The following is a 72,089-nucleotide window of genomic DNA, read 5'->3' as shown; positions in this document are numbered from 1 at the left end:
TTTCTTTTAAATATTATTAAGTCACCCGAGTCAAGTTGTCAAAAAAGTCACCCGAGTTGGATTGCTCGGGTGACTTTTTTAAAAACTTTTGTACAAAGACTCCAATTCTTTCAAAAAGTTGTACATTTATATGAAAAGCATTATCCAAATCGTTCAGTATTGCTTCGTTGACTTTCAGGAAATTCTGTATGAAAATTCTCTGATATTTCCAAAAAAGTGTAGCGAACAAATAAACAAACAATCGTTCATTCATTGGATGTATTGGATGTTTTATATAAAATCGAATTTTATTTGAAAGAAAACATTTTTTTTTTGAAATTATTATTATCGTATGAAGACTGATTCGGGAGATGTTATATAATTCGTTATTGCTCATTTGTATTAAATGGATGATTCCGTTGGAATTTTTTAAAAGTATGCCAGATTTTTCTTCTGTATAGTATTCGAATCGTTCAGTATTTCTTGGGTGACGTTTTCAGGAAATTTCATGTGAAGATTCTCCGATCCTTTCAAAAAGTTGTAGATTTGTATATCGGACAAATAAACAAACAAACGTATTATGTTTTGTTACAGTCCAAGTGTTCACTTTAGTTTCTTCTATTTGCGATACAAACTCCATTTGCTTTAGTTTAAGTACTAACATTCAATAGCTGTCGTCGAATAGAACTCACCCCGGTGTTGCGTGCAACTTTTAGCTGTCAAAACCTTTCAGATGCTAAAACGCCAAGTATTTAAAGTGGGAAATCTTGTCAACGCATTGCGATGTTACTATAATTCTGTTTCTGTTAATAATAAAAATAGTTTGTCAATTTGTTATTTTGTGTACAGTATAATTGATCAGATTGGTTCGAGTATGAACAAACTAGTATGTTCATGAACGATCGAAATGTACTCTTGGACTAAATTTTATGTAGAATTTGGCAAATATGTATTAGATATGTTATTTTCATAAGTTCTTCACGGTGTATTATTATTATTGTATTCCGAAGTTGGATATTTTTACATACCTCTTATGCATTTCACATGGTTTTTTATGATTCGGTATTGCTCATTTGTATAAAGTAAATGACTCGGATGGCTTTGTCTCAATGTTGTTTTGATAGTATGCGCTATTCCGATGTTGGATTTTTAAATCGAATTGAAATTTAGATTCTGATATTGTTTGCTGTTTTTTAAATTTGTTATTGTGGAGCTGCATGGATGCTGCAATTAATTTTTTAGACTGAGTTCAGCGTTACTCGGATATCTTTTTCAAGAAATTTTGTGTGAGGACTGTGACTAGATTTGGTGTTTTAAATTGAAAGCTGTAGATTTTAAACTTACATTTGGCTTTTAATTTATAGGTTGTTGGACATATAAATTAAATATCAATAAATTGCAAATCTTGTATGGAATCTGGCAAATACAAATGTATGTTCTTTACAATGAGCAAATGTTTTTGTTAACTTATTATTTTATGAAATTTCAATCTTTTTTGTATTCACAATTATAATGTGATTCCGTTGAATATTTTCTATTAATACAGTATCCACCGTTATTCTTTTTTTTGTCGCCATTCCAAAGGTTGTTGATATATTTTTAATGTTTTACTTTCAGCCTTTTTGTATATTATGATTTGTTTAATCCAATGTACAAATATATTATTATAGCTATGTACTATTGTTGACTACATACTAAATTTTCTAAAGATTCACCAAATTTTAGTGGTCAAAATATCACTTATTCGTATAGTTCAATCTTTTATCCAAAACTATACAATTACACTTCCACGGTTCGTAGTAAAGATTTATTCCTGAAACGTTCAACGGTTACCAAGTTTCATGTATGGAATCAATGATCTGTTCTTCAACAGATTAGTCTAAATGCAAATGACGCTTTGTTGTTGTTGTTATATCAGCACAGACAGTTCCCCAATTCTTTGACATAAAATTTATTATTTAAAAAATTACTATTTCAATTCGAAGGTCAATATCTACTCATTTTTGTATGAAATATGTTGTATTCTGGGAATATTTTGAAAATTAGTTCTTTCCAATGCTTATTTCACTTATTTTTAGGCAGCTGTTTTATTATTGTATGAACAGACTGCTGTTAAGTCGATATTACAGTATGTTCCGTGAACTGAATATTTATGGAAAGTATGTAGCTTATGATTGCATCATACAAAAGCACCCCCGTTTCAATGACCCGGCAATTTTAATTTTCTGCAATCCCGGTATAATTTTTGAAATAACCGTATTATAAGGATAGTATGTTTGTAAAGGAGACATGTACTTAGAAATCTATGATTTTGATCTCCGATGTTGAAATATAAAATATATTGTAAAGGTCGATTTTCCAACAGTTTCAGTTATGACAAATAATGTCTACCAATTTTTGTATAAGGTATACACAATGCTTCATATAATCTCGGATCATTTAATTATTTCTGATTCTGTGAATACAACTAAGGTTGAGTCACTACATAAGATTATGTTTCTAATAAATTAAGCACAGTTCTACACGAAGGCCACTTTAAAAGTGTTTGTATGCGTTTACTTATCCGTATAATATTTCTTAATTAATAGTCATATTATGACATTAGACCTAAGATTTGTGTCTCGGCTTTTTGGATTTCTTATCATTTTTTATTGAATATATATCATTTTACTGTGTGCCTCAAATGTTACGTTGGATAAAATAAAATTAATATAAATGCAGCTCCTTTTTACTGTTGACTGGTTTTTTTTAATATTAGTCCGAAAGTGATATTGGTGTAGTGGTGTGGATTTGATCAGATTGTCATATTTTATATTTATTTATCGGCTTTATATCCGCTATCATTCTCTTACAGAAAAAAAAGTGTAATTTAAAACGATGGTTGAATACATAAACCAATAACTGATTCATTGATGATATAAAATGTGTGCAATTTACTGTGCCGTCAGTTATGTTACTGGAGCTTCGTCATTTATTATCTATCATGTTAGTGTTATCATTCATTTTGTGCTGTTCACAATATGAAAATGACCTTATTTTTCAAAGTGGTAATATTAGTAATGAGAAAGAGCATTGGATATTCGTAGCCCAACCAATTTCTTGAGTTGGTACATTTTCAATGTGATTGTATTTATTGTGCGTATGTAGATTTTGATTAGATCTTTATAATAATTATTATTTTTGTTTTTATCTTTAGGTCGATGAAGACGATGGCATGCCGTCTCAAATATGCAAGAAATGCTTGAGCAATGTTAATAACTGGTATGCATTTAAGAAGGTTTGCGAGGACTCTCAGCTCAAGTTACAAGATTGGCTAAACGGTGACGGTTCTGCTGATCAGGTTTGTGAATGAAAATCTTTTTGATTAAAATAAATATAATTTGTTTAAGAGTGTTTAATGTTGTTTTAAATCAATAAATAATTCATTGAAGTTTTTTTTGACTTTCAGGAAATAAAAATTAAAAAAGAACCCTCTTCTGAGGATGATGATATCGTCATCGATGCAACATATACAGGAATGGATTTGGTAAATATATTAATATTGAAATGTTTGTATTGTTATTTTTTCATTTGTGAATTTTTATATTTATTTTGTTGTTTTTTGATTGCAGGAAGATGGCAATCGTCTTAGACTGCAACCGGAAGGACCACCGATATTGGCTTCTCTTGGCTTGGCACCACGGAATGAAAAGGTAATTACAAACATATTATTTAGTTAAGTTGATTAGTTTTTTTTATTATATTTTAGTAATATTATGGGGGTAAATACTTGGAGGAGACATTTTATGATAATTGTGTCTATTGATGAGCCTGTGTATAAATATAAAATGTTTTTCATTACCACACTTCAAAAAAAAAAAAAAAGTGCCAGATATATGTTCAATAGTCATCAATTACACAGGTACAAAAAATAGTGTTTGTGGAGTTTGTTTTTACATAATTATAGTATGAATTTTTTGTCATCATTAAGGCATTATCATTTTAAATACACATATATCTAAGTGTGTTCATTTACATATGGAATCGTAAGTTTCATTGCATATTATTATTATTTTTTTTTTTTTTTTGTCACCAAATTTAAATGCAATACCATAAATAATTTTGCAATAAATTTAAGATTCCATTTACCTATCTGTTGTAGCCATTCTCAATAATATAAAATTGCATTTGATCACCTGATTAATAAATTCACGTTGAGATTGTAATAAAAATAAAATAAAATAATTTCAAATGTTTGAATTGATTTGAATGGTAGTAGAGTCATTAGTGTTAGGTATCTATGGTGGTTGCATTGTTACACCAGCAGACTGCGTTATTTTCTTTGGCCCACAGAGCAACATAGATCCACGTGCTGATTGGGATCGAGTTGTTGCCATTCAGAGCCTTATTGAGAAAGACGAAGCCGTTGAAGGGACCGAGTTTGCCGATGAAAACGATGTCTTGGACGTATCTGAAGCGGATAGTGATTCCGATCAAGAACTGGTATCGGCAAACGAAGACGACGAAGATAAAATAGAATATCGTTCTAGAGATGGATACGTCAGATATTCCAAAAAGCCATTCAATCGCAACACTACCGATTCGCTGAAGAGAAAATTTATCTCGGGTTGTATCGGAGATGCTAGCAATGCTCAGACGCCTGTACAAGCATGGTCGTGTATCATAACCGATATAATGATAGAGAATATTGTCTATCATACTAATGAGTATATAGAGAAGTACCATCCTGCTGCTTGTATTACTGGTGATTTACAAGAAAATATGACGACTCTAGCCGAGATAAAATCTTTGTTTGGAATACTTTACTTATCGGGCATTATGAGACCTGCTTTTTACAATTCATCGGAAATGTGGTGGGCCGATGGATGTGGGCTGGGTATCGTTCAGTTAGCTATGACTCTAGATAGATTCCGGTTTCTTTTAAAATGCTTGAGATTTGAAAATTCGAAATCTGAAGAAGACGACGATGAAAGTGACGATAAACTCATTTCGATGAGGAAGTTTCTAGATAGTTTCACTACAAATTGTAAGACGTCCTATAATTTTGGGTCATGTGCTGTGGTCGATGAAACCATTTTACCGTTTGACGGTACTTGCTCATTTCGTCGATCGATAAAGACCAATAACAATGAAAAAATCGGTATTAAACTTTATACGCTTGTCGAATCCGATACGTTCTACACAGCTAACATAGAAATTTGCACCGCTGAAAAGGGAAACGGTGAAATTGCACACACCCGTGCTGTTAACGATACTATTAAAAAACTAGTTGATCACCTGTCTCACAGTGGGATGACAATTTTAATGTCCCCAAGAATTACCTCTTTTAATTTAGTTAACCATCTGTATAATGAATCTGGACTTAATTGTGTCGGAGGCTTGCTTTCCAAACGCAAAGAAATACCGTCTGTTTTTTATGGCAAAGAAAGAAAGAACTGCAGTTCCCTTTTCGGCTTTACTGAAAACGGCATTACATTATTATCTTATATCAATTCTAAGAAGAAAGCTTGTATGATGATTTCGACTAAGAATGATCACTATCATGTTCGAAAGACAACTCGTAGTGGAGTGCCGGAAGCACTCGTTTGGTACAAACAGCGAAGAGGTGCAGCCAATGTGGCTACATCTTTGGCTAGAATTTATACTACTGCTCGTCGATGTGGACGGTGGCCGCTCACAGTATTCTTTACTCTTCTCGATATCGCCGCTATCAATGCTCAAGTACTGTGGCTCTCCAATCGCACTCAGTCCGATGTCATATTTCGGAGAAATTTCATCAGGAGTTTGGCTTTGGAATTGATGAACGATCACATCAAAGCGACCAATGCTTCTGAGGAGAAGAACACCGGCTATGAGCTAGATCCGTTGCTCGCCATACGGGGTGGTCCAATTAAAAATGTTGCTTCTACTGACGCACTGCTTCGTAGACATCGCAGGTGTAAATTGTGTGCTCGGAATGCTGATCGTAAAACTAAGGCGTACTGTGTGTCTTGCAGTACGCCCGTCTGCAAAGAACATTATAAACCGTTGTGTATTTGTTGTGCTTTAAAGTTTTAGATTATGTTAAATATAAATTTTCTATATATTTGAAATAAATTTTTAGTTTTTGTTGCTTGATTCGATGAGTATTATATTTTGACAATCAAGCTTCTTGTTATATCTTTTGTCAAGATTTTTTACATTTTATGATCTATTTTGATAAAGTTACTTTATTTAAAGTTTTATTTTATAAGAAAAATAACTTAAATTATTTTATAGAAACTTCTTGAATTATGTATAATTAATAGTTTATCATTATAATGTTTATTTCGAAATTTTATACACAAATTTTTTCTATATCAGCTTGTAATTTGTTACATTTTAATAAAACTGAGTTGAATCACAATAATGAAAGTTTTTATTTTGTATTTTATTCAATCGTATTATTTTTAAATATATTTATATGATTCATAATGAAAAACAGGCACATTTTAAAAAACATTAGATTGAATTAAAAATTTCAAATATTAGAGGCTGTTTTGATAAATTATTGAGATTGAGAATGACTACACATTAGATAAATGTCACTTTGCATTAGTTACGTTTTTTTTTTTATATGTGTGTTATATATATTTATTATAATAGCTGTATTAATAAGTCTGAGATGTGTAATTTTATTGTTTTAACATTTGTTTCATTAGGAAAATGACGAGGAGCACAATATGTCAAATGGATTGGTCGGTGCTGGTCATTTGTCAACCGAGATGGAGCATCGTCCTGTACCTGTCGAGCATTTAGCGTCTAAAGACTGTTTGGTGTGCGGTCGTGCTTATCGCTATTCTCACAATGCTCGCCGCCACGAACTCACATCTCACGGATACGACCGCTACACCAACAAGATTGAACAAAACCTTCCCATTTCGAACATGAGATCAAATTCTCACAATCCCAAATCGAGGTTTGTGCAACATACCATGGGAAATAGAGTGGAAATGTTACAGACACAATCCTCGCTGGATGGTCAACCTGAAATACTGAAATCTTTACTGACAGCAAGATCGGACGGTGCAATTTCAGAGTCTGAACATGTTCGATCGCGCTCTGAAACCCCAGAATCGATGGCTTCCGATGCTGAATTGCAGCCGTACCAAGTTGAAACGATAATATCCGAACCTGATACGTATATGCACAACTCTGACATGTCTGATGATGAAAATAATATGCAAATTGAACATTCTCCGAGGTCAAACGCTGAAGATATTGATTACGACATTGATTTGGATTTGAGTTCGCAGTTAGATATAAATAAAATTATTGGCGTAGATGGTGACGGTTATGGTGATGATTACGATGACGGTGAAAACGATGAAGGTGAAAACGATGAAGGTGAAAACGATGATGGTGAAAACGATGAAGATGTGAATGATGAATACGACGATGAAGGTCAAAACGTGTCTGATATTGTGGAGAGTGAAGTTGTATGCTCGGTTGATGCAGAATTACATAATATTCACCCTGACGAAAATGATGTCAAAGAAGAGCAAGACGATGACGTTCCCGAGTCTTTAGTACCTATTGTTGAATTAAACGAAACTGCCGATGGTACAAATATGGAGAGCGATGACAGTGAGTCAGATGATGAGTCCCCCGAATCCAACCAATCGGCTATTTTGGAAAGCGTTTGTGATAACAATTTAACGATAACGTCCGGTCAAAAGAATTTCATCTTGAATTACCGAGACGTCATCGAACAAATCAACACGATGAAATGTAAGTGTTGCGATAAAGATTTTCCTAGAAGAAAGGCAGTCATTCAACATTTGCAAAAGAATGGATCTAAGATACCGAAACACACGTGCTACAGTTGTGTCTTGCAATTCAACAATATCGGTGCATTCTTGAGTCACATGCGCTATAATTGCTGCAACGACACTTGGAGATTGATATATAGAGAAGGCGATATTCCGGATAGCATGGTTGTCGACGACATGTCTCTGATGGATTCCCAAGATAGTTCTGAAGGGCTTTTCAAGTCGCAGTACAAAGAGATTTTGAATTTCCGATCGTACGCTTGTAAATTATGTCCAGCTAAATACCAATTGAAACAATTAATCATCAAACACGTGTTAGACGTTCACGAGAGCATAACAAAAGTGCCGTCTCTCACGTGTTTCAATTGCAGATATAAGTTCTCAGACAGTCGTCTTTGGAAGAAACATATTCGAAACGGCGAATGCACTGTAAACGTATCGTGTGACCTTTGTTCAGAAAGGTTCCAATCGACGCAGGATTTCAACGAACACGTCCTGATAGTGCACATGGAGGCATTCGTAAACCAATCCGTCGATAATAATTTACATTCGACCAATGGAAGATCTACCATTTGCCCCCTGTGTAAAAATAGCTTCTCGAACTATCACAATCTTATCAAACATTTGAGAATGGTGCACAATGAAGACAAACCCCATATCTGTCAGCATTGTAATACTAAATTCAGCGAGGTCGGCGAATTGAACCAACATGTCTATTTGGAACATTCGGAACAATTCATGAATGGACACGAAGAAGATTCTGATGTGAAGGAGGAAATTGCTTATAATTACTCGTGTACTGAGTGCGATGCTGTTTTTGAGACCGTCGATGGATGGACTGAACATCAGATTAGTGTGCATCATCACGTCGCTTTCGAGTGCGATCAATGTAATAAAAAGTTTTGGGAAGAAAGTGAACTAGAAGAGCACAGAAATACCCATATGAGAGCGCAGATTTACAAATGCACCATGTGCTCGAATTCTTATGCTACTACACAAAAACTCACAGAGCATATATTTCAATGTCATCAAGAGGCTCACCAGGAAAAACATTTTGAGACCCAGTTTTATTGCGAAATATGTAAGCGATTCTTCAAAAGTAGACAGGCTTTCTCTAACCATATGCGTATTCATGCTAAAGTTCCAACGACCAATCGTCGTGCCGGTGAGGTAAAACGTGTCGATACTCAATTCAAGGGGCACCAGACACAACCTCCAAGCACTCAATCATCTTCAAAGCCGTTGAAAATCGTCAGTCCCGCACCTTACTCTTGCGATATTTGCGGAAAAGGCTTTTTGCATAAGAAAAATATATGGAAGCATAAGAAAATCTTGCATTCTAATATTGTTAACAAGCCGAAGGAAACTTCTGAAACTAGTAGTAATCAAATAAGGGGCGTCTCGACCGAGGAAGATGAATATACAAACGATGGTCATTCACACCTTGCGACGCCTCAATTTGATAGTTTTGTATCTACCATGTATGATCAGCCGGATAATAGTGGCTCCGAAGGAAATTTAATGTATCAATGCGATCTCTGTGATAAAAGATTCGCTGTTAAAAGTAGTATTTGGAAGCACAAACGAGTTAAACACGGTGTGATAAATCCATCTACACCCGAAACTACCAGGATGGATTGTTTGAAACCCGATAGCGGCCAAACAGACATGATTAAATCTGAAACTGCTATCATAAGTTGTACAATATGTAAAATAAACTTCACCGATAAGAAAGCTTACTATCGGCATAGAAAAATTGCGCACAAAGTCAGCTTGCAAATGTGTAAACTCTGCGGCATGACTTTGAACACGTCCATGGAATTGTTCGAACACTTGCGAGTTGCGCACGAAAAGGAATTGTTGGGTTATAATGCTAGTCAAGTAAAGCCTCAAAAGAAAGGTCTAATATCTAGAACAAATATTTCCAGTGACGAAGATGAAGGCAGTCAGTCGTTAAGTCATTCCAACAATCGCAAAGGCTCTAAATACGTTTGCATAGCTTGTAGTAAAACTTTCCCCGACGTGTCATTGTTACAGAATCACAACTGTATTCCGCAAGCGTCTATGTCGGAGACTTACGATTGCGAAATTTGCAATAAGAGTTACACATCGATTTCAGCGCTCAAAAGCCACCGGGGCTGGCATTTGCGTTCTCCGGACGGCAGAGCTGCTTTCAGCAACTCGGGCCTTTGGATGCCCCAGAATAAAGTTACCAGTAAAGTAAGCAAGCACGAAGTACTAGAACCTCCTCGCCCAAAGAATCAGGTCATCCAGAAAGAAATATCACCTCTACAAATCAAACGAAAATTGCCACCCGATGTGCAGGTTACTTTGCTGAAGAAAAAGAAATTCTCCGAGAGCTCTATGGAGGCTCTGCCCATGACACCTACCATCCCGCAGAATCCCGTCACCCAACAGCTAGCAGTCAACGAAGACCGCTATTGTGAACCCTGCGGGAAGGTATTCACCAAAAAAGCAGCCTATCAGCGTCACGTCGAGGAAGTCCACAAACTCAATGCCGTATTTTGCCCCGTGTGTAACAAGAGTTTCTCGAGAAAGTCCACGCTATGGGTGCATATGCGGAAGCACGATCCCGACGATGTCTCCGAACCGGCCGAAGCCGAAGACAGCGACGACGAGCAGGAAAGCAGCTTCCAAGTCATCAGACCCCCGCCGGTGTACAGGTGCGAAGTTTGCAACCTGCAGTACAGTTCTTCGAAAGCGCTGCGACGGCACAGGCTGAAGCACCATCGAGACGTCAACGAGGTGGGCAATCACGTCAACGACCGAATAGCGCCGAGATTGTCCGAGGCCGTCGAGGAGAACCGCTTCATCGAGGAGGGTGTCGAAAAAGAGTACAAATGTGGTGTGTGTGAGGACGAGTGGGACACCGAGGAGGGGGTGTGGCACCACGAACATTTCCGATGTTCGTTATGTGGAATGAATTTTTCACAGAATCAGTACCTGGTAGAGCACATGCGAGCGCACAATCCTGGGAAAGAGCAGATGTACTTTCCGTGCGGTCAGTGTGAGCGATTCTACATGAATAAAAAGAGTCTTCAACGGCATATTGAAACTTTTCATCAATAGTGAATGTAGTCAATAGTATTTATATAAATGAATGTATTTGTACAGACTGACTTGGGGTACCGTGTTCCACCACGTGAAATGAAAGCACACGAAATGCCAAAACATCAAAAGACTTAAACATAGTAAGTAATCTGCGCGCGCAGTGGTGGTCGCTATTGTGTTCTCGGTTTAAATTTAAGGTGATTTTTAAATGTATTGCATCGAATTGCGAATTCTCGCCGAGTGCGATTTTAAATCAAATTACGTAATAATGGTGTTATTTGGCTTTAGTATTTTATATATATATATATATAAATGTATGTATATGCAGTGATTTTGCATACCATTCCAACACTTTTCTTTTTTAACATACCCATCCGTATGTGATTTAAAGGCTTAAAAACTTTTTTTTTTTTTTTAATATATATCAGTTGTTACCAAATTGAATACCGATATATAAATAATGATGTGAACATTTTTGTTAGTAGTGTGTAAATGAATTTTGTTACTTATTTCCGAGCACTTTTTTAAATTTATATAGTGTTAATTGTTTGAACGAATCCGTGAATTTTATCAATGCTTATCAAATTGTATATCATAAGTATTTTCTATTTCTTTGTATTTTTTTTTTATTGAACACAATTATTCCATCTGTTTATTAAATCGATTGTTTGTTTCATGGATTGATTTTATTCTTAACATTATACCAACTGTGTTTACAACTGTAGTATACTACGTTATATTATATTATATACAAGCACAGGTGTTCGAACATCTTTATGTAAATGCGTGTGAACAATGTTTTGATGGTTCTCGCAATTAAATATTTTTGTATTCAATAAATGTTTCCCACTGGTTAGATATTTTTTGCCTTTCAATATTTTTCTTGTTGCCTTAATTTAATTTTTATTTTTAATTTGTGGTTAGGTATCATTTAAGATTTTTTTAATAATGTTTTATTATGATCCTAATATAGCCTTTTTTTGTCGATAAGTCTTTCTATGATTAATTTACAATGATTTTGACCCTTTTGTGAGCAATGTGTTCTTTGTTATATGTAAGTACAAGTAATTGAGTACTTTTATTATAAATTGTAATACTTAGTAGACCCAAACCAAGGCATATATTTACTATTGGGAATAAAAATGAATTCTAGCTAGTCTTACAATTGAGGTAGTTGTATAAAATGTTATTAGATAGGAATTTAATTAATCATGAAAGGGTTGAATTTGAGTAATGTTTCATTTTCATCTACTGGCATTATTGTAGTGATATATATATATATTTTTATTATGTACATTTTCATAAATTTAAAAATGTAATATTACCAAATCGTAGTAATTTTTATCTTGTGTTTTAACTTAAAATACGATATTTTAAAAGCTAGATTATTTGCGCTTTATGAATGGACTATTATAAGTACAGATTCCAAAAGAGAAGAGAATGATTTTAGTTTTTACAGATTTTTTGCTTATCATTTTTTCACACCCATGCAAAATATATAAAATGAAGTTCTTTTGTTTCATATATAATTTTTAATACATTTCAATTGTTTTTGGTTCCAATTATTCGTTGTATTTATACACTTATGTATGTATATTGTTTCGTGAATTGGATTCGAGCATATATATATTTTTTATGCTTATTTTGGATTTGTTATTAGAAATATAAATTTTCACTATCGAATGTTCCTTTTAAAATCTAATTTTCATGACAATGACGCCAGTTTTCGTTTGACATTTGTTTATGACTACTTTTCTGACTTTTACGAGCAAACAACACCTATGCATACCTACCGCTTAATTCCTAGTCCAAATTTAATTAGCACTTCACACATTTGAACATAGATGTCTTCTTAATGTTTAATATCCTTTGATGCGAGTAAAATCAGAATTGTGGTTTACTCAAAATGTTGACATTGCTTTATATAATATTTGTAACTATTGTTTATTTATTGTTTTATTGCCTTGTACATTTTTCACGACACCAGGGTTTGTAAAGAAAATAAAAGATATTCTACAGTTTTACTTACTTTTATTATCCTGGATTTTTTATCGTATGAAAGTATGGAGGAGTGAGTATTTTTATATTAAAAAAAATACAGGTTTGAGGATTCATATGTATATGCGAGGTTCAACGTCACAAGTAAAAAGACAATTTGAATGCACAAAACATTTTAATATAAACTTAAAAATTCGTACAACAATATGAAAAATTATAGACTATTTTTATAATAATAAACGGGAGGATGGGAAGTCCGTTCTCACTATATAAATTCATTTTGTAACCACCCAAAAGTTTTAATTACCTACATATTGATATACTTTATAATAATAATAATAATAATTAATGAATTAATAATATCTATATAATGTTATTCTTTTTAATCTCAATAGAACATGAAATTTTTAAGTTCAAATTAAATACACGTCTCTATGATAGCGAAGATCGGTCGGAACTGGTCTTAATTATTGGTGTCAAAGTGTGACTTCAAACGTTGAACGATTGGTTTAGAATAATTTTAACTGGTGTCCCATTTCTCACCGATCTTCGGGTAAACCTATTATATTTAGCACGCAAACATTTATTAGAATTAGTATGCGGTGCGTGCCGACTTGAACTAATCAGGAGTTGAAGAAGGGGGAGGATCAGGGGAAACACCTATTTAGGGAAATTAATGTTCTTATTATTTTTTTTTTTTAATATCTCATCGGTGATATTTAGTTACATCATAGTGAGAATCGAATATTTCTTAAAAATTCAGAGGTAACATCTAGAAAGATAGCGCATATCAATATTTATTTGCGCAAATTACAAACGCTACGATCAAAATACTTTTTTTTTTTTTAACTTTATCTGAATATAAATATAGATGTATTTATAGTAATATAGTATTTTAATCTTACCATCCTTTAGGAGAGTATAAATTTCATTATTTCTATGTAAATAAATGATACATGAATATTACTAATTTTAAACCCTAGCTACACATACATCAAGAAATTTTACTTTTTTAATGTAAAAATATCAGTTTTGTTTTTATTAGAAATTTTTTTATTATTAAAATTACAAAGAAGCTGATTAAAGCGAAATCATAGAAATGCCACTACCGAGGTACATTTTCACACAAAATTATACACATGTATTGCGATTGCTGTATATGTTTCTAACCGGATTCAAGGTTTTGCCGAGTGCGTTGTCACATGCATTTTTGCGGTGTTTCGTACACCGCTCGTAAATGCAGTGGCGGCCATTTTGAAATTATACTATTTTGTACATTATCAAGGAAGAAACATTGCACTGAGTGATAACATTTTAACGGACACAAATGAAATGCTGCATGATGATGGAATTGTATACAGGGCCCGTTGTCGACGGCTCGGCAGCATTTGAGTTGTATCCGTTTATCGATAGTATAATAATCAATATAATGTGAAACAATAGTAAACAATGCACAGCGAAACAAATGCCACAACATAATAAAAAAAAGTAAGTATACATACATAAATACACAATACAAAAATGTAAGAAAAAACGATTAAATGTATTGCATCTCACTTTGCGCGATATAAAAAATTGCATATCAGCAGTCATCACAGAGTTGTCAAAACGTTTTTAAGGGTTTCGAGTGTCACAAATTTATTCTTAATATAAATATACTCTTTTAAAGCTTAATCGAAAGTAAAGAAGATATTTTATTTTCATACACGAAATATATGATTTTTTTTTAGTAGTAAATTTACTTATAACCATTGATCAAAGTTTTTGTTTTTGGTTTGTTTTTTTGTATTTTTTTATCATTCACCTACATTTAATGATTAATTATTTTGTTTTAAAACTAAGTTTTTTTTTCGTACTCATAAGCGTAATTCAAATACAAGTATTACAATTGTAAATATACATATTTATATATGTAGACTTTACAGCAAAAACCATTCAGTTCATATAAGAAAACAATTGAAGTTTTAAATAAAATTTTAAATATTTTTCAAACATGGCTTTGGTTTTATGTTCTTTATATGTAATATATATCATTGAAAAATTGTTTGGGATAATATTAAATGTTATCAGGTTGAATAATACTGATGTTTGATTGATTGATATTGTGGGGTATGGGATTTCTGATAGGTTTAGAAACTCTATATCAGGTTTTTTCACAATAAAAGAGAGCTTTCATATTTTTCTTTTATTTTTTAACAAAATTACCCAAAGAGTGCCAGATATTAACACTCAAATTATGTATGTAGATGGTTTTTACTGCAAGATACATATGTAATTACAATATAGTAAACATAACACTTAGAGAAATTCAGCGACCCTTTTAATTATGTTGTTTATAAAGAACACGTTTGAAAGTGTTTAAAAAACATGTATTTCAAATGAATTATTTTTTGGGAAGTGAAATTGAATTAGTCACCGTTTTCCAAATATTCAAAATCCAGAAAGGGAAACAGTATTATTTTTTTTAATTGTCATAAATAGAAATGTAAAAAAATATTCACTTTGAATCGCTTAGATGTCGACTGGAAATCTACGAGACTCTTATACGGTATCGAAAGAAAGATAAATTTTACAGACAGACACTACAATTTTTAAATACAATTTGTAAAACAACCTTCTTCTAATTTTATGGACTGTTTACTTTTTTTACAATAAGTAGCTATGTTTTATTTACTTTTTTAAATATTATTTATTAAGCGGGTTAGTCCGAGATATAGATATTGCGAATCTTCCTTCCACAATCTATTTCTATGCATATTGTTTATACACTGAATCCCTTTTTGTGCCACATATTTATTATTGTAATGCGTTTTAAACATACATAGCTCGGACCAGACACGAGGTGGTCTCGTTCAAGATGCAAATCGCAGAACGGATGGTTGAAATGAAACAAATTTAAAATGATTCAGACACGTGTCTGGTTCGAATCGTATTAACAGTGTCACGGTCACCTTTTTTTGTTGAATTTCACACGTTTATTCAATGCCTACGCGAATCGATTATTACCACATTAATCCGAATAGTTAACTACTTTCCGCGCTCAGAGCAGCAATACTCCCGTCCAATAAGTATTTTAACATTACTTCTATTTATTTATTTGTTTAAAAAAATATTCTAAGTATGTATATATTTAATAATAATAATAATAATATATTCGAAAGGAAAAATCTACTTGAGTATTGTATGTACTAACGATTAGACATGCGAGCTTTACGAATGGAATGTACGTGACGTAGAAACGGCAAATCAATCAGAGCTCTTCAAAACGTTTTTCGTTCACATTTTGATGAATTAGCACAACCGTCGTCTCCTCGCTAACAAATAATACATATGTAAGTGAATTGACCCGATATACACAGTGATGGAAAGCTACTTTTTCCATGTCTATATTCACCATTTCAAAAGTTCGCTTCTATATTACATATATATATATATATATCTCCGCTCAAATTAAACACTACACAAGTCATATTTATATATGTATAACTATTATTACCCTTAAATCGACATATAAGAAAGGGAATATAAGGGTTTGGGGTTTTGGGGGTAATTATAAATCGTTAAATACATATTAAGTTAGATAACATCGAGTACTATAGAAGGTACATTTATTGCGTACATATTTATTCTGGATAAGTAATGGAAATTTGCACGTGATCCAGACATTACAAAGATCGACACTTAGTGCCTAAAATTACGTTAAAAATATGAAAAAATATATTTGCTTTAGCCACTAGGTATACAAGAGAATCAAATAATCATACGTAATGATAATAATAATAATGATAATAAACGTATTTTTCATTATTTTTATTAATGCAAAAGAGGTTTTCCTTTTTTGACTATCGTTAACCCTAAGGAATGAGCCCGCTGTATAAATTTCAAACTTTTCTTTGTTTCAAATGACAAAATGAACAAAGTTTTTTTTTTACCCGTCGATGAAAATAAGCTTTTTTGACAGTGGATTGATTGTTTATTGTGTATAAAAATATGTATATGATCAGTTTGAAATTATGATAATGGCAAGGCCTGATTTTTTTTACAATCCCTTTAATTTTTTTGATATACATATATATGTATATATTCACTAATATAATATTTAATATTTCACATTATATGATACATGCATGAATGTTTGTTCTTTGAAAAAATGTTTTTGCTAAATTGATTTTAGATCACTCGCAAGTGTAAGCGACCACTCAATATGTTTGTATTAAATATATATAACGATATCAAGGTAACGAAGTAGACTTTTTAACAGAGTTTGCCGCCTTAGAGTGGTGCAGATGTTCTAAGAGAGAGCTCTACATAATACCAGGGAGAAGCCTCCGCCCTTTTCGTTTATTGATTCTCATTGTTATTAATTGGTTTTATGCTAAACATTTAATAACAGCACGATATTATATATCGTGTAGGAAAATTGACCTAGTGAAATATGTATAGGTGTCCGTCCGTCAATGTGAATTTTCAATGACACGATTCTATTACGTTATTTTTATCAAATATTATTGCGAAAAATTTTACTAATAATTAAATATGATAATATACACGCTCTTATACTTTTCATTAATTATATACTTTGAATTTTGTTTGAATTATTCAAGTTAAAAAATATGGCAAGATTTTTTTTTAATTTTACATCATTTGTGTATGTATACAATGTACGCATATGTTTGAAACGAAACAACAATTAGCTAATTAAAACACTGATACATTTTCTTTTTATACATTTTGTACACATTCAATATATAAATGTATGTATATATATAATATTATAATATATATATATGAAATTTAACTAAATTTGTTCTATTAGATGTGAAAATATATAATATTTTGAAGATTATTTCATATTATTTGTATACATATACATATATATAATATTAATTCAATATAAAAAAACTGAAAATATTGAATAATTTCCATTTTGATACATTGTTTCTCAATTTTTAAGCGTTTTTTTTTTACAAACAAACATTTTACATGAGTTTTGTTTCATTTAAGTTTGTGTAGCAATTTGAATCTTTGTCGTTATGTGATGTTAATGCATTTTTTAGACATTGTTAGCATTCATCATATACGGACATTTAAAGTATATACTATACATATATATAATTTTTAATTACATGCTTGTGTATGTGATAGGCTGTGATGTTATGTACATACATGTCAATGCTTCACACACAGAAACGTTTCTCAATTTTTCATTAAGATCATTGAAACAATGAGCTGCATGCACCACTTGAGAAACGCATCGATCGAGGAAATGGAGGAGGATTTGTTGGATCAAAATAAAATTAATCACACGTTTACACCTGGTTCAACGCCTCTCACTACTTATGTATTTTATATAGTATAGTATTGTAATTGGATTCAAATTCTTCTAGGAAGTCTGATACATGTGTTCATCATAGGGGGCGTTCAACGTCGGTGGTTCCGTGTAATGTTTAGAATGAATAAAACATAAAATAAAAGTCGAAAGTAACAAAATTAAAAATTTATATTTACGTAATAAAAAATACATCATAATCGCGTACAAATATAATAAGTATTAAAAATAAAAAATTCTGTGAAAAAATAAAATATAGTAAAATAATGAAATCGTACAATCTAGGTATAATCTATGATACAAAAAGAAACAAAAAATGAAAAGAAACAAACGCAGTAAATTCAGAGAGGGATCGTTTGGGCATCCCTCCCAGTGTACCCTAAAAGCTACGGACATTTGACCCAGGGCGGCCACAGAGCTGTGATATGCGCGGATGGGGCGACCCCGACTAGAGTCACTCTGCTGCCCTGTGTACGTCTGTCTGTCTGGCTGTGTATCAATTGTGTCCTTCGTATTTACACCAAAACGACTCTCATACATCCTACTAAATATATATGTATGTAAACTAGCGTATGTGTGTGTGTGTGTGTGTTGTGTTAAATGTCTCGTCGTCTGTCGTGATGTGTGTGTGTGTGGTGTGGTTCGTCCCGCTACGATGCACTAGTTGTAGAAGCCGGTGAAAAAATAAACGACACGTTTAGTTGCATAATGTTGGGGTTGCGTTTGTCGTGGGCGGTTAGTTGGCCAGCAGGAGAGGCTGGTAGCGAGGCGCCAGCTCTGCGGGGGGCGCCCACGCGCGCTCCGATGGGGGCGCAGGCGCCGAAGAAGACGGGGGGAAGCGGCCGGGGGCGCCGCCACCGCTGCCGTTGGACGCGTACGACGCCCCTGGGTAGTAGAGGGGCCCCTCTGCGGGGGAGAGGGCTCGCCCGCCCCCGGAAGAGCCCCCGGCGCCTCCGCCCCCGCTGCCTTGCTGCTGCAGCGCGCGTTGCTTTATGTAGTTGGAGAACTCCGTTGGCGACATTCTGAAACATTGTGAAATATTGCCTTAGTACTACTGTGTGACACTAAAACAGTACGAGGTCGATGGAAAAACACATTGGAAAACGAGGAAAAGTATAAGGCTTTTCCTTTTCGAACACACTCAAAAGTGCGGCATGGGGTGCGTACGTGGTTTCCAACTGTGATAGGTGTATTTTCATGTCATTGTTATTGTTCACCCGGTGTAGGATGACACGTTACCCTTTGAGTGCTGACGTCTTTTATATTGAAAGCCCGCCACGCTGAAAATTTCGCCAACTATGAATGATTTAGAAACCAATAATAAAAAATTGTAGCTTATCCAAACAAACCCTAGATAACTACCGACTAGGATTTCGAGTTATGTAAAGGTGTGTGCTTATACCAGAGAGATGTAATAAGAATAGAGGGGCCCTTACGAATAAATAATTGTTGTCAATTTTACGCGGTACGTCTCTATAAATACGCTACATCGCGCGGAATACAATCGGATCAATTTACTTATAAAAATGTATCCCATGTTGTTTATTGTGTGTTTTTGAATGTATTGTGCAATTTTTACCGATGCTTGCCCATCTTGCTAGTAATATAAACAAACAGAAAAGTTTTTATCGGACATATGTATGTACGTCGAGCACCAAGCGTCAAATACGACTGATGCTAAAATTATTTAGATCTGTCCGTGGACAGAATGTCACTTGACAACAAAAGAACACCTGAAGCCACTTCTATTAATATTACATTTCTCTGGCTTAGACTCTCTAATATATCTTGCAAAAATATAAAATAAACAAAATAAGAATGTTTTTTTCCAAAACTGGTTCCATCTTCTTCATTGTTGTTAAAATGTAATGCTCACAATCTTTATGAATGCTAAGCCACAATCAAAAATACTCAGCAGTTAGGGATTTCCATCGAGAAATTCTGCTATGGTTATAAATTCAGAAACACCGGTGTAAACCAGTCTTTATAAACATTGACACGGATTACACGACCCATGTTCAATGCACTATTTTTCAATGCTACTTGGAAAGGCTTAGCGGGTAGCAACTTTCTTGCTTATTTTTATATATGTACATACTCAAAAAGCAACGCCTATCGGCGTATTTCAGGCTCATGTACCTGTTGGCAAAACGTTAATCGGCGTTAGTCAGCATTCAAAGGATTAAATAAAACGCATATGCTGTATTTTTCACCCCAGGAATTTCGACCAATAGCATTTCACGCGTACAATGTCTTTCGAAATGCAATTGCCTGAGAGGCGTTGAAAGAGATAGTATGTACATATGTTTTTCCTAAGAGCGAAAACACACTGAGTGGTACGTTTTTTTTAAACATGCGAGAAAAACGCAGCACTCCTAGCCCATATACATGGTACACAGTCCCGAAAATCACACTCTGGAGCGTTTTCGGTGATATTTTATCCTTTATCCATTTATCCTTGCCTAACAGTGATCAATAATGGTTTATCCCGTCTTTGAAGAAATGTGGAGAAAGTTGTCTTCCTACAGTGGATGCATCATAACCAGAGATAGGCGGAGGAGGGGGCTGAAACGGGTTCATATTGTCAATTTCAAAGGTTAACAATAGAAATTGACAAAAGGAACCCTTTTTTTTCGAGCTGGCGCATCACAGCGCCGGAGACTAATCATAACAGTCAATAGCTGTCTTTGAATAGACTCACACAACTTTTACGACAAGTTCCTCCTACATTTCTTCAAATATGGGAATCACTGCTATTGATCACTGTCAAACCTACATATGTTAATACAATGATAAAACCGATTCCTATCAATCATCTGATATGTTCTGACCAAAAGCAATCGCGTGTTATTGCATATATGTATAACTAAAACTAAGCTTTTCGACCAATAGAAATCTAGATTCAGAGTTTGTCTTGCAAATACTACTCAAATGAAATATAATATAAGTGTTACAAGGTTAGAAGTACAGGAAAACAGAGTAAATATTATGTAAAATACATATGTAAATATTGTGCTGTCTAAAGGGATTAGGTGTGTAGCAGAGGAATCTGTTTAACGATTGATTTTTCTCGTACAATTCAGATCATGTACCTAAACTCTTTTGTAAATACTTTTGTAAATTTGACTTTATGGAATCCTTTAACCACCCTATTAAACTGAAATTAATTGAAAACATCTAATAAACTATTTGAATATTGAACTATAGAATATTATTTATCCATTACATATTGCACTAAAGTCTGTTAACAAACGTTTACATAGGTAATAAAAGTTCGATCGTTAGTTCGATCGAATTAGTTTAAATGTCACAAAACGTTAAATTAATCTAGCAATTAAAACTTTAACCAACCACGTTCTTAATCTACATTTAACTCCATCAACTGAGTTGCTATAATAGGGTGCTTTAACTTCCCTAGTCATTATTCAAGAATGTTCTATCCTTAGGGGCATCGCTGGGCTCGAAAGAAGCAAACTTTTAATAGAATCATTCTTTCAACAGCTTAAAAATTTAGATGTAGTATGGAAATTAAGACTTTCGAATATTTACCTATTGGCGCGTTTGCTGGTGGTCTTCAATTTGGTGCTCCCGAACTTGGTCTGGGCAAAAGTGGCTGTTGTGAAGGTGAGGGGCGCAGTGGCGCGCGGCAGGAAGGGCGGAGGCGCCGGACCAGGGGATCCCCGGAAGGCGAGGGGTAGAGGAGGTGCAGGCGTGGGCGCAGGCGCCGGTGAGCCCCCGACCGAAGCCGGAGCCCTAGGCGACAAACTGAGAGCACCCAGCCCCCCACTGACAGCCTCAATGGGCCTGAAGCACTGAGCTTCTGGGTTGAAGGTGCGCGTGACTTCGCGGTCTGCGCACCGGTCCTCCTGTTGCTCCTCGCTGAACAGGACCTTCACCACTCCCTTCTCTCCTATACGGTAGCTGACTTCTCCGGGATCCACCCACACGGCCAGCTCTGGAGGCAGGTTCTCGAGGACATCTCTCACGGGCACTCCGGATTCGCGAGATGCTCTTTGCAACACTGGGTCGAGGGGCTCTCCCGTCTTCAGGCAGCGGAACGCTGATCCTTTGAAGGGCTTCTCTGGGTACCAGTGCCCTCGGAATTTGTCTTTTAACGCTTTCTCCAACTCCTCGCCGAAGATGTTGACTCGCCGTCTTGGCAGCTTGTTGTACAGGTACGATATGACGAAGTTGAGCGCCACTTGGACCTCAATATGCATGGTGGCTGCGTGCGCTCTCCAACCTGAGAACAATACCAAAATACCACTGTGAGAAACTGTTGTCTACTGAACTGTACCAGAGTGTCTTGTGGCGTTTTAAGTGCGCGTGCAATATGATAATTAGAGACGCTAACCCCCTCGCCACTGCCTTGTCAGCAAACAGTGTGATTTTGCAAAATAGCATATGTACCTATGTATACACTTGCATGTATATTGTTTTCGTTTGTGTTCACTTGCTACAATGTTGGGAACGTTTCGTAATATAATTAGGATTGTTTCAAGCTCTTCAATGTATATTATAATGATTGTGTGGATTGCTTTGATTCGTGTGATAAAAGCCTTGTACATTCAAATATTGAAACAACAAGGTTTGAGCAGGAGCTTGAGTTAGAATTTTTATTATTAACTCTCATCTTATATATTATATAATTATTGTATGTAAATGCCATGACAGGAATCAAATCAAGGTGACACATATGGTTAGATTATTATTGTAAATAAGTACTGACAATTTTTCAAACATAACAGGAAATAGAATACAATAGAGACAACCACAGACAATCAACAAATTTTTTGACACAGCAAATTTGTGAGAGATACATGATGAAGGTAGGATTTTATAAGATTCAACAAATTCGAGACGCTAATAACTCGAATTTGTGAGAATCTGGGGGGGGGGAGGATACCGATTTATTTGATCCATCACAATAATTAAATTAGAAAAATCGAAAAATTCTAGCAGAAGACGGTTGATCTGTGTTTTTTTTTAAAACAGAATCTCAACATAGATTTCAACATTAACCAGGAACATGCTTTCGATTGTGTGGTCACGGGTTCTATTCTTGGCATGTTGCTGGCCAGACCTTGGATATGTAACTCCAAGATCGATAGTTTCCTATCAGAGTTTTCCAACTTATCTGATTTCAATGGAAACGGTTCCAACAAATTGGCAATCCTGTTCTATTTCTCGCAAAATTTGAATAATTTTTCATAATTTTTTGATATTTAAAAATGCAGCAAAATTTTGTCCATAGATGTCTGTATGATTGTTAATCGATTTTTATAATTGGTCTTTTATAATACTTATGTACAATGTTTGACCATAGATAAAAAAAAACAAATAAATCATTATTTTATAAAAGTTGACGTATACATACATATTTATATGAAATATACAATTATCTTTAACGAAACATTTCACCATTAAGTTTTGTGCATTTAATGTAAAAAATATATGACATAGATGTCTTTATGGTGATTGTAATGTTGGATGATCGATGTTTGTAATTGGCTTTGAATAATAATTATGTATAATGTTGGCAATATATGTCGTGTTAGTAAAAATGAGAGTAAATTGTATAAATGAATAAATAAACCTCGCTACGTGAACGATATTTTAACAGACTTGATAATAACAATCTTATATGCATAACTATGATAATGCTGTGGGCAGTTTTGAATGAGTTATGAATTCGTGCGAATGATCAAAGCTTGATTTGCTTGGATGGTTTAAGTAATTGCCAGTCAATTTCGGACGAAGAAGATGTTAGTTCTTATGTTACGATTAAATTGAGCTTATCTCGCTTATTCTGATAATAAATCATAAAATTATTATACATACATATAATGCTAACAACTGAGAGGTCCCGGATTCAACCCCTGGTTTGACCTCGATTGAAAATAAATGTGACTCTAAGTCGATCCTTTCCTATCAGAGTCTACCATGTTATATGATTTCATTGTTGAAACAGTTCCTCACCAAATACCACCTACCGGTTTTTTTATTTATTTATTTTTTATACTTGGAAATGGCGGCATAGCTGATGGACTCAATTATATTTATCCGTGATGCCATTTTTCAATGCCTGAGCGACATCTATGGTATTAAACTTGTACATATAGATCTTTAATTTTGAAATCATACTTAAATAGTGGGTAGGATTGTTTTGGCCAATTTGACGAAGAACTGTTTCAACAACGAAATTGGATAAATTGGCAAACTTTGATAGGAATCGATCGACTTAGAGTCACAAATATCCAAGTTTGACCAGCAGAATCAAAGATTAGCATGAGATCGAACCCGGCAACCTCTCGGTGCTTAACATAAGCGCAAATGGTATGCACCCGAAAAATGTGTGGAACGCTGTATGCTAGTTATGGTTCCCGGAAAGATGCACTAAATTGTACTGAATAATAGCGCAATTTTGGGAAGTCCTAATTTTCAAAGGCGCTCAAAAAGAACTTACGCAATAGAATTTCACACAAAAAGGTTAGCACCCTCGGATAACATCCAACTACCCCTTGAGCATATTTGAAAGTTTGGATGTCTCGAGAGTGCAACTATCTCGAGTGCATTTTTCCGGTCACCGCTAGTTATAACGAGGAGAGAGAAGTCTGATCAGCAGCACTACAGATAATACTCTTTTTTTTTCAATAGAGGTCAACCCATGGGATTGAACCCGGCAACCTCTCAGTGGTTAGCATTAATGCAACTACCAAGCTATGCTGCTGGCTATTTATTACCACTATTTAAAAGTATAAAATTTATCAAAAAATAAAATGGACATAAAATATATTACTTATCGTGCATGTGTTTTTAGATGAGTTCTACTTTTTACGGAATCATATATATTTTTGACGGAAATGAATGGCTAATTTTCTGAAGGAAATTAATAGCTAATTATATTTTCGAATGAATAGTAGAGAACGGGTTAAAGTTTTTCAGCGACCTCCATTCGAATTGGTCATCTTCGTTCACACAACACAGCTTCTTCACGCGTTTTACATAATATATTGTCTTTCTCTGTCAAAAAAGCATAGAAAATAAATATTTTTGCGCCTTGACCATGAATTTGAAAACGAGGAAACTTACGGTCGCATACGAGGCATCATATTGCGTTAAAAGCGGCATTAAAAATATAATATAATATAAAATACGGCCGACGATAAGGCTCTTTCGCATCAATCAATGACAAGCCGCCATCGGATGTACGGTGAGTAATGTTTTCCCTCAACATTTACCGAAAAGATTTATAGAGGAGGGTTAATGGCCCAAAATTAAACCTCGCTTTTTCACCAAATGACGCAATTCTTCCTACGGATTGTCATCGTGAGGGATTCGCGATGCAGCAGGGAGTGTAAATCGTCGAGGAAAACGGTTATTAGACGACCTTGCAGTGGCTCGACCGATGATGATGATGATGATGGCACATGTGTGCAGCATCCGTGTTCAATGGCAGTGGCCATCGCGGACTAGCAATGATTTAAATAACAATATGTCACAGTTACCGAAGAAGACGTACGCAATTACGTATATATTACACACACACACACACACACACACACACACATGTTGCATTACCTGTGTATGTCTGTATGTGCAGCTCGGAAACATAAAAATGCACTCTAGGGCAGAGATAAAATTCGAAGTGCAAAGTTTGCGAAAAATTTCCAACGCTGGAAGTTGTGTTATGAATTCAAAGTTGTGGAGCGAGTTTTCCCATTTTGGCGAGAGTGTTGTTTTTAGATTTTAGCTTGAACCGAACTGACACGCACGTACGAGTATGAAAATTTAAGAGTAGAGTTCGAAAATGGTGTAAGTTACATAAGTGAATTTTACGTTGTTGGGAATTCGCAATAATCGAATTATCGGAATTGTAAAACTTTGTGTATCTACATATGTACATATGTATTTATAAAGGTAACGTACATAATACACATTTATGAGAAAGATACATCGTATACGTTACAGTCCAAGTGTACACTCCGTTTCGTTCATGAACATACTAGTTTTTTCATACACGAGCTATTGGGTTTAAGTTTTAACAGTCAAAAGCTATCTTTAAATAGATTCACCGAGTGTTTCATGAAACTTTTGACAGTCACAATCATTGAGATGTCAAAGCGTCAAGTATTTAAAAGCGAAATCCTATGGAAACTGCATTGCTATAATTTCCGTTTCTGCTAATTTTTAAAATATTGCATCAGGGTAAGTATACATATGTACGTATGTACATAGCGGACGAGCCAACACACATACATACATACAAATTTATAAATGAAATTTGTGCGTCTATTCGTATAGTTCGTATAAGGAATAGATGATCCATTTGGAATGATATAACAGAAAACGATGATTTGTAGAAAAACAAAATTGAATAGAAAAATAAAAAGGTTATTTTTCGCACAACGTATGTACATATCTATCGCGTAAATTGAAGGATGGGTGTATTTACGATTTAAAACAAATATAATTTATATTAAACAAACTCTTCTTTAATTAATAATAATTGCACTGAGCAACAAAAAAAAAAACGTTTTTTTCTTACTGGAGCGGAGACTAATTAATCTTTTCTAAGATTCACCCAAATAAATTCGAATATGACAATGATTTTTGATATGAACGTTTATAAAAATGCGCATTTTTTACAGATTTATGACATTTATCTTGCAGGCTTTAACTCAAAATCTAGTATTGTTGTGCCCAAAGTGAGTATTGGAATCAATATACAGATGTTTTTTTCAATTTTTTATTGCTTTAAAATACTTATTAAGTAATTAAGTATTTTTAAGCAATAAAAAATCCCAATCAATAGATAAAGACATCTCAATAAGACTGCAAAAGCCGAAAATCTGTAAAAGTTGCACATTTTTAAAACGCTCTTATCATAAAGGAGAGAAAGCCATCAAAAATCAATGTCATGTTCGTATTCAGAGGGCTAAACTTAGTAAAGATTGATTAGTCTCTGCTCCGGTAAGTAAAAGACGTGATTTTTTTTGCTCAGTGTTATTAATTGAGGGCTATCAACCAAACAGGCTGGGAAATTTTTTATAGATAAGTGAAGAAGTTTCGGAAATTGAGAAAGAGGAATAGAGAAATAGAGGACCAACTGTCGAATCTTTATGAGAAAAGTCTGAAGATCTTACATTTCAGAAATAGTACAGCATATATAAAGGAACTGAAACTCTAAATTAAGGAGCGTACTTTACTTTATGATGACAGTCCACACTTACTATGTGAGCCGTTATATTTAAAAGTGGCAAAAGTCCACTTTCTTAATTTCGAGAAATATCTCGCAAAACAATAAATAATATATAATGTTTTGCATTTGACAATATTTAAAAATACCGGTTGCTTGTAATACATACGTTTATTCTGCTTTTCCGATTCTGGATATATTGAATTAAAACAAGTGATAGCAATTTGTGAATGAAGTCGAACATGAATAATATTTTTGGAACTGAAACTTGGACTTCCGCCACTTTAAAATATAACGGCTCATATGTAGGTATTTACAACATTCTAACTGTAACCAATGCAATAGTTCTTCAATAGAAGCATTAAGAATCCAGTAAGTTGTGTCCTATCTATTCGGTTTACAATTTTGGACCACATAATCGTAATAATAATCACATCACAACCTTCAATTTAGAAAACAGCTGTTTTGAAAACAGCACACATTCACCATTCACTGAAAAAGAGCTTACGATATCTGCAACGAAGCATCCGACGCTCACCGCCACATTTCGTCAAGACCAATTAAAACCACAAAATTTGTACAAAACGCACAATGTGCGAGATGCAAAACATACACACGACCAATTTGCGTAATATTATGTTCACAATATCTTCTCATCCGGCAAAATTCCTACGTAATATTTTCAAGGCGTGTGCGTTCGCCGAGAACAGCAACAATCGCGCTGGCCGTTCAAAGGTCGCCCCAACCTCTGAAACGTCCCTCCGGTTTCAGACAACGCCATGAATTTCAATCGATATCTCCCCTAACCCCTTCCCGTTGCTTCGGGGTGGTTTCGCAACCCCCGAACAGCTGAGAGGGCCAGCGACGAGCGCAAAAAGTTTCCGCGTAAATTCGGCTCCAGCTGAGCTCACCGAAACCTCAACCCCCGGCTTCGTACGCCAGCACCGACATCGATCCGTTCACCCCCCGGCCTACCCACTGGTCTGTACTTGCTGTAGAATGATGGGGGTGGGGTGGGTGGTACCGGAAGCGGAACACTTAAGCGCAAAGTGAATGAATACGTCACGTGACGTACAGCGCTATGCGGGTGACCTAGTCGTTTTGTGTTATTGAATATCTTGATGTTTATTGTGGTGACGTTTTTCGATTAGTTTTATGTGACGTGTGAAAGGGTTGGGGTTGTGAAATATTGCTAATATGTATTACAGAAGAAAGGGACGTTGACTCTTTATGTAGTCTGCGATTTGTTTACAAAATACTTCCGTATGTAATTAGACGTACACAAGAAAACACCTTTCTAAGAATAACTTGCTTTCACTTTGAATGTTTGATTCTTATTTACATATTAGTATTTAAATAAACTTTTTTATTAAAATTTAATTATTAGTTCAATTACACAGAGCAACAAAAAAATCCGTATAAATGTGGTTAATAGCGAAATAAGTTCATAATATTAGGGAAAAAATATGAATTAAAAATACAAATGATAAAAGGTTCGTAAAATATCGCAGTTCGGAAAAGACGCTCTCAGTTCAAAATCAATCCAAAAATTCAAAATCAGAGACTTGCAAACAAAGATAGAAGGCATCGAAAAGAGAGACGTCAAACAAGTGTCCTTGGCCAAAGAACGAATACGAAACGCATCGGTCATTTAAATTTCATAAAAACACATTTTTATCACTCATTATATAACCTATTCGTGAAGTAAAAATATAAGGAGAGATAACGACAGCCTATAATGTAAAATTTTAGTGATACATTGATAAATAGACGTTTAAACAATTAAAATTTTGTAAAAAAGGATTAGGGGACTGTCACCTTCTCCAAAATTTTTGAATTCTTGAACGTGTTAACTACGATTATATTTCACCATCTACTTAGCGAACCCAATTGAAATCTCTATCGGCGGCCAAACCTCACAAAATTGCGAAGTTTCAAAGCGAAATTTGTCAGACCAATTGGCGAAGTGAAACTAAAAAAAAACCGTGTAAAAAAGTATATATACGTATTTTTCACTTATAATATTCGCTGGATAATTAATCATATTTTATTTCACGTATTTTAGAGCAATAAAATCAATAGAAAAAGTGTGATTATACACAATCAATAGAAAAAAATGTGATTATTGATTCCAATACTCACTTTTGGCTCAGTAATACCATATTTTGAGTTAAAGACTGCCAAAGCAAAAAATCTCTAAAAATTGCGCTTTTTTTAACGCTTTTTGTTTCATAAACGAAAATAAGCCAGTAAAAATCATTGTCATATTCGAATTTAGTGGGTTAAACTTAGTAAAAATTGATTAGTATTTTTTGTTGTTGCTCAGTGTAATTTTAACGGAATGCCAAAAAAATTCATATTCTTCTGTTGAAACAGTTTCTATTATCGCTACCCTTCAACCTCTCAACTCTGCTGTTTGCACTATTGACCTTACGTTCTCGTTTATTATTTAAATTTGAGACTATGCATTATGATGGCATATTTTTTCTAGTAACTTCCTTTCTCAAACACACTTTTAATTTGATTCGAAGATCTTCATTAGACCAGGTACAGTAGTTTTGTTTACTAATCCATACTATCAATAGTTGAAAATATACCATTCACAGTACTTAATAGTTGCGTACGATTTTCACGGTATTTGCTCTACAGCTTATATAAATTTTCTACAATCTATTTATAAGGACATTGTACGAACAGGCAGAAGCCAAACAAACGAGTGTTTGCATAGAGGACGTTGTAGGGTGGGTCTTAGCGGTATTGGTCGAGGAGGGGTTAGAAGTCTTCTAGAACTCCTTCAAACTGGATTAGCAGACAAAAACACACGCGAAACTTTGGCCTACACTCACACACACAAATATTTCCAAGGAAAATCGATTTTCACGATATATGTAGTTATGTAGTTACCTTATTCATATATGTATATACATATATGAAGGTATAATACACAGTATTCGCACACACAACAAAAAGACAAATCCCTTAGCTGGATTTACACGGGGTTTATTTCGAGCGGGACGTTTATTCGTACTAAATACATTGTAGAGTTACCACGCATTGTGGTTGTGTATTGAAAATTGTCGGTTTATATATTATTACACATATGCATACTTATGTATGTCAAAGTAGGGGCTTGTCAGATTAATTTGAGTCATCAATTTGTAGTCCATGTTCTTTGCTTGTACTCCCACTTTGCGGCGAGGGCACTCGTCGTATCCCGTATTATTGACTGTATGAGTATGAAATATTATATTTACATAAGTTTTAACTAACACTAATTAAGGCGCTGACACACGGAATCGTACTGCACGGCACGCTAGGTAGACTCTAGCTGTGTGTTTTATGTTATTGTTAATTTGTACAATATTATTATTTAGAAAAGTTTCTCTTACATGTATGGGAATCACCGTTATCGATCACTGTCAAGCCTACGTATATACATATGTCAATATAAGGAAAACATATTACCGAAAAACCTAGGCCATTTTCGATTTACAGGTTAACTAAAATGGTGGATTTTAAGCAGTGCTATGACTTGGAAGTATGTAAATACATCCTAGCTCATGATTTTTTTTTTAAATAATAGTATCAGAGAAGATTCATTACTTAATTTATAGCTGTCACCATTATTCTGTACATTTTATTTGTGAACATCATTGTAGTAATTAACAATACTTTCGTGTATTAGGGCTTTGTATGGGACTTCAAAATTACTGTAAATCATCCGGTCGAATAATTACTCTGAACACCAAAAAACAAAAATGCTGGAGCGGAGACTAGTCAATCTATACTAAGTTTGACTCACTTAATTCGAATATGACAATGATTTTTGATATGAACGTTTAAATTTTTTCATTGCTTTAAAATATTTATAATTAATTATTTAGTGAATTTTTAAAGTAAAAATATACTTTTTTTACTAAGTACTAATACTATGCAAGACATAAACTTGAACGAGGTTGTTCGTATATTTTTATTTATTATTGAAATTTATATTTTCCCCATGATGCCATTATATGTATGTAAGTTATGTACATATGTACATATATAAATTTATAGCTTGTAAATTTTTGAAATCATATTCAAATAGTGGGTAGGATGGTTTTGCCAATTTGATGAGATCAGATAAATTGGTAGGAAACGATCGACTTGGAGTCACAAATATCTATGTCAGTTTGACCAGCAGTACTACAGAAATACTTCCGAATAAATTATTTTCAATCGAGGTCAACCTAGGGCTTGAATCCAGGAACCTCTCAGTGGTTATCATTAACCCAACCGTCGAATAATACTGCTGGATATATGTACATATATAATATATATGTACACAATTGATTCGTGCGAAAAGGCATTAAAAAGTGCAAGAGAATAAACGGAAGCCGCAGATATCGGTCGCTGGGTCATTAGGACTTCGCGAATTACCGTCGAATAAGCAGTGTTCTGGCTTATCTAAAAATTGAATCGGAATCCTATTAACTCGGACAAAGGACGTTTCGAAAATAAATGGCCGCCAATGGAAAGAGTGCGCAGTAAAATCGCACAGGGTGGGCGGGTAGGCGGTTGTGGCAACGGTGGAACTGAAACAGTATTGAACGGTGGACCTGACACGACCACAGCTGAAAAACCCTAACACTGGAACGAACCCACCACCCCCCACGTGCTCCGTATGTGAGCTCGGGGATGAGGTTTCCACAGTACCGTGGAAGTTTACGCTTTCGGCTATTTTTTTTTTGTTGTTTTCATTTTGTACGATGTGTAAATTTGAATTGTTCGCGTGCCGTTGTCGGGACAAGGTCTGTCAGGAGCAATGCCAATGCTTCTTCAATTGTCGTAATTGTTGTACGTGCGAGGATCAGACCAAGACCTTGTCCGGTTTGATCTTCTGTATGTGGAGGCGCGAGCTCAATATTTGAGGATGTTGTGTAAGAGACGACCGCGACCCATTTCATTGTGTCGATTGGTATGTCATACCAAGATACGAGTGATTAAAAGAGAATTGGGTAAATATGCAACTCGATAACAATGATTTATTGCTAACATAAAACGTAAATAATATCATGTAAAAATAAGTCCGACCATGCAAACGAGGCGTACGAGGCTTTGTACGCCTACTGTCAATTAGAACTTAAAAAGTATATATGAAAGATAATGAGAGCCTATAATGCAAATTTTATAAGATACTAGCTGAATATCTTAATTGCATGCCAGAATAAGGCATGAAATTCCCGTTCCCGTTCCCGTTCTCGTTTCAAGTGATTGTTTGGAGCTCTACTAACGTCTCTTCAAAGCCGTGTCGTCATAAACCAACTGGTAACGTGGTTACCAACGAAAACATTTCCTTGTTCACATAAACACACAAATCAAATTGAGATATTGGTGACATACCAATTTGATGGAGGAACCTTTTCAACAATGAAATCAAATAAATTGGCAAACTCTGATAGAAACGATCAACTCACAAATATCCATGTCTGACCATAAGCATAAAAGATTAGCACGGGATCGAACCGGGTAACCTCTCGATGCTTAGCATAAACGCAACCACCGAACCATACCGCTGGCAATGGACAAAAAAGAATATTTTTGAATTATAATATTCTGTCTTGAAGTGATGAGTATAATTTTTAATTTTTTTGCTAACAGAAATATCCAAAGTAGCCTACCTATCTTAATAACATATTGCTTGTCTTCAAACAATAATCTACTGAATGATTTTTCGAACAATCGACCGAGAATGCAACATTTCAAGGTCTCTTTATTTATTTCCGCGCACTCCCTACTGATTTATTCTGGGGAGCCATTTCGTGAGCCGAGTCCCTTGCCATATTTGTACTCACGAAGTTTTGTGTAAATATATGTTATTTTAACAAAAAAATAAATAGAATGGTGCTCGATAGACACAAATCAGAATATATTTAGTGAAAATTCCATAAATGCATGAAGAGATGAGTAAATTAAAACGTGTTTTGTCTTTAATGGAACGCCTACACATAAAAATTCGCCAGTGCTGTGAAGGGAATAGAATTGAGACGGCGAGTTCGTGTATGCAAACGATGCGATGGACCACACTATAACAATCCACTACCATTATATCAGGTAGGGGCAAGTTCGTGTAAGCGAACGACGCGGCGGACCACACCATAACAATCCACTACCGCTACGTTAAGTGGGGCGATTCCAGTTTCTGAAATTTGCTAATCTAAGCGAGCAATATCGATATTTTTAAATTTTAATTAAAAGATTTTAGAGGACTAACCTAGTCCCTCTATTTCGATGACGGCACGCCACTATTATAAACCCTTGGTGTGACAAGTCACACCAAGGCTTTCAAAACACGATTTAATTTAAATTGAAACTTTTTTTTATATGTTTATATATAACTGGTTTCAGTATAACTGGAATAGTATTTCGTTTTGTTTGCCTTGCAGGCATTTTACTGTGTTTCCCAATTCTCTTTAGATCTGTAGTCACTGTCCAATATAAACCACATAACAATAACTTTCATTTACACACAATCCCGTTGGAAGTTTTGGTCGCCCAAACACAAAGACTACTGTAATTTATAGCTATCTATGTAGTCAAATTAACCGGCTTTGTTACATTTCTAAAATCGGCAGCTAACCACTTACATTACTTTGCTTTGCAATATACATGTCTAGTCCGCATTCACTTAAGTGTCATTACAGCGTGTAATCTAAATAAATTGTAACATGCACAGCACACTCGTCTGTAATAAACACAAGAAAGTATCGACAAGATTAAAAACCTTATCGGATTGTAATCAATAAAGTTTTATATGAATAATCGTTTAATACTACAATAGGCATAAAAACGACACATCGGAATGTAAACATGGCACATTATAAAAGTGGAATATTTTACCAACAAATTTCTCGTAGGGTTTTTGATAGAACAAATTTGATAGAGAATTTTCAGTATAACAATTTTTTATCAAATGCGAATTAGAAATTTTATTTAAGAAACAAAAAAACTCAACTTCATTATATCGCTTCCTCAACTCATAGTGCACTCAAAGATGTATGGAACGGTGTATGCTTGGCATAACGAGTTAGAAAGCGGAATACGTGGATTTGAAGTCTGACAAATGTAGTTGATGTAATGGTTATATAATAAATAAATTAAAATAGTAATGGGAGGGTCACGTAGCTAAAAGAATGTACGATAGATGGGCGAAATAAGTGCTCGAATGGTATCCGAAATAATGTAAAATGGTGCAAGGAAGGCTACAGGGCGATGGATGGATGAAATTAGAAAAAAGTGTGGGATGATATAGATGACAGTTGCTTAAATCAGAGAGAATGGAAGCTTGTTCGGGAGGCTTTAATCCAGCAGTGGATGCTGAATGGCTGTGAATTATGATGATAGCGCTAAGGTTTTAACCAGAGGTATATATTGGTTGGGTGCTTTTAAAATAATATTCCGAACGCCGATCTTTGTGATAACTTCACAATTTAGATGAGCTGAGATATTGATGTATGAATTTATGTAGTTTTATTTCTGTTTTTATATCTGTCAGAACACAAAGGCATTTTTTCAAAAATAACCTAACGTTTTTATTCCATTACCATGCATGAAAGTTTTAATTTTTGCTTGAAATCACGTATCAATTCCTTTCTAAAACCATCTCCTTTTTATTATATTCTTAAAAGCTTTTTGTTGTTCATATAAATAATAATAATTCACAATATATTTTAATAGTTACTGATCCAGTGATCATTATCCATTTTACACATTACTTTTCTTGTAAGAATTTATAATGTAATATTATTTTAACGTTTATGTTGAAACCATAGTAGAAAAAACTCAAAAACCTTACATTAAAAAAAAATTACAATTCATATGAATCATCATAATTTTTAAATCAGTGGACAAACATCTAAACATCTATGAATGAATTTGCAACATTTATACAAATCGGCGAAATTCGAGATGCTAAAAAACTCAAAATGTTGCGAGAAAATGGGTAAAGGTTGCCAATTTGTTGGAACTAATGAAAATCAGATCAATTTGCGGCAAACTCTGATAGGAAACGATCGACCTGCAGTCACAAACCAAGGTCACAAACCAAACCACTTTCTTTGTATATATATATGTATAACTAAAAGCTATGTCTATGTATGTATATATAACTAAAAACATCTGGTTGTAATCACCGAGACTCTTCACAAGTTAAACCACCTATTGAGATGTCATATTCATGTTGAGATTTTATAAACAATACGCCTGAAGTATTGTTATCTTTGAAACACCGCCATTATGAGTAATATAAATAGATAATTGTCCTAATTAATAATATTTCACATCCCCGACCGATTGTGTCATAAGCAAAATACGGACAAGCAAGATGCTGGTCTCTGAATAATGAGAACCTATTGAGCAAATTTTATAAAATATGTATATGGTGAAAAAAATAAATAGTTATAGGCGTTTAAGTAATTAAAGTTAGATGACGGCGAAAACGGATATTCACCAAGAAAACGCCGAGGCGAGCGCAGTAGGCGAACAATGCCACGGAACATTTTGGGCGATTAACGTCAGGCACTTTTTCGTGGGAGAATTTTCAAACGCGTCTAACACGATATTTTTGCACCATCGTAAAAACTTATATTGATGTCCAAAATGAGCAATATGGAAAAGTATGAAAACGATCGGATAAGACGTAAATTTTTTTCAGAATTGTAATCGTAAGTTTAACTAAAAAGAGGTTTGTAAAAACTACTACGGCAGACAAATCTGCCGACACTCACAAGTCAAGCGCCCCATGTGTGTCGTGAAACGTGTGTGCAACAGTCTGCGAAAAAGTGAAGGGTTCAGTTTCAGATCTGAATATCCTTTGGGGCCCTCAGTTGGGGACCCCTGCCGACCCAGTTGCCGGCTGGGGGTCCCTCTGCGAGTGTTATTGATCGTCGGTGTACGAGCGGACGTTTAGGGCACATCGGCACGGTGCCCGACTCACCTAACCGTGTATAATATTGTATGTACCAACACAGCTGTGTTTGACTGCTGCTGAATACCTCTGCATGTATGCATGTATCTGTCTCTGTGTGTACAGAGGCTTTGTGAATCGATGCTCTGAAAACTGTGAATAGTCGCCGGGTACAATGTGACGGGGAAAATTTGCAGCGATTGTTCAACCTCGCTTGGGATGTGTAGAGAAATGGTTCAATTAATACTGGGTACTGACCGTTCTCAATGTTGGGTTGCTTGACACGTGAAGAGTGCACGTGCCTTGGAATAAATTAGCTTTTATATGTTTGGTTTGTTTTTTTCGTTGTGTTTTTCTGGACATTGAGTGCTTTCAGTATATATTAATACGTACGGACCCAATGCATTAACAACATTTGAACAATAAACGGCGCTTAAATTTTTAATAAATTTGACATAAAGTGAGAATTTTCAATACGAAAACCATTCGAATGAACAGTTTTGTTGTTTTTCACGAAAAAATATGTTCATATGTATGAATGTGTGGGTAAAAATCGCACGAAACACAGTTGGAGGAAAGCTGACGTACGTTCTTGTTTTTACGATTGCGTTTGATTTTTCCCGTTATTTTTTTTTTATTCGACGCCACTTTACGGCCGCATCAAACAATGTAATATTTTTTATGGCACGGAAATAACGTTCGTTTTTCCTGGCTTGCGATAAGAAATGTTTATTTATTCGTTTCCAATACGCCTCTGTGTAGATCGTCGATTCGCATTGTTGCCGAGGCAGATGCTCGCAACTAATTTTTACGATATTAACTCACGGTCGACTGTATTGTGTCATCGAGCAAATAGCTCTAAAATATACTACAAAAAATCATACTCAACAAGCCCTAACGGAAATTTGAATAAATTCATTATTTCATAACGACGAAATTGATATAAAAAATCAATATACACAAATCGCACAATCAGATGGTAATTTTGAATGTATCTTATTTTTAGTACCATTTTGCACCTTGAAAAGTATTTAAGGTTGATCACTATTCTTCTATATATGTAGATATTCAATCAACAGATAAATGCAATGAAATCGATTTTATTAATTCAGCAAATATATATTTAGAATATTTGCGAGACTTAACGCGTTGAAGTCTTCCAACGTTTTTATGAATGTTTAAGCATTTATTAATTGTCATACATAACAACGTATAGAAGATTCGTTTTTGAAAGTCAAAAGGTCATAAAATATAATAATTATTATTACCATAGAAACCGACACATCGTAAAAGGCGATAATTTATCGATTGATTTTCGCCTTTAAGATTTTAAATCATTAAAAAACACATCAGATGATATAATGATGCACCAACTGACAACACAGTAAACGTGAATTGCATGTAATATATGTACGATTTGTTTGTATTTTGATTGCAAAAACGAAAACATCTTTCTATATGAGCATTTTGTATTGTTTTGTATTATTCATCTTCAGTTTCAGTGAAGTTTTTTTACATTGATATATAGATAAATAAACATAAAAAGGTAAACTTTCTGATAAAAGTTCACACAATTCCTTGTCAAAATGTCATTCTGATTTGACCTATTCGTGTGTGTGCTAGTGTTTTAGGTATCGATCGTGTATTTTTTAATACATTCGCCGGAATGAAAATGGAAAATTGTTAAGGAAACCTCTTATCGCGTACACATTAAAGGCGATTGTATGCAAAAACGTGTTTAACAAGGTGAAACGACACGGGGCTGTTCATAAAGTTACCGTTGTTATGCAAGTCGCTTTGAGACGGTCACGCGGCTGCGATAAGATTACACTCGAAAATATGTGCCGAGCTCGTTATAAGTGAAAGATTTAGAACGAGGTATGTACACATGTGGGTTAGGCGACGATGCTTCGTATATATCTGCGTTCTTATTGCGAAATTTGAAGACTTTTTTTACGATCCGATCGGTCCGACTGCGTCAGAGCGTAGTTTTCGAGATTGCTTCGCGATTCGCTCGATTGATTTTCGCAGAGGAAAATCGACGAAACGAGGAAGGGAAAGTCAACATTGTGTCGCTTGAATGATGGTTCGTTACGCTTGTTTTCCTTCTGACCTGGAAGCGCTCGACTCGAATGGATATTCGGCCATCATTACGATGTCTCGTCTCATGTGGATTGTTTCGTCGTTGCTAATTACTGACAGCTACATAGTTTCTGATTATTATAGTACGGATTTGTGATGATTATTTGATGAGTTGAAATGTTGACACTGCATGGTGCCATTTTTATTAAAAAATCAAACGATAGATCACATGAAATTTGTTTATGATAGGTTTTTTTTTATTTAGGTTTAGCTAACATAATAGAATGAGTAAGGAAACAAGATCGATTTATAAGAAAACTTTTATTACAATTAAATTATAATAAACATCTGAAGCACCAAACTGAAGTCAAAGTTCAAAGATATAAGGTTTTTATTAGCTTCACTCTGTTAGTTCAGTGATATTTCTGCTTGTCGAAAATTTTTGATTTGATTTTGAGCCACTTTCATTCTTTAGACCGCTTTGATATTTTACCGACAATCGAGAAGTAAGCTCATGTCTCTGGCATGAAGCTAGAGGAGTTTAATCATTAACGAACTCATTAAAAATAACATCGGAATCTTGTATCAGATCGGAGCGATGACAAGTCGCTTTCTATACGCCTCTTTCTACTACCCCTTTCAGCTCAATTAAACAGTGGTAAAGTTACTTTTTTCACTCTCATTTACCCTCATCTTATATATAATATTAGCAGCTTTTATACTTTCTCATATACGTTTCCAATTCACTAAAGGTCTGACCCAATAAGCTGGAAACTTTAGTCGCGTATTTATTCTCCTCACTGTAAACAACCGTGAAATGAAATATACATATGTATATGTATATTTGATTGATATGAGCCGTGGAATAGCTTTTTCTAATATAAAAATCAATGTTTTAGTCATATTTTAAAAGCAGCAATAATGGTTTCGTACTAAAATAGAACTCATTCCATACAATATGAAATATTTTTAAGTTGTTTCCTTTCAAGAAATATTGGTCGATATGAACTTATTCGAAACTAATAAGTTTAAGCCTCTTAAATTGAGAGCTTTTACACCCACTCTCCCTCATTTCTCCACAAACCTACAATTTCCCATCGGAAAGCTTTCAATATACCTATAGAGGCGGAAGTACAAATTCACAAATAGAGCTTTTAAATAGAAACCCATTCGACTACACGGGTGTTGCGACAGAACACGAATGTTTGTTTTAGAGTATACATACATACAGTTAGTATACGACTAACCCTTCAGCGGACCAAAGAGCGATAAATAACACAGAATTCGCAAGGCGTATCAAAGCGAAGGAAATGTCACGACCTTGCGTAAAAACGGACGTGAACCCTCCCAGTTTATTTAAGTCAACTAAAAAGATACGAAAGTTGTTACTTTCTTTTTGTTCTCGGCTAAAAAGTACCCGGTGGCGTGATACGAGTCGAACGAGTGGTTTATACGTATTATTTCGGATGTGTTTTTGCGTCGAAATTGCCTCACAGTCGAAGCCTTGCCATAGTTCGACCTATTTTCGAGATTCGCGTGACAATAAAATACAAATGAGCGCAGTTTTCCCCGTTTTATAGCACTATGGCGTGCGAATAATAAAATTGCCCTAATGGATACGCAAAAGAAAATTCAAACGTGTGAAATACATACATACATACATATATCAGATCAGCGCTTTTCCTATTCAATAAGTTAACAAATAGAATTCAAAAATACATAGAACTATTTGAAAAGCCAATTAGACGGGATCATTGTCTGTGGGCGAGAAGGAAATGTATCAAGATGAATAATTAACGATTTTCTCCGTCTATTTTAGCTTGGCCTTCACCGGCGAATTTAAAATGTTTGCATATATAAATAAAGTTTATCTTTGAACGACATTTTTTGAAATGGTGTTTAATTTTAATATCTCGGTAGAATAAACTTGGAATAAAAATGAAGACAAGACGGTACAATGTTTGATCAAGATAATGATAAAATAATTTAAGCGAAGCTTAATATCTCACTTACTAAAAATGATTATAAAACGGAATTTTAGTATAAAAATTAAAATGTATCAATCAGTCTTTCACTGTTTGAATGATATTTCTTCAGTCTTAAAATGTTTATAGTGCTATATACTCGGCGGAACCTTATCGTTTCGAAGCATCGTTATTGCTTTTATACTGTTGTTCGAGAAAATACATAAAAATGAATTTTAATCGAAGTGCGTGCTATGAAAATGTCGTTTCGATTTTTCTACTCGAATACCGCCCTTCGCATTGTTTTATGATACAACGTGTTTTATTACACTGTTCCGCAATCAGATAAACAAAACAGAAACTAAATCGCCATTCTGACTTCGAAGTTTGGAAGACTTGTACGGATTATAATGTAGTTTTCGTGCTACTAGCGTACGTCCCGTCCCGCAAAGTATAGCTTAGTTTCATAACCCGAATTTTCATCACGCAGGAAGGATACGCTAAGGAAGAGTTATGGCTTAAGACCCCGCCGCAAACTTATAATTTAATTAACTTTAGCACACGACGAAATGAAACGCGCATAATAGTCGCACAACGTCCAAAGTCGTAAATTACCACCACGGACAATTCAAATCCTCTCAACTTGATACTCATTCTTGCCTATATTCATTCCGAGATGAGAATTTATCGATTTTTGCCAGCTTACGTATACGTGCGATTACGTATTGAATACGTAGCGCTCAAATTTTCGACTACGTATTCGCTACGTCACGCTTCGTAGATTTCGTTCCGACGAAGTGTACGCGCGTTAATATCGTTCGGACGGACTATACGTGTTCTATCACTACATATGTACTGCACGATTCAAAAATACACGCGCGATTAATAATAGAATTTAATGTAGCTATAATGATTTTATAGCCACATCCATAGGTCACATGGTAGAGCGTTCGACCAAAAGGTATAAACCTAGAAAAATTTTAAATTTCAAAGTCAATATTTGTATCCATATCATGTATTTATATATGTATGGATTGAAAAGAATTTATTCCGAGTATAATCTTTAATGCTTCTGGTCAGACTTGGATATTTGTGACTTCAAGTCGATCGTTTTCTTTTAGAGTTTGCTAATTTATCTGATTTCACCGTTGAAGCGGTTCCTCCATCAAATTGACAAAAACCATCTTACCCAATATGTCACCACTATTTGATACATATGTAGATAGATGTCTCGCTTATTTTATTATATATCTATATAGTATATAGCTTATATGTCTGGTCACAGAGACGCTTTATTCTGTAATGTCACCGTGGCTCATTAATAAATAAATAAATGTATATTCTTCGCTCAGTATTTGTAATATAAACAGCTTAAACACGGTGAGTCTAATAGTAAATATTCATTGGTTTTTTCATTAAATTTATTTGAATCGAAAAAAAAAAACGAATCGTCGTCAGAGAAACTCCACCAACAGTTCCCAATCAACAATACTAAATTTAATTCATTTAGTACGTTATATGTATATGAATGGATGGTGTAAAAATGGTACAATTAAAAATATGTACATTCATCCCGCAAAATAATAAGTAGTTATATTTTCGATAATTGTCAAGAAATTAAATGAATAATTAAATACAATTTCAACACTATCGTTCATCATGTTGTTTAAAATGTCTGAAGGTTGCGTTCTATTTCATATGAGTGTCTTTGAAGATTATGATATAAATCTTGAATTTTTTTGGTACACATGTAGCAACAACTTAATACAGTATATGCCGAAATGTATGCGTCGGCCAAATTTATTATTTATTTACGTGCTACGCGAGTGTGTGTGTGTACATAGGTATATGCATAGTATACAATATACATAAGTTGGCATGCATTATGCGAACGGCCAATTTACATAATATACAAACAAAACAAAATGAGCCGTTGTACTTCTCAGCGACGAGCGTTCATTATTACATTATGATATTTTCGCAGTGGATATCGCAGTGGAAGAAGACATATGGCGGCGGTCGTATCTCAGCCGCGTTCTATTTGCGTCTCATTATTATTCTAGATTTTTGGCACTGAAAAATATGTTTGTTTGCGAGACGTTGAGAATGTGGAAACGCGCGCACACCACTGGGTACGCCAAAAGTCTAATATAAAAATTTCTGTTGCACGAGACTGCCAGAGAGTTCACGGGGGAAAATTCGAGACGTCGACTTTTCCGCACAGCCTCGTCCGAAGCGGACTTGGAATCTTCAAGGTTGAGTGGCTCTTTTGCTTAGAGAGCCTTGGAAATTTTATCTGAAGTGTGTTTCAGCAACGAGAACCGTCTTGCTTCACTTCAATCTTAGATATAATAAAAAGGCAAGATAAGAGTGCGGCATATATTCCATAAGTTTTTCGATTGAGGAATTTACACTTTTTTATACTTTTAAATTTTAAATAAATTAATTTTTCAGAACTTTCTATATGTATGTTCTTGCGCTTTGAGAAACCTATCGATATATCTTGCCAAGTCGACGAATAAATTATTTAGATAATTATTGGCTTGTCTTTATTCGGTAAGCAAATTCGTTTCATTTGGTCAGTAAATAGATGATCTGTAAGTTATTTTATCGGTCACTGACTTACTTGATTATTGTACATACATATACATATATGTTTGTCAAAGAATACTTAAAAAAATAAGCGATTTACTGTTTGATTTTCATCTATAAAGTATGAAGTTATAAACGAAGTATGAAGTTAGAAACGACTATATAAACCAAGTTACTGACAAGAACAATTTGTAATTTGAACAAACTCAGAACAAGAACTGAGATGACAAGAACAATTTGTAATGATAATGAGATGATGAATTTACATTTTTTATACTTTTGAAGAACTAAATATTGCAGAAACAATTTCTATGATCCTGATTAAATTAATTGGATAATTATTGGCCTGTATTTATTTTTGGTCAGTAGCTTTGTTGATTTGTTCAGTAAATATATGAGATAGATAAGTAAATAGATGAAATAGGTAAGTTATATTAGTGGCCTATCTTTATTTGGTCAGTAAATAAATTATCTTTATGTTGCGTGATTAAATTAAGTTGAGTAATTAAATTAAGTTATATTATCGGTCACTGACTGCTTGACTATTGTTTGTTTTTCAAAAAATACTTAAAACAATAAGCGAATTATTAAATGTTCATTTTTTATCTTTAAAGATACTTTATAGTACATGATAATTTTTTTTATAAAAATTACTGACATTAAATTGTTAATATAATTCATTTATAACAATAATGATACGAAAACCATAAAGAACGAACTATTTTACAGCGTATATGGGCTTTATATTAATTTCTATTTGTTAAAAGACTTATTTCATTTCATGAATGTGTCAAAAAAATGCTCAATTCAAGAACAGCGCAAGCCAACTGTTTTTTATATGAAAAAAAAACTATATGACGCTGTCAACCATTTTGAAAACGAAATCCAGGATTAAAGTTCAGTCATGTCATGTCAAAAATTAATCCACAACTCTGCAACAGATGCGATTTATAAAAAAATTCTGTAATTTGAAGTAAAGATATATAATATGTATTAAAATGAAAACTTTATAAGTCGAATCATAAGTGACGCAAATAAATGAATTGCTTAAATCGCAATATTTAATATGCAACTCAGAAACTTGTAAACAAACAATAAAAAATGTCTATATAATTTTTTTGCAACACACTGTACTAACTAGAACACGCTGCATTTAAACGCCATCCATTAAAACAGGAAGATCAAACATTTCTTTAAAATTTTATAAATACACAATTTTTGATCGTAAATAATTCTAAACTATGACATTTACTACTGTGTGAATCAAAATAAAATAAGGTCAATTTATACGCGGCCTAAACATTACTCAGATACAAACAATTCTATTATTTGAATCGAATCAAAAGAAAATTACATTTTCCGGGTTCGTATATAATATTTATCGATTGATTTACTACACTAAATTAAACTCGACACGCATTTCGTAACGATCGAGAATATTATCGTTGCTTTTGTCGTTATTATTTTTGATGTAATATCGTTGCCATTGTTGTTTCGAGCCTTAATGACATAATGTCACACGTGACAATGAAACAATAATGTTATTACCTTGACATATGTACGAAAATTGAAATGTTTTGTCAACTTTATAACAATTATGGGATTTCCCCTTCGAATTTTCATGTTTATAAAAACAAATTTACATTAATTCATTTCAAATTAGCAATAATTGCGACGCTCATTCGACTCGTAATAATTGAACAGTTTCATTCACAGCTTGTGCAACAATTTCGAATGTGTACCAAAAAAAAAAGAGAAATCAATATTTTTCAATAATTAGTTCTATCTCGAATTGACAGCATCCTGTTGTTATTATTAACATCAATGCATTCACATTTAACAGACCATACAAATATGTGGCAATTTTTTATTTTTTAAACTAGGATTTTTATTTTGTTTGAACAAAATGAAAACATTTCAAAGACTCGTATGAGATTTGTTTACATTTCAGCATATCTAAGAGTGTCGATGAAAGCTTATTGAGCTATCGCGTAAGCGATTACTAATGGAAATTAATTGCAATAAAATGAATATTATACAAGCGAGGGATTATATTAACTTATGCATGTACAGGCTAGGCCAAAAGTCAATAAACGAGTTATTTTCGTACTGCTTTATACACGCAAGAACGTGGAGCATTGTTCGATAACGTTTAAAGTTCGCGTTTCGTTTCTTAACCAAAGGAAAAAAGCGGCTTGGGGAATGTTTAAGATTAGGTCTGAATAATTTACGAACGGTAATCGGGCGAGGCACGACGGAAATTCTTCACATTTTCCGAAAAATGTGTATACAAACAAAAGTTTATTACCATAATACGTTACGAACAATCGAAATACCCATACACGAGGCATTAGCGAGACGAGTATTTGAATTATTGAAGAATTACGGTAGGCGAACGTGAGATAGGAAGCCGTTGTTTCTGCTCCATTTTTCCCGGAAATAGGAAAAACGGGATTCCGGAGTTGTTTTTCACGAAATGTGTGGGTATTTTTACAGCGGCCGTAAGCCTAAATGTGTGTCAGTTAAAGTTAACTGCACAGTTAAGCCCCTTTATGGCGACTATTACGGTTTTCAGACATTTCAAGTTTAACCGACGAGTCCATACCTATACATATGTGGGTTAAATATTTTAAAAAACTGCATGAACGTGTAATCTTTTTTAATGATTAATCGGTTTTGATTTAATATTATTTATGTGTACGTTTCGTAATCGTGTAAATTGTCACGACTCGAGAAAAAGTCAAAGTGAAATTACAACAATTTGTCATTTTTTTAGTACGGAAGAGTGCAATTGCATTCACAGACCAAATTGATTATTGGTTTCTATTTTTTTTTTTTGACAAATCTGCACTGGTGAAAGTTTGCTTTTTACTAATCGATTGTTCAGCGTGTCTCATTATTGTTTCGGCACTGTTAATATTTTCTATTATGCAACAAATTGGTGTTATGTCACTTGAGTCGACGAGGAAAACAAATACAAAAGATTGAGAACTAATTGAAGCGTTCTCAATTCATTCTCAATTGTTACATTGAGTAATAGATTCGCTTTTATTTGTATTTCGGTACTTTTTGGCATGGATTTTAATTTAATTCAGGAGAAATCTCACTTATAGAATTTTAAATTCGGTTTCTTAAAACACGATTTCACACCACTAGTAACAGAATGAACATTTAGGAATTAATGAATATTTCTATATAGTTTCTATATAGCACCGAGCAAAAAAAAAGCATCCATTTTACTTTCCGGAGCGGATCGCTAATCGATCGTTACTCATTTTATAAGTTTGGTCCACTAAATTCGAATATGACAATGCTTTTTGTAAGTTTTCTTTCGTTTGTGAGATATAAGTGTTTATGAGCGTCATTTACCGCTCGAACTAGTACAATTAATAGACACCGGATAGTCACAGTGCTATCCATTGTTCCATTGCTGTAAATCCTTTGTAAAAAAGGTTCGGCAAACCTTTAACAATGCATTTACAACCTTTGAACAATACGCGGCACCTTCTGGGTCCGGTGTCTAACAATTAGTTACAAAATATATCGAGATTGAATATCATTAAACAGTGTGAAATTTATATTCCTGGCTCAATAAATGCAACTCGAGAAAAAATGTGTAAAAAAATACATAATAAGTCAAATTCGCTAAACTTTTAACGAAGTTATCTCTTTATCTCTTGCATAGCAATAATACTTATAAAAAATATACTCAAATTGAAAACCATTCTTTGTAAACGTAGTTAAATACAAAACTGTCCCAGTGGATAATTAATAGCTTGAAAAAAAATGTATAAGAAAAAAGTATATTTTTTACTTTTAAAATTTGTCGGGTAATGAATTATAAATAATTTAAATCATTAAAAAATCACGATCAATAGAAAAAGCACCCGACTATTGATTACAATACTCACGTTGGACACAGAAATACTAGATTTTGAGTTAAAGTCTGCAAAAGCCATAAATCTGTAAAAATTGCTCTTTTTTTTAAACGATCATATCTCATAAACGAGAAGACACCAACAAAAATCATTATCATAACCGATTTCAGTAGGTCAAACTTAGTCAAGATTGATTAGTCTCCACTCCAGTAATTGCTCAGTGTAATCAGTCATATACATTTTTAACGAAAAGTTATTTCATTAATCTCAATACTTGATAGTTAGTTTAAATTTAATAAACAAATCACTAGACAATGACGTTAAAGGTCTACGTAAGAAATAAACTCTGATCCGATAGAGTGCAAAGGGCTAAATAGATAAATCTTTAATAGATAACGAAAACGTTATCTATTAAATATAATACCAAGTAATGATTTCCATTCATAAATTGCAACCGTCACATTTAAATGGACTCGTATAACTGCAAAGGCTATCGACTCACTTTCAATCTGAAATTAAGTTTCGGTTCAGCGAATGTTCAGCTACATTGTGTATGTAACAGCCGATGGTCAGTTACCTCAGTTCGTTACACAATGACGATTATTCGAGGGACCTTGATACGACAGATCGTTAAATTTTGAATACATTTGAATAAACAAACACACGCCCCGGCGGGAATCGCGTGAGAGTATAGCATATTCGCAAAATTGAAATAAAAATAATAATCACCTTAGGACTTGGAACGACCGTCACGAGAGTTGAACTAGCAAAGGGTCTGCCATCGCCGGGTATAGTAATCGGATGGTTATTTTGGAATTATAGGGTTAAATCGGTTTATTGTTTAATAGTACGCGAGTGTATTTAGCGCGCGAGGGACTTTCAATTAACGTCAATTGGTTCCTGGCCGCAAATGGAATAGCGGCAAACACTAATGGTAAATATCCGATTGGACTTACTACAGATATACTGCGTAATATGCAGGTCGGAGGCTGTTGTGCGGTGAAATAGTGGCGAAGTTTTCCATGAAACATTACGACTAATGCAGGAATCACACCGTCCAATTAATTTCATGGTCCGATTCGATCAATGATGGGTAACACAACACATCTCAATTTTTTTAGAATTGGTACAGCAAATCGAATGGTTTGATTCCTACATTAAAATAAAATTTTAGTTGCTTTTGTAATGCGTGCATATTCTTAGCCCATTTGGGAGTCTTTCAAATTGAACTATTAATATACATACATAGCATGAGATTAATTTGGCAGGTTAAAAGTTTCATACAGTAAATAAAAATAAATAAAAAAGGTATATAGATTTGACAAATAAAATGTATGTAAATACTACATAAATAAAACAAAAATCCTCTTCGTTGACAGATTCGAGTATCTCATTAAGTCTATGAGGAATTTATCTACCTAAGTGCCTCTATCATAATTGAAGAAGGATGCCAAACAGAAATCTACAGAAGAATAGGCATGACGAAAACAGCAAAGACATAGGAAAACTGCTCTATAATGAGAAGAATAAAAATCCGGCAATTTCTGGTGATCTTCATTATACCTATATTGTACGGAGTCGAAACATGGTTGCTTTAAAAGAAAGAAAGGGACATGTTCGGATGCCTTCGGAATGTGGTGTTGCAGGTGGATGCTGTGAATCTGATGGACTGCAAGAGATGACAGTTTCAGAGAGACTCTCCACAACATGCAGGAAAATGATTCTCTCATGTTTTGTCCATATTGCCAGGAAGAATGTGGAGAGTCTAGAGAAGCTGGTAGTCACCGGAACATCAGAGTGAAGGCAAGCGAGAGGACAGTCTCCCATAAGATAGTCAGAATAAGTCAAAGAATTTGCGGGATCGTCTCTAAACGCTGTTTTAAATTTTAAGCTCCGGAAGGAGTGGAGGCAGATTATTCATCGAATTCCAGATGATATCAATGATCACGACGCTCAGCATTGAGAAAACGAGGAAAGATAGTGGTAAATATTATGGAATGGAATATAATGTTAAATAAGATATGCTAGAATTATTAAATTGTGGTAAAAGTATATCCAATCTCAGATACAACGATGATACCATCTATTAAGAGTCTGCATCTAAAACTCTAGATTAAAAGAGCAAAAATTAAATGAATTGACATGGTCAACTCATGAGGATGGATGATCTATCTGATCTTAAAGTTGTACACGAGTTCTAAGACTGGAATAAAAAGCGGATCAAAAAACTCAATGTGGATGGAAACCGAGCAAAATTTGAAAAGACCATGTCTACGAAAATGCGCCTGGTCGAAGCTTTGATCTTCCTCGTATTTCTATACGGAGTAGAGACATAATAAATGCTTTTGAGAGATAATAAATGCTTTTGAATTATTTGAATTATATTGGAGACAGATGCTTAGAATCCCCTGAATAGCGAGAAGACATTCTGCAAGTCATTCTGCAAGAACTGAGGGTTGGCGATAGGCTATAATCCATCTATCGTATACGAATCTTCTAGTTTTGGCGAGACCAGGAAAACTTGGAAAAGTTGGTCGTTCTGGGAAACGTTAAAGGAAGCAGAAAAAAAAGGAAGATCTCCAACAAGATGGAGTGATCAGGTCAAGGCTGCTGCTGGGAAAACTGCAGTTGAGTCATTACGAGTTGCGGGCTGTCGAGATGGCTGTATGAACATGACAGGTCGTATTATGGAAGCCAGAAAGCGACGATAAAAGAAAAGACAGAAGGCAAATAGTAGAAGTAACAATACACACGAGTGACAATACACACTCAATAAGGCAGTTGAACATAAAAAAAGCAACTTCACGACAACGAAATCAAGTACGTATTATTTAATAGCTTTTTCTTTTGGTCACGTTGCTTACACGAGAATCTTATATCACTAAGTTGTTACTTAAATCAAGTACACACATAATAAAACGTCGAATTTATACGTATGATTGCACAAGAAAGTGTGTCTGAAGCGGCGCCGATTTGCATTTACGCCTGTTGTCACTTGGAATTAGCGCCGTACGAAATCGTGCTCGTCGAACACGACTTTTGCATCGGCCTGTATATTTTAAACATTATCTCCAATCATCATGCGGGATGAGCAAACGTCGATAGAACGTGGCCGACGAGGCCGAACGGTTAACACGTTGCAGCCGTGACATGTTTCGGTATGTGTGCATATCGGGTCGATATGCAAAAATATGTTTTATATACGTGAAATTGCCTTCTACTTAGATAAACGTATTGTATGTAGTTTAAATATGCGAGTGACATAGTTACCAAACATATCACACGTCCTAAAATGGATAGGAAGTGAATATACATATGTACATATGTACATTGAACTACAGCAGTGGTAGCCACGGGGGCTTTTTTTGGGCGTAGTTTATATTTTGGGCGTGAGCTTTTTTTTTCGACTAATATACGATTAATACCAGTTAGGAATTTATATTTTTCTCGCATCTTTACGGACGGATGGATGGATTTCGTTAAATTGAAGTCAAAACCAAGCAAGCCAAAAGAAAAAGTAGGTACATATAAACCTTCCTGACAAAGAGAAAAATGAAACGAAGTCTTATCTAAAATATTTAAAACGAAAATATTGATTCAAAGATTGTTATTGATTTATTTTATTACAATACGTAGATAGTACTTGTTTTGTTTTTGTTTTATTGTGATTTATTTTATTAAAATACATATTATATGTGATATTGAAAATCCCCGTCAACTTAATACATACATACATATATAGAAAAAAAATAGGCTAATGGGATACTGGAAAAATAAACTAAGCCCAAACGAAAGCCCGCGTGGCCACCTCTGAACTACACTATTTAAATTTTTGGTACATTTTAAGTTGTTCTCAAATTGTTGGCGAACAACCAAATTATTCGTAAACAATTTTGAACAGATTGGTGGACGTTCAAGAATCAATAGAGTCATTAACACATTAAACTATAGTTGGAGAACAACGGATGTTTAAAATTAGAATTTTGGTCAATGTAATAGTTTTACTGTGAGTATCACTACTTAAATCCTTTTTATTGGCAACAAGACAAGAAGTTGAACAGTTATTAAAAAATTGTGTTGAAGATTTGGTCACAATTTTGTAGTGAAATTCGTACAAAAATCGGCTGAAACTTTTGAAAACTTTAAATATACTAAGAAAAGTCAAGAATTGGGAAACAAAATGGTGAAATTGAATTTAAAATAAAACTTTTTATAACATGAAGGATTTATTATAATAGGGTTTATTATAATTATATAAGTTAGATCATAAGTTATTAACTAGTTATTTTAAGGATTATACAATAAGAAATAGAGATATGCATAGTTATTATTAGACGTAGGACCGGAAGCGTGCTTTTTCCAGGAAACAGGACATTTTGGGTCTATTTTCCAGGAAATAAAGCAAACTACAAAGCTAGAGTTAAAAAAAAGTTTCATCATAAAAATGAACAATGCACGGCGAACAATAAACAAAGAACGGCACGCTTCCGGTCCTACCTCTAGTTATTGTACCAGAAATAAGAACAATTTATTTGTAGGTAGAGATTACCTAAACAGAATCTGCTTTAGATCGTCGACTTAAATCTTTAATTAATATTATGTTTTAAATGTATTATGAGCATTTATAAGAATTGTAAATAGGTTTTTGAGCTCTTTTTCCTATTATGCTGTACATTAACATTAGAATAATATAATACTATGATTACTAACAAAATTAAATTAAAATCGAAAAATAGAAAATGATCAGTAGATCAGTAGCTATTCAAATAGATATAAGATGTATTGTGAACATAATTTAGTAATAATAAAAAGCATTTAAAAATCAAAAATCAAAATCAATTTGTAGGTAGAGTAAGGAAAAAGAAGACAGCTGGTGGTGTCTTCCACAGGGTTCCCGGAAAGATGCACTAAATTGCACTGAATAGTAGTGCAGTTTCGACAAGTCCTAATTTTCAAAGGCGCCCAAAAAGAACTTACGCAATAGAATTCCACAAAAAAAAAAGATTTAACACCCTCGGCAAACATACAAATACCTCTTGACGCTTTTTTGTGAAATTCTATTGCGTTAGTTCTCATTGAGCATCTTTGAAAGTTTGGATGTATCGAGAGTGCAACCATAACGAGTGCATTTTTCCGGCCACCCTTTCACAGGGGTGTGCTCATGTGCAATGCCCTCCCTAAGACTGTGGATGCATTTATATATAAAATTTTATATTTTTATATATAAATAAATAAATAAATAAAATGTAGGGTTTATTAAAAGGATACTAATAAAGCTTATTTTCAAATATTTAGTTCAATGTACTATTATGTACATATGTATGTACTTTTAATCGATTTATCCCGTGTGTATGTATGGTAAATTTAAGGAGAAAAATCCTAAAGGCCTCAAACGAGGCCACCACCTCTACCCGATACAGTTTGCTGAAAGGTCTTTCGGCGCTATTGATTTTCACAGAGTTGGCCGCGAGTCGGTATCGACAATGATGTCCAATTAGCCGCGTTTCCGGGTTTCGTTTTGGCGAGATTGAATGTCGAACGAACGAGATACTCGAGAGACCCCGCCATTGTTTACCGTGGGTAATTGTCGGTCATTGTTGGTCACCGTTGGTCATGTTGCAGGTCGCAAGGCGATCCGGCGAAGGTCGCCACGTGCCGTCACGTATCGGACACGTCAGTCAGGTGGTTATCGTCCGTCAAAAAACGATGCTCCATTTGCGATGACAATGACGATAATATTGTTGCGGTCAAGAACGTGACGATGGCTGTCGGACGTGATCTCGCACTTTGCGATGGCGATGTCTACGTGATTTTGCGTACGAGATCGAACGAAACGACTCCGCGTCACGAAACTGCAGCAGAGTAACAGGCGATTGTGGTACTGAGTTAGCTCATTTAATTGCTTCATTTCGCGAAATTGTCAACCATGCCAAATTAAGACCGCAGATGTGCCATTTTGTTTTATGCGAAGATTGTATTCTTAACGGCCTATAATTAAGATGGAAAATGATACAAAGGAATTGCTTCATCTTCGTTATATATACTTTTTGGTAAATGGATTATTTCGCACATTGCGATTGCGCAAACGTAAACCACGAATACGTATTATCTGGCACCAGAATTCTCGATAGTATGATATTTCAATATGAATTTTCGGGTGCCAGGTTGTGACGTTTGCGAGATCGTTTTGTGCGGAATAATCACTGAACCATATTTTTTATTTTTAATCAACCAGAATTTCATATAAATATTTCATATAAATATCTGTAATTTTTAAAAAAAATAATGATTTATTCATTTATTCATACAATTATATACATTTATTTATTTTAAACGACGTCTATAGTCAAACATTGTACATAAGTATTATTAAAGTCCAATTATAAACTTCGATTAACAATCGCACAGACATATATGGACAAAATTTTGCAGAATTTGAAATATTAACAAATTTTGAGATGCTATAAACACAAATTCTGTGAGGAATAAGACAGGATTGCTAATTTGCTGGAACCGTTTCCAATGCTATCAGATACATTGTCAAACTGTGAAAGGAAACAATCGACTTTGGAGTCACATTTTCAAGGTCTGATCAGCAACAAAACCAGGGATAGAACCAGTGAACATACAATTGAAAGCGTTACACGTTAACCATTAATCTATGCTGTTGGTCAATGATACAATTTATAATATAATACAATATGCCTCAATGTATGACTTTATTTCAAAAGTGAATTTTAAAGTTACGCTTCAACAAAGATTTGTTCGAATTACAATTAAAATACATTCATTTTCTAATTTATAAAAAAACAGGTGAGTGCTATCCTTTGTCTTTTGAAGTATTTAATAAAAAAAAGTCGAAAATTTAGATGTAAGGATAGCCTATCATATCAAAGCTATATGGAAAATATTGACAGAAGGCAAATCTATGTAAATATTAATAGCATTTATAATAAGAAAAAAATATTTCGACCGTATTAAAACATTTATGATCAAACGATGAACTCTTAATTATAATTTGTTTCTATTACATTCAATGTGGCATTCAAATTGTTTGGTTTTACCATCGAATAAGCCAAGTATATATGTACGTAGGTAGATTAGTTATTTGGTAATAAATGTATTAATTCGATAATAAACATATCTTGATAAATTCAATTTTTATTACATTCGCATCGTACAGAATCAATTCAATATCGTCGATCTATATTCAGAATTAAGTTTATTATGAAATTTATTTCACCGACGTGCCATCAATTGGATTTGGTTCACTTTTTGCACCGAGCTATTGTTGAGTGTTCATTTATGAGGTTTCAAGAGAAGACTGTGCTCGAAGCGAGTTTTCTGAATTGAATTTCACCCACATCAATTGTTCATGTTTACTAGACGTTGTAAAGATGAAAGGGTGAGCAATAAATTGCAGTGAATTCGCAATATATTAGCTTTGCAAATTCAAAACGAAGACAACCGTTATAATAGGAGGAATTATTATTATATTGTATAGATCAAGGTTCGAGAGAAGCTTTCGAAGGGAATCAATCTATCGCAAATGAGCGAACATGTCGCATGACTCGTCACGTGAACTACGAGTGTCACGCGATTATACACCGTACCACGCGATTACATAGAGACTAAGTTACGATGAAAATCGCTTACGATATCATGTGAATGGATCGAATTATGCAATTTGACGTTTTTGGTCGAAATTGGCGTGAAAGGTTCCTGTATTATTATTACACAGTTTTATATTTTGGGCCAGTTTATAAGCTGATGGCTTTGTCTAGACTACAGATTTGATTTCAGCAATTTCATCAAGGTGTTTAAATATTTTTTATCGAGTAAAAAGAAAAAAATAAGACATTTTTCCAAAGTGGTATTTAAAATTTCCGAATAAAAAAGAAACAAATTATTATTTCAAATATTTTTTCAAATGACATAAAATAAAAATACTCGATCTAATAATATTTGGATCACGCATAGAAATTAGCCTTGTAAAAGTTTTTTTTAATACATTTATTTCATTTATATTGAATAATTGACTGTTTTATACAAATTTAATTTCGAATTAAATCAAATGTGATTTAATAATTTTTTTTGTTTATTGTTGAAATTTACACACAAACAATTTGACTTCATATGTGTGCATACATTATAAGAAGTTGTATTATTTGAAACATAAAACCTTTTTTATAGGCTTTTTAATAGCTTTACTCTGATTATGAACCACTTCCACTCTTCGGTAGCTTTAATATTTTACTGAAAAACGTGGGTTATCTAGCATTGAAGTAAACTATTATTTCTAGCACGAAGCTAAAGGAGTTTAATTATTAACGAAATCATTAAAAATTACATCGAAATTATCAACACAATTGATAAACCCTTTCATAGCCATTTTGTGGTTTGAGAAATTCAAACAACCCATTCATGGACTAAACATATTAGGCAAAGTATCGAATTTCTATTTATCTACACGGCCATAAAGTTTTATGATATTATAACGAGCCCATATATTATCGGCCTTCACGCCACTTTACCACATCTGGTTAACCCAATTACGTTGGTTGTAAACAGCCCACAGTATTTGGCACAGTTCACAGACGATCGGTGCATCGTGGTTATGGCTGAGCTATGTATGTAGTTGCTTTATATATCAGTATGCATTTATAGACGCGTTGGGGCGAATCGATAATAAAACTAACAATGTAAATTAAAATCAATTAATTTCCGCTTTGGTGATAAGCATATGATAATTTCATTATATTGTATAATGTATAATATGTAGGTCAATTTGTTATCACTTTTAAAATATACATAAATTATCCCTACAATCATATGTTATATATATCACCGTGTAAAGAAGATAGATAAGAAAATTTTCTATGAAAATAAATAAAACATTTGTTACGTTTTTATTGTCGATTGCAAAACGGTGCGATACGAGCACAAGGCTGTCATTACAAGTTGAAGAATCAACATTAATGCGACTTCAAAGTTTATAAAATCATTTATGTATAATGGTGCAAGATTGTATACGCTTTAATTTCAAATGCAACATTAATGAAAATCAATTAAAATTAAACTGTGTCGTTTGTTAGGCGATTTAATCAAGTTTACTGGCAATGAAGAGTATAATCTAAACGGTTTAAAATAGGGTCTTGCCGACTTTTTATACAAAAAAAAAACCATCAGAAAACTAGACGATGTATTACAAGGTCGATGCAAATAAATTTTTGTATATTGTTCATTGAATTCTTAATCTATTGGAAATTTTACAATTGTGACGTCATTGTTAGATTATGTTTTCAATGGAAATGTTATACCAAATTAAAACTTTTATGAGTAAGTGCACGATAAAAATAATGAAAATCAATTTTAAAGAGTATTTTTTAATATTAAAAAAAAATGTAGTATATATGTATGTATGTATATGTATACAGAATTTCCGTCAAAAATTGCACAAACGCTATCTGTGAATATTAGTCGGTATTATATATTGTATTATTCTGATATAGATAGGCCACAGGGCAGTGTCACACAATAAATTTCGAAACATCTGTGGAAACATCAGATAAGCTGTGTGTACTAACTAACATATGATACTTGCGCGCGCCACACTTTGAAATTTTCCAGCACGGTGTAATCAATCAGTTCAACTTGGAACTGAAAAACCATCAAGCGTATCGTCCCTAGTATAATAATGTAATATATTATACATGTGTATATACATTTGTTTACATTTTCAATTGTGAAGATCAATTTCAAGGTTGGACGTATTGTTTGTTTATATTATACTCAATGAAAATGTATCGATCGTAAACAGTACAGTTCCGCACCGTTTGAAAATTTCTACTTTTATCGCGCTATGGTGCAATGTGTTGGAGCTCGCGAAACGCATTCGTAGGTATACATAGTTCTAGTGTGGAAAATCACCAGAACGTTCTGGAAAATGTGCGTAAAAGTCTAGATAGCGATCGGAAAATGTTAAAACAAACAGCGCGACTAGGACACTGAGCGGCTCGTTAGATCGGATTCCGAGTTAAAATAGCCCACACCCGGTTACCCAGTTTAACTCGGAAATAGAACCGGTCGAAGACCGTTAAAACACACACACAAACAAATTTCACATACAACAAACCGATCAAAACACATTTGAAACTACATAAATCGATACAACTGAAATGGATTAGAAGAATAGCATACATTTTTTTGACCGACACTGCTTCTAATATATGAATCTTTTATAAACAAAGTCGATTTTTGTTTTTATTTCACAAAGGCGTACTTATTTATTACTATAGTGGCTTAAACCGCTTAAACATGTCTAATCTATGTAATAGTAAACATTTTATTAAATTAATTTGAATAGATTTATTTCATTGAAATTTATTTGTGTTTTTTTTATTAAATTAAACGTCACGGATTCTACGAACCAACGATAGTTACATACATACAAAGTCTCTTTCGAAATTATATATAAGACTAGTGGTTTTACCCGGCTTCGCTCGGTGTTTGTAATATAATTTGCAATATAAACCGCTTAAACATGGTTAATCTAATAGTGTAAACATTCATTTGTTTTTTTATAAAATTTATTTGAATCGAAAAAACAATAATCAACCATCGCCATAGAGACTTTGGTTTTTTTTTTTGAAGCTCTCAACCAAAATTTACAAAGTCTCGTTCGAAATTATATATTAGATTAGTTTATATGCATGTACATATATGTAGATGTGTGGTAAAATATGCTGTCGTTTTGAAAAAACACTATGAAAAAATGATGTTTACCTTTTAAATCCAAGGAAGAGCTAATGATCTGACGTACTGGTAGACGTAGTAGTAGAAGTAGTAGTATGTAGAAGCACACGTCTTCAAAGTTCGTCGATGCAATTCACGCACACTTTTTTGTTTTAGTTTTAATATTGTTAAATTTAATTATTTTTAAGAATCAGGTAAAAAGTACAAAAATAGTACTAATAATGATAATAATAAATATGATCTATAATATATATATAAATATATGTGTTCAAATGTTTTTACTTTTTAATGTTAACATTTGTCAACGGTATTTTTTTTCTTTTGTTTTTAAATTTATTTCTTTTATCACAGAGAGACGCCCGTTTTTATTTTGTTTATGTTATTATTGATTAAATTTAAAATGTATAATATAATAATACTTTGTATTTATTTTAAAATTTCGAGTTGAATGTGAGGGGGAGGATGGGGGTTCGGGGTGGTTGGTGGTGTTTGTGCGCCCCTGCGTGTGTCGGCGTCGGCGTCCGTGACGGTAGTGCGGTGTTGTCTCCGTTCCGCGTCCGTTTTGTTATAAGCGCGGCAGGGGCGTCCGCCGCTGACGGCCGTCGGGGCGCACTGCCGCTGCGCCGGGCCGCCCCGGTACTTGCCGCCCCCCCCCCCACTAACCCCTTCGCCCGTCGACAGGGGCGTGGGGCGACACCAGGGGCGTCCCTCGTGCCGTACACCAGGAAGCGCCCCTGCACATTCACCATCTACGTACTGTCAAACAAAGAAACGTATCCATCTTTTTGGGTCGATGTTGTCGAGGCGGACGATGTTATGACGTAGAACTACATATTTATTTGTTTAAAGTTTTGGATCATTGTGGCATTACAGGAAGAACCTCACAATAGCCTTTATATACTTTTTTTTATACTTTAGTTTAGTTATGTAATGTGCTATTTAATCATATTATAGCTTTCATTCTTTTCCTTTTCATTTGTTTATTTTGTATTTACCTTTTTCATTTGTTTTATATTTGTAAATTTCAATTTCTTCTTATATTCTATTTTATAACCTTTTTCCAATATTTTAATACTATAGTTTAATTATGCAATGTTCTACATATTTTGTCATATTTTTCCTTATATTTATCTTTTTCATTTTTTTTTTTATAATTTTTGTAAAAATCTGTAATTGGACTCGGATGTTACATATATTATATATTTACTATTTGTTTTTTTATACATATCTATGTACATCCCGTTGTCTGTTGATTTTTCTATAAATAAAATAAAATAAAAATAGCCTACATAATAAAATAAGAGAGGGAGAAAACAAAAAATAAAAAATAATAGATAGAACAAAAAGCAATAGCAAAAAATTAAGATACAAAAAATTACAAAAAAAGTAAAAAAAAATACAGCATTAACACAATCATAAAAAACTTTATAGTAATAATTAAAATTAAAATAAGTAAAAATACAAAGGAGGGAATGTCTTGCACCTGCAGCCTATTCCGATAATAAGAACAAGCTACAAATACAAAACATCCTCGCGGGGCCCAAATGGAAGAGAGTAGATTAAAATTCCACACATATGTATGTACATCACATTCAAATTAAGAAAATAATGATGAGCGTATGTTACCAGATAAATATGTTAAAATAATATCCGATAATCTACGCTCACTTAGGTGGAAAATATCGCATTCGGACACGGCAGCAACGATTTCATTGATAAGTCGAATAGCTCTTGGAATAGGAGCCATTTGAAAAAGAACTGTGCGAGCAGGAGGTACAACCATCAAATGATGATGTCTATGATCCACGCTCATAGTTATTAGGGACATAAAGTCCCAATTGTTCCAGCAACAACGGGCGTGATGTATTACCACCCAGTAGCTGGAGAACGAAACGAATTAATGAAAAGTTTCTCCAAAGTTCAAGGGAATTATACCCAAGCATGCCCAAAAGGAAAGGATTAGGGTAGAGATATGGGTAGTACCCATACTCTTTCTTATAGAGAAAACGAAGAAATGATTTTTACACTTTTTCAATCATAAGAGAAGAAATGGATTGGCAGGAAAAAGTTGTCTTGGCTTCGAAACATGTGTATGTGGACCTATATGAGCGCCGAAGAGGTGTCCGAGCCGATGAAGACCGATGCGGATATCTTCAAATAATTGACGATTTGGTCGCCAACGTTCGGATGCGGACAGGGCAATAAGAAGAAGAATAAGAAGGTTTGGATATTTGTGACTCCAAGTTGATCGTTTCTTACTAGAGTTTGCCAATTTATCTGATTTTCATTGAAACGGTTCCTCAAATTGACAAATATCATACTACCCGCTGTCACAAATATCTGATCTATGTACATAATGTAAAAATGTATGTACAAGTCTAAATCCTTATATGTCTCAATGGATTAATTAATTAATTAATTCTTACTTTCGTGTTCTTCAGCCTCTTGAAGTGTAGCGATTTATATAATAAAAATGCTGCAATGTTTGTAATTTATTGTCTAGGAAGGCGCATTGGGGTCTACGTGTCAGGCCTTCCTGATACATACATACATATACATATATGTGAAAATAAAATAAAATAAATATCCACACATCTTCACTATAATAAAATTGAAATTATCTTAGATGCGAGGATGACACTTTTTGACAGTGATAAAAGTTTTGTGAAAAATGTTTGAAAGTTCCGCAATAAACGAAACTATTGCAACGCTGTTTAGAGATGATAGTAGGACCGTAGAGTCAGAGTCGAAGTATTTCAAGCGGAGTCGGAGTCGTAAATAACATTCATTATATAAGCTATTTGTGAACTGTTTAATGCAAATTTTATAAGACACTAGTGTTGTGCCCGTTGATTTCAACGGGTGGTTTCGGAAAGGAATTGATACTCGAATTAAAATAAAATTATATGTTATATATAAATATAATGTAAGGTAATTTATAGGCGCGCGCGCAAATATTATTAATCGTAAATAGTTGAGTGCGTACATTACACGCTCACCGATCCAACCCGTTCGAAATGATTGAATGAATGTGTGTGTGTGTGTGTGAGTGTCTTCGTGGATGTGTGTATGTGTCACCCGTCGCTCGGCCTGACGTCGCACATGTCTGTCGTCACTCGGCCTGACATCACAAACGCTCCAAACCCCTACACTTCTCTGCTACCATGATTCCCCGCGTCTCCTCGATCACTTGACTCTGATTGGCTGTGTCTCCACTGTCCGTCACAAACATACCCATATTCATCGCGTCCGCTTTTATATATATGTAATATATGTATATTAATATATGCATATGTAATTTTATACGTTGGAAAAAAAAGTTGATCTTACTAAAATCGATCTATTTGGAGTCAGAGTTGGAGTTGGAGTCGGATCATAATATGAAGTCGGGGTTGGAGTCGGAGTCGGAGTTGGTAAATATGAACCGACTCCACAGCCCTGATTTTTTTTTAATAAACGAAACTATTACAACGAGGTGTAGAGATAATAGTGACACGATGAAAATTACTATGTAGGCAAATTTCATTTCCGAACGGATCATAAGTTAATTTTAATCCTAAGGTAATTTAATTTTAAATTGGGGTAGGCTACAGCCTAGCCTAGGGTTCAAAATTAGTATCATGTATATTGTAGGTGTAATTTTCTATGGAATAATGATATATGTACGTGTGTATGTACATATAATATACACATACATATGTTGGATAAAAACGTTTTTACTTACTGAAGCGGAGACATACATACATACATTTTAACCAAGTTTAATCCACATAATTCGAATTGAACAACGATTTTTATTGGTATCTTCTCGTTTATGAGATATGAGCGTTTTCACAGATTTTTGACATTTATCGCATCCATTCGTCTCTGTTTTGATCAACTCTCATCCACCTCATCCCACACATTTTTCTGATTTCATCTCGTCTACCCGTCTACCCTGCAGCCTTCGTTGCACGCTTTTATATTATCTCGGGTACCATTCGTGCACTTCTTTTATCCATCTATCGTCAATTCTTCTAGCTACGAGATCCGCCCACTGCCATTTTAAATCCTTTATTATATAACCATTACATCAACCACCTTTGATATACTTCTAATCTACATATTATGCTTTCTAATTATCCTCGTCATGCCAAGCATACAGCGTTCCATACTTCTTTGAGTGGACTGGACTTTATGCAAAATTCTGGCGTACAATGCCCAAGTTTCCTACTAATACGCAATCACTGGCAGGACATACTGATCAATGATATTTTTTGTCAAGGTGAGAAACTATATACATATGTACATATACTCAGTGCCGGCCTTACACCCAATGGCGCCCTCGGGCAATTTTTTCTTAACACCCTTAGAAAAAAAAATTGCCTTTAGCACTCTAACCTAAAATTTTGTATGTCTTTTGGCGGTCTAATTTTCAATTTTAGAGCGCCTTTGGCGCATCGTGTGACACCCTAACTTATTTGGCGCCCTCGGGTGCCGCCCCCCCCCCCATAAAACCGGCACTGTGTATACTTAGTATTTAGTCATAATTTTTTGGTATAAATAATAATGATTTTTCTTATACAGATAAACATATTAAGAAGTCAATTTATGTGATGCAAAAACACCAATCATTCAAAGTGCACATAGTCATTGGATATTTTTTTCCATTTAATGACGTTCATACATACGTATCGTGTGCGGTTGATTATATACAGTTTTCTTACGAGTGACGATAAGTCATACGTATTATGAAATTTTCATATTTTTTTCACGTGTAAATTGCGTCGCCGTGTGTAAACAGCTTTACTGTTCGACACTAATATCTGAATAATAATTGGACGAGAATTTGAACGACTTCAGAGTCAACATCGTTATCGACAAATAATTGTCTAACAAGGAAAAGCAATTAGTGAAAAAAATCACACAAAGAAAAACCAGGAATTTTATTGAACCAGTCGAAAAATAAATAAGCTCTTTTTATTCGATCCCGAATTCGCAAGTGGAAGTTTCACGGCGGATGGTTCCTATTATTATTTTTAGTCTTCTAGAAATTGCACGGTGTATTTTAGAAGCGTAACACGTGACGCTAGAACATAAACAGAATGTTTACAGGCGAACCGAGTTGACTTATCTTGATTTACGTCCGAGCCAGAGAAACCTTATAAAATTTTCAGGATTCAGCCTGTCTTCTGCAAACGCGGTTTTTGCCATCTTTTTTTTATCGTAATAGCACAATCCGAGATTGGCTAGATGTTCGGGCGTGACTGTTTGGATTTTGATTTACGACCGTTCGAAATGTCGTGTCGACGGCGATACAAATACTAGAAGAAAACTCAAAAAATCGTCATTTCATGTCTGCAAAGGCGATAAATTTTCAACTGATTCGTGCAATAGAACGTTTTGCATTTCAGTGAAATCGACGAATCATGCACCCCGATGTACACGTTTTTTAACATACATACATGCATACTTGTGTATGATTGCATTCATTTTATGACTTACGGCATGCGTAGACTGAATTGATTAAGTGCAGTGTTGACACAATGATGATGATTGTGTTTTCAAAGTCATAAAACGTGATGATGGATTTGATAATGCATTGCACTTTACCGGTACTCAAACGATTTATAAGATTTAATGAACAGATGTTTTTCATTATACATACAAGAGTTTTATTAAATTACTTCACATTTTCATCAGTAGATTTATGAAGCAAAACTTCTTTACCAGTTTTTCAGTGGAAAATATACCGTCGATCAAATTTTATTGCAAAAATCTTTTTTTATTATTTTTATTATACCGCAATGGCATTACAGAGTGATCCAATGCGCCATTGTGGCCAAATATATTAGTTAAATTTATTTATTTATTTTACAGGTATGCACCCATACATTTTTACATTAAACAAGACATCGATGGTCAAACATTGTACAGTGTTGTACATATTATACAAGGCAAATAAAAAATATCAATTAACATCCATAGATACATCTATGGTCGAATTTGCACCATTTTATACAAATCAGTGAAATTCAAGATGCTGCAAATTCGAAATTTGCGAGAAATAGGCAAAGGTTGCGGATTTGTTGGGACCGTTTCAATGAGAATTGGATACTTTGATAAGAAACGATCGACTCGGAGTCACATATTCAAGGTCTGGCCAGCAGCAACGAGTGGGATTGAACCCGTGACCACTTTTTTCGAAAGCATTGTATGTTGACCACTAGTTTACGCCGCTGGTTAACTTATTAGTGAAGTAAAAATATATATTAGAGATAATGAGAGACTGCAATGCAAATTTTATAGTATATAGTCTGAAAATTATGTACAGGCGTTTAAACAATTAAAACTGTCAAAACGAGTAGAGGGGCGGAAAGTATAACAAATTACTCGTTACTGGCTATTGGAAATGGGTTAGCTGTCACCGTCTCCAAAATTGTTGCATTTGTAAACGTGTTTATTGCGGTTATATTTCACCATCGACTTAATTGAAATCGCTATCGGCGGCCAAATCTCGCAAAATGGCAAAGTTTCAAAGCGATCGAAAGAGTGTAGGAAGTTTTTCCAGACTAACGGACTAAGTGAAGCTTATATAAACCTTGTAAAATTCAATTTTCTTCAATTAAAAGTATTACAGTATGCGTCAACTGTAATTTATCCACTTTAGGAAGACACAAAATCCAAGGTCTGGCCAGCAGCAACCAGTGGGATTGAACCCGTGACCACATTGTTCGAAAGCATTATATGCTATTCACTAGTCTATGCGGTTGGTTGATAAGTTTTAAAATGATGTAATCCATTCAATAAGATTATAAAATTACCACACTTTTTTTTTTGTTTTCGTCCAAACGTGCTAATTAGACGCGTATGAGAGTCTGAAATCGTGCAAACATTCGCCAAAATTGATACTAAATAATCGGACACGTATTTCTATAAAAAAAACAGATTTTTTACAAAAAACAGACAAACAGGTGAATACATTTGCATTTTTATAAATGAATAGATACTGTTCATAAAATAATTCGAATCAATTTCTGCACTTATACGACAGGAAAATAATTCATTGCGCTACTACACAATGCATGTCAACTCAATACGTCACATAGTATTTCACCGAAGCGTACGCGTATCTATTACTTTGTCTTATCTGCGATATTTATCTGACTGTATAGCACAAATTAGAATGACACAGATAATACGAACGTGTCATTTGAATGATAAACCGTTTCCGCAAAAGCGTCGGCAGCAGCCTATTCAAACACTGACACCGATACCGACTGCTCATACAGTTCTCAAAAGACATCAATCGAATGCAATTCTCGCTCGTCAATCAAATCCACATGTTTATTGTTCAATTGAAATTCAATACACGAAACATTTGAGAATGTTGCGTAGATACGACGTGGCTCAGTGTGCAAACCTTGTCAATTTGAAAAAAATCTTTAACTTTACATTTTCGCACCCTCTCTTGGATGCGGTCCAAATTAAGCCGCGAAGACGTACCCTGCGAACCGGAAGGCCCTGAGCAACATCCATATTTGAATAATTTAACATGCCTTGGAGATCTTAGCGAGGGGTGGGAGGGGGAGGCAGACTCCAACCTTAATTATTCACGCGTATCTGTAAGTTAATTTATCTAGCACGAATATTGAAGTTCGACAGTAATTGAATTGTCGAATCCCGACCGCTTATAATTGCGGCTTCAATATCAATCGGTTAATTAAGAATACTACGTAGAATGATTTAGTATGGGAAATTTGAAACGTTTCAGGATGCTGTTAACATATTCGCATATCTACATACATACATACTTGAAATTATACGTATAATACATTGAATTGCATATATAAAATCGGTCTCCGTGACGAGCCATAATGTTAGATTACAGAAAACGCAAATATCGGAAGGCATAGATCGAAAATCGAAAGATCTTAAGTCGAAAGATCAAAAAAAAAAGTATTAATGTGCGCGCGCAGAATACGGGAGGAAAAAGCCTGTTCCTCTTGTTCCTGTTGTACCCTGCTCGCGCAAATTAAGTGAGTATGTACCGTTTACCATGCACCCTTTTTTTATCTTTCGACTTAAGATCTTTCGATTTTCGATCTTTGCCTTCCGATATTTGTGTTTTCTGTAATTTAACATTCTGGCTCGTCACGTAGACCCATATAAAATATCAAAATTGTCCGTTTGAAAGATTGCAGAATATGTTTTTTTTAGATAGTAATTGCATATTATACAATACTGTGTTCTATGACCAGTTATAATTGAAATATTGAACGAACACTAATTAAGAACATATGAGTGATTTTATATGCATGATATGACATACGATTTTGGTTATGCGAACAGTTGCATAACTTATTTATTAATCTGGCCGTTTTTAATTATTTCTTTTTATGTTTTTAATTCGAATTGTTTAAGTATTGTCACATTCCAGAGGTAGTTTATGTTTTTTGAAAAGTTAATTACGATGATGACGATTCAGTCAATATCTCAATCAATAGTTCTGTATTATTTTTATTTAATTTATAATTTTAAAGTCCTGATGCAACATTATAATAAAATGGATTCTTTTAATACTGCATTATTTTATTACATATATTTTAAAATATACACTTTTAATTATCCCTAGTATATTTCAAGAACACTTTAACTAGCAGCGTGGACTAGTGGTTAGTATATATGCTTTCGAACATATCGGTCACAGGTTCTAGTCCCACTGGTTGCTACTGGCCTTGTTTGCAGTTCCAGTTCGATCGTTTCCTATCTGAGTTTGTCAATTTATCTGATGTTCATTGAAACGGTTCCAACAAATTGGCAACCTTTACCATTAATCGCAATTTTCGAGTTTTCGAGAATTAGTAAAATTATGCAAATTTATTTGTCCATTAATGTCTCGCGAATTTCAAGTTTTTCTCAAAAAAAAAATGCTCCAAAAATGTGAGTTTATCAATAATTTGTTAAAATTTTGCCATTTCTCTATGATGCTTTGTTAAAATTATTCTAAAAATTGTATATCGATGTTTGTAATTGGCCAGAAAGGCGCATTGGGGTTTACCTGTTAGGCGTTCATGGTATACATATGTATGTATGTATTTAAAATAAAATAAAATTTTAATTTGAGGTTGGAACGATGAAATTGGGAGACGCGTACTGTTTATTATTTACTGCACTATTTGACTCGGTCTGATAGTGCAGAAAATAATAAATAACTTATTCGTAACTAACTCGTAATTCTATGAATCTATGAATTGTACATACATTTTATACTCAAATAGTGGTGACATAGTAGGTACGAATTTTATTAGTCAATTTAATCGGGAACCGTTTCAACAATGAAATCAGAAAAATTGGCAAACTTTGATAGGAAACGATCGACCTGGAGTCACAAATATCCAAGTCTGACCAGCAGCACTACAGATATACTCAGAAAAAATTATCTTCAGTCGAGGTCAGCTCATGGGATCGAATCCGGTCCCCCCTAGGTGCCAGGCAGAATCTTAACGACAGAGCAATGCTGCTGTCTATATACATATGTAGGTATGTAGCCAGCAGTACATATGTATGTCTCAATGGTAGCGTGTATGTTTAGCACCAAAGTGATTATTGGGTTCGATCCCGCTATACTACTGGTTAGACTTGGATATTTGTAATCTTTTGTTATCGGAGTTTGTCAATTTTATCTGATCATTGCTGAAACGGTTCCTCAAAATTGGCAAAAAAATCATTCTACCTGCTGTCACAAATCTTAAGCTTAACGGCAGAAGCTTAACGACCGAGCTATGCTGCTGGCTAATGATTTATAGCTTTTCATTGCACTTCGTATATTTCATTTCTTCTATAAATGAATACAAAATATATCTAAAGGCATTTCGACACCCATTTTCTTTGTCTTTTTGATTGAATACGTCAGGTTTTTTTTATTTTTATTTACATTTAAATCGTAATTGAGATGGTTTCAGACTCGATTTCGACTATTTGATTTTTTTGAGAGTAAATGGAAATCGATAACAAATATTGTCAGACGAATATCCAACTGTGACAGACAGACAATGAAAAGTCTTCAAATATACAACTTAAAAAAATTGCAACAAAGAAACCTTTGAAATATATGTACATATCACGAACGATGAATTAGCACCAGACTGGTGTTAAGAGTCAAAGGAATGAAAGAGGTCCATTTCCTGGTTTTCCCGACTCGCTAAAAGCTCGCGGGTGAGAGCGTCCATATCGAACGAGTGCACGAGATTTCCCATGAACCTTTTTGATTGTGCACTTTACGGTCGCATATGCACCGTTTTAAAATTGCACCATCAAACGTTTTCGACAGAGCACTAGCTACACAGCCAGACGTGCACCAAGTTTCAAATTAACATGCGTAACGTCTCCCCGAAAAGCCGTAAACCGATTAGATCATTTTTCCACCGCGAAAAAGTTCAAACGTCGAGTTTCCGACCCCGTTAGGAATATTTAAACCATCACCTTGGGAAACGTGATATACATACATTCATACATACGAATCCGTATGAATGTATGTATGTGTTAGTACGCGTCAGAATTAAATATTTATCTTAGGCGTGTAAATACGCGCAGTCGTGTAAGTAGGATAACCACCTCGATCGAACTTTTGTTTATTTTGCTTCGACAAATAGTGAAACTGTGCGATTGTGGTGTTTGGATAATGGGAAAACGGTGGGTGGGTGTCGCCGGTGCATCTGGTGCAATCTCTGCAATTGTGCGACGTTCTTTTGGCGTGATCGAGGGATTTATCCGACCGGAGAGGCTCTCTTTCTCGATCACCTTTTCCTTTGTCTAGGTGATGGGGTTCGTGTTGCAATTATAATGGGACATCGGTTTGAAAAAGATTGAGCGAGTCTCTCGTGCGAATGTCGGATGAGTTTGTTTGTTGGAAAAATGCACATTAAAATGCAAAAGGCGTAGCTGTATGTAATTAAACACGGCATCTGGATGAAGCTAAGACAAACCGGAAAATCTGCTACATTAAGTATGCTTTATGCATAGTTGAAAACAAATGGAGTTGTTCAATATTGAATAGACATATGTATTTATCATACACATATTAACAATGATTAAAAAAATCACTTAACTACATAATTAATTTGAATTTGAAGTTGGAACGACGAACTTGAAAGATACGTACATACATACATATATGTATAGAACTGTTTGATATTTATTGCACTGATTGACTCGGTGTGCTGTTTTGACTATACTTTACTCGTTGAATCGATGAATGATAGAAATTAATTGGAGGTAGTGAATCGTTGAGTCGAATGTTATGACTAACTGTCACATTGAAGTGCGGTCTGTATTTATTTATTTACTTCACGAAGGCCTAACTGGTAAGCCCCAATGCGTCTTTCTGGTCAATTACAAACATCGACATGTAATTTAAAAAAAATCATAGAGACATCTATGGATAAATTTTAAGAAATTTGCATTTTTGCAGTATTTTTTTTTGTATTGAATTTCGAGATAGTGAAAAACTCGAAATTTTCGAGACATATATGGACAATTTTACAGCATTTTATAAACTCAAATTTTGCGGGAAATAGGACAGGGTTGCCAATTTGTTAGAACCGTTTCAATATAATCATATAAACTGGCAAATAGGAAACGATCGACCTTGGAGTCATATATACAAAGTTTGGCAAGCAGCAGAGCCTGGGATTGAACCCGTGACCACATAATTCAAAGCATTATACGCATTCCGGTTTTGTCACAAATATTTTTATGGTTTTTATATTCCCACGTATGACTGCATTAATTGAGTGAAATTAGAGTATGGGAATTTCAAGATAAGTGAGTAAGAAACAGGTTAGGTTAGTGAGGTAATTTAAAAAAGCCTTTCCAGCGTCCCCTTTAGCTTAAAGGCACAGAGGAGTGTGAGTGCAACGTTTCATAGCACGTTCAGTCATATAAATTCAGATCACTCTACCGTGCGCAAGGAATTTTTTAATTAAAAAAAGTATTGCGATATAGTTCTAACTCAAAACTACAAGTTTTACGTACTTTCATAAAAGAAAAATTTATTCAATTAAATTGAAATTTATTTGTCAAAGTAACTTAATTTCAAATGAAAAAAAATTTATTCTAAAAAAAATTCAACCCTGTGCGTCAGCTCTTGATAAAATTTTTCCAAATCCTATTTAAACGCTTAATTTAATTTTAATAAAATAACAGCAGTTTTTAATTACACAATAATTGAGTATATTTCTTATTAAATCAACTTAAAAATAAATTAAGATTAAATATATACATAAAAAAAATTTTTTTAAACACATCTCTTCTATAATTTATATATAAAATTATTATTTTGAATAAAAACAATAATTTTATTTTACTACCGCCATCTACATATGTTTAAAACTAATAAACAAACGATGGATAAACGTCAACGACTATCTCGCCGGGCAGATATCAAACGCGTCTAACACGATATCTTTGCACCATCGTAATGGCGGAGGATCCATTTACCTATATTGATGACCAAAATGAGCAATATGGCAAAGTATGAAAACGATCGGATAAGAGGCAAACTTTTTCCTGAATTGTAATCGTAAGTGAAACGTAAAGGAGATATGTAAAAATACATACCCCAAGGGCCACAATTTTGAACCGGAGCCTCTTTTCAACATAAAATGCGTTAATTTAACGCGTTGGATAATTCACAAACGGACTTAATCCACAATAAATACCGACCGTTAACACGAAGTAAATCGAAATCAATAAGCTTACGACACAGATGTTTTCATGTCAACAGAACGTCAATAAGTAATTAGTTACAGTTGTAGTTGAACGAATTCTTTCAAACGCTACGAGGCACAAAGTTATACAGATAAATTACAAGTGCTTTGTTTTCTCCACAGCACTGCCAATTGCGGTATGAGTATCAAGCCAGGCCACAAACACACACACACACACACACACACTCGAACAAATATGAGACCAGAGAGAAAAAAACTGTTTACTTGTATAAGCCGAGCCAAGACGGCAATGTAAGTCTGTCTGTCCGAGTTCATCTAGTTATGGATGACGGTTACGTCTGCCGTGGATGGTGTATTTTCCGCTCCAGTTGTTACGCGATAATCCCCGGCCGGAAAAACTGCGGGGAAGGAAAATGCCCGCCCAGTTCGCGCGGACATATTGGAAAAATGTCCGCGTATTTGTTGGTACGTAGAGAGAGAGAGAGTCGGAAGCTAACTGAATCAATATTGCGATATCAAGTGATTCAATCAAAAATACATGCAGTGTATTCCGCGAGAAAACTTGAATAATACATGATGTGGCGAATACGTGTTTCCGCATTTGACAGAGCGATATCGTAATTTATTTAAGGCGAATGTACATATATGTACATATGTATGAGTGTGTATGTGTTGGAATTTCGAATGTATCGTTTGATGAGAGAAATAGCTAGGATGGTCGTACATACATACGAAAATTTATCATATATACATATATCGCATACGGATTGAAATTAGGTTGGGGAAGAAAAATGGCATTAGTATTTTCATTTTGATGAAAATATGTACATATTTTTTTATTATGTAATTAGGCAGATAGCCCATTGTGCGACTATAGTGCTTGAATATATGGTTTTAGATATTTTAAACTTCGCATTAAATAAACCGTTTGGAAACTATGTTGAGTGCTTTTTTTGTTTGTATAATCAGACTGTGTTGCCAGGACAATAAAATATAGTCATTTTCTCGACCAATTTTGAATATTTTAAATGTAGAATTAACGTTGTTGCTTTGTTTATGTATAGCTTGTATATTATTTAAGTATATTTCCCAACAATAATTTATAATACACCCATATATTCTAACTTGAAAAAACTGCATGCCATAAATAATATTCCGTTTGTTACAGACATTACTAACAATTAAAACTAACCAGTAGCTTCTATGACAGAATCACTAATAACCATACTAGCACATCTGTGAAGAGTCTCGGTGATTACAACAAAATGTCTATACCCCTCAGGTATAAACACAGATTACCTAAACAAAATCTGCTTTAGATCATCGACTTTAGATAGTCTTTAATTAATATTATGTATTAGATGTATTATGAGCATTTATAAGAATTGTAAATAGGTTTTTGAGCTATTTTTTCTATTATGCTGTACATTAACATTAGAATAATATAATATTATGATTACTAACAAAATTAAATTAAAATTGTAAAATAGAAAATGATCAGTAGCTATTAAAATAGATTTAAGATGTATTGTGAACATAATTTAGTAACAATAAAAAGCATTTAAAAATAATAAAAAAATCAATTTAAGAACCTATATTTAAGTTTGAGTTTGGACCAATGTGGCATTACAGGAATCCCTGATTTCATTTTATTTATTTCATCTTATTTTACATATGTAGATATATACCAAGAAGGCGTAACAGTTAAACCCCAATGCGCCTTCCTTGCCATTTACAAACATTACAGCATTTTTTTATTACATAAATCGCTGAATTTGGAGATGCTGAAGAACATGA

At 34.1% G+C, this 72,089-nt stretch overlaps 3 protein-coding genes across 3 annotated transcripts in view; 2 read left to right on the top strand and 1 right to left on the bottom strand.

Annotated features, from left to right (window-relative positions):
* The window catches only part of LOC143923046 (uncharacterized), a 13,057-nt gene extending 2,063 nt beyond the window's left edge, over nt 1-10,994 (top strand). Inside the window, exons 2-5 of the mRNA XM_077446527.1 lie at nt 3,176-3,319; nt 3,428-3,505; nt 3,591-3,671; nt 6,660-10,994. Of these exons, the coding sequence (XP_077302653.1) occupies nt 3,176-3,319; nt 3,428-3,505; nt 3,591-3,671; nt 6,660-10,859 (4,503 nt within the window). The 3' untranslated portion in view covers nt 10,860-10,994. The remainder of the gene's footprint in view (nt 1-3,175; nt 3,320-3,427; nt 3,506-3,590; nt 3,672-6,659) is intronic.
* A 7,319-nt stretch (nt 10,995-18,313) lies between these two features.
* On the bottom strand, nt 18,314-58,211 carry Tob (Transducer of ERBB2). The gene is made up of 3 exons (XM_077446525.1): nt 57,613-58,211; nt 21,718-22,411; nt 18,314-19,190 (listed from the first exon to the last, which is right to left on the bottom strand). The coding sequence occupies exons 2-3, from the start codon at nt 22,386-22,388 to the stop codon at nt 18,905-18,907; spliced, it is 957 nt and encodes a 318-aa protein (XP_077302651.1). The 5' UTR covers nt 22,389-22,411; nt 57,613-58,211; the 3' UTR covers nt 18,314-18,904.
* Nucleotides 32,117-51,719, top strand: LOC143923045 (uncharacterized). The gene is made up of 2 exons (XM_077446526.1): nt 32,117-51,177; nt 51,343-51,719. The coding sequence occupies exon 1, from the start codon at nt 48,275-48,277 to the stop codon at nt 48,626-48,628; it is 354 nt and encodes a 117-aa protein (XP_077302652.1). The 5' UTR covers nt 32,117-48,274; the 3' UTR covers nt 48,629-51,177; nt 51,343-51,719.
* Nucleotides 58,212-72,089: the final 13,878 nt, after the last annotated feature.

This window comes from Arctopsyche grandis, chromosome 3 (genome assembly GCF_051622035.1).
Source record: "Arctopsyche grandis isolate Sample6627 chromosome 3, ASM5162203v2, whole genome shotgun sequence".
Taxonomy (NCBI): domain Eukaryota; kingdom Metazoa; phylum Arthropoda; class Insecta; order Trichoptera; family Hydropsychidae; genus Arctopsyche; species Arctopsyche grandis.
This window is presented reverse-complemented; position numbering and strand designations above follow the sequence as displayed.

Bases quoted from the DNA above. Each gene is read 5' to 3' on its own strand.
- Tob (XM_077446525.1), bottom strand. From the start codon at position 22,388: ATGCATATTGAGGTCCAAGTGGCGCTCAACTTCGTCATATCGTACCTG. The intron at 19,191-21,717 runs GTAAATATTCGA...ACAATGTTTCAG, and splicing joins ACCAGCAAACGCGCCAATAG to AATGTCGCCAACGGAGTTCT.
- LOC143923045 (XM_077446526.1), top strand. From the start codon at position 48,275: ATGCCAAACAGAAATCTACAGAAGAATAGGCATGACGAAAACAGCAAA.